The following is a 72,089-nucleotide window of genomic DNA, read 5'->3' on the forward strand; positions in this document are numbered from 1 at the left end:
AGAAATTGTGCAGAAAAGAGAGGGGAGCTACCTTCAACAGTCAGTAAGATATGGGATCCAAACTAGGAGCAAAAAGACTGGTAGGCTTTCATTAGAAGGAGCATTTTTATTTCACAGAATTTAGGATGTGAAAGTACTTGAATTTCCTTTTTCATTACTGAGTCCCCAAAACTGAGAATAATGGAGACCTTCATGCTGAAGTGAGACAGGATATCAGTGATGCAGGACCTGCAAAGCAGTGGACCAAACCCGTTTTGCTCTATTAGCTCATCAACCAACTCCAAGCAATACAGGGAGGAGCTGGTGGTAAGCAAGGAATCATGGGAACTAGTCAGCTATTCCCCTGAAACAAGAGAGCAATGGGGCACTTCCCTTCCACTATAAGCCAATAAGGGAAAGGGAAACCATTTGGGGAATTGATACGTATCTTCTGAAGGTTGAGGCACTTAGGGACCTACCTGACTACATCAAAAAAAAGTATACAGGGCCTCGCCAGTGGCGCAGCGGTTGAGCGCTGGGTTGCAAAGCTGCCCGCGGCCTCTGTGGTGCCGGTTCGATCCCCGGCTGCTCCCCGGCCACTGGAGGAGGGTCCCACATGGCGCGCAGACCTCTCCTGCCGCCCACTGCTCCCCTCAGCAGTGTACTTCGGTCCTTCTGCCTGCTCTGCTCCCCGCTCTGGCTTGGTGAATTCTCTCGCCCTCCCGCACTTCTGACTATACCCAGTGTTTGTATTAATAAATAAATAAATATTTAAAAAAAATTATACAGATGAAAGGTTGTGTGGAGTGTCTATGCAGTAGGACAAAGAAGACTTATTAGAAATGGCCTACACTTTCAAAGTCACAGTTAAGAAGTCTTGGGACCTTCTTAAAATAGAAAAAACTTTCCCAGTAGGACAGTGTGGAGAGGTGAGACAAACAAAGAAAAAAGTCTATTAAAGGGTCAGAATCCAAGGAATCTGTAAAAGTACTGGAGAGGATTATTTCCCCCATCACGGCACTACTATGGATGAAAAGGTGTGGGAACAGCCCAGGCCATACATCTGGATTTACATCTGGACCTCTGATACACAAAGGGCCCTGCTGACACAGACACTAACAAAGGAAGTTTATAATAGTCTTTTCTCTGAATGCTTGTCTCTAAGTCAAGCCCAAGAGGGTGCCAGAAACAGAATGGAATGAGAATGGAAATGAGATGGAGAAGAAAAGTAAAAGTAGAAATGTAGAGAGTGAAGACACCAGTCTCATCCTCCTCCTTCACACAGGTATCTGGACCCTAGCAGCTCTCCAGCTGATGTGTGGGGTAGGACAGTTGGGCACCTACATTGGATGAGGGAGAGAAATTTTGCTGTCAGACTAAACCCAACATTCTAAATACCATAAAAGCCAGATTTTTTTCTGTAATACGGGAGAATGATAGGGAGAATAAAGATATGTTCAAGAGCAATCCCCTGGTGAAAGAACATTTCCTCAGAGGGAATGGAAGAGGTGTGGGTAAGAAAGAACAAAGTTGTTTTCTAGCTGCCTTTTAAAATTCTGGTTTCTTCAATAAACAGATTAGAGTTTACATGTGTATCCATCTTAAAACCTGTGATGTTTACACTGTTGCAGTCCAAATAAAAGCTGTGTGTAACAATTTATACTCACTGCCGTATTTCCTGTTCTATCAGGTTTTAGACCAGCTTTGTGCTTTGGGAAGCATCCAAAAGCCTAGCAGGCAGCAAACATGAATGACACAGGTCAGGAGCCATGCCGTAGAGAAAATTGTGGACTTCATAGTGTGTGGCCCCTACATGTTTCGGAGCCCTCTGTTGACCCAACAAAAAAATATATGGGCAGATGACTAGTTTATGACATGTGTGTTAAGTGCAATTCTTCCCCTGCCCTGCACATTGCAGGGACATTAAAATAGTATGACCGTGAGGCCGACATGGAAGACGAGGCAGTGTGACATGCTCCCTACCTCACACACACACACTGCATTAATGTCATTTACTAGATACATGTAGATCTAGTTTAAGATTTTCCATATCTCTAATTTATAATTTCTTAACATTCTGGCTACAAGTGGGAAAGCATCCACCTGTCTTTTTAATATTAATAGGAGGATAGATGAGAACAGAAACAGAAAGTGTGGCTCCCAAAATTCTTTTTTCCTTCCTGTGCCAGATCCTAGTAATGAACACAAACACAAATCATTTGCTTTCACAAAGAAACCAAGTTTTAAAAGACTCGTATTCTATTTGTTAAATACTCAGTGTCTACTATGTTCAAGAAAATTTTAAGAGGTAACCTTTGACTAGATTTTTCTGAACACTCTGGGATATAATCCTGTCATTTGGAATTATGCCTGAGTAGCAATATGCTAACCTCAAGCAAAATATCCTGCCAGCAAAGTAAGCACTTCCTCAACCTAAAACAAAACATTTGAGAGAAATATAGAAACAGAATTTCAGGATGAGAATAGTCATAGGCCAGTGAAAAAGAAATGTAATTATATTTCATTAAACAATTCCCTAAAAAGAAGCTAGGATTCATTTCTTTACTTTGTATCTGAAAATACTGCAAAATCTTGGGTTTTGGAAGCATCTTCAAAAGCCATCCATACCATACCTCTAGCTGGGCAGGTATCTTCTTAGAGTAGGACCCTTTCCAGATGGTTTTTCCCACTTGTGATTATCATAGCAACCTTTTGGTGCTGTGAATTGTATCAGGCCCATTGCTAATAAGTAGTAGCATCTAGAAAGTTCTGCTGTGCTAGGCAAAAGTTACAGCTCTGGCTATCTAAGACATGTGTATGTGAGTCTGGGAGTTGGTGTATAATCACTTATGATGTAAAAGGACTAGAGAGTGGAAACTATCAGTATAGACCAAGGTGGTGCTGATTGTGAAATCTAACAGTAGAATCAGAATCAAACTAGAGGACAGGATCTTGCCTGAAGCAAGAAAAACATTCCTGAAGACCATAGAACAAGGCAGGGACCCAGCATTTGGGAAAGGAATCTACAAGAATACAGAAATATCTTTAAGAAGAATGCCCAGAACCAAGGTGTGAACAACTAATGGGTTTCTCTGTCCTTTCTTTAGTGTCTCTTGACTTGGTGATTTTTTCCTGTCGGTGGAGTAAGCTGTTCTTAACCCACAGGAGATGAAAGATGTGGAATGTAAACGCTTCACCAGAGATAGTAAAGCTTACTTCCATAGTGGAAAAAAATTCTAATTATTACATAATTTTCCATAAATAGGGTAACTTCCTCCTAAATTCCTTCTTTTGAATTTTCATTAGTCTGCCTTCTGTTTTTCACCCTATCTCATTAGCCATCCCTTTAAGTTAATCTGCCTCTTTTTGCTAATCTCTAGTAATTGAAAGCTTTGAGGTTTCTTTTTTTTCCCATGTCCCATCTGTGTGTTAATGATTCCCCATCTTTGATTCTCCAGCCATGACCTCTTCCCTGGACTCCAGAGTTATGTATCTAACTCCCTACATGTTCTGTCCTCTTGTGAGTTCAACGCAATATATTCCATGCATAACTTTTTGAAAAAATTTTATTGAAGTAACATTGATTAATAAAATCTAAGTTTCAGATATACATCATTACACTTGAACGTCTGTATATACCACATTATGATCTCCACCAAAAATGCAGTGTCCATCTACAACCATATAATTGAAATGGGTAAAGGTAAAAAAAAACAAAAACAAAAACAAAAACAAAACTATTTTTAAGTTGAAGTAATGGATGTATACCATTGGCTTATTTCCTTTTTAGTATTTTGGAACTATATAACTTCCCCCTCAGGTGTAGTCCCCAAGACACACCCACCACAAAGCACCCATGATCATTATCCTAAGCAAAACAAACAAGAAGGAGAACGATAAATACAAGATGGTTACACTTATTTTGTGGACTAGCGAGAAACCAAATAAAGGATCAAACAAAGCAAGCTTTAACTAAACCCTTGAAAGCTGACCATAGAACTGGAAGCATCCAGGAGAGGAAAGGAAAGCAAAGAGGAGGGAAGGGGGAGAGGAAGGGGAGAAAGGGAGTGGTGAGCACAACAGAATATGGTGGAGGATTAGGGTGATTTGGTAATAGGAGAACTATAGGGACCACATGTGAGGGGGAAAATTATTTGTGAAAAAAAATGAACAAGGATGTAAAATAATGGTAGTTAAATAACAACAACAACAAAAAAATCAGTGATATTTCAGATAAAAAAATAGTTCCCATATCTTCCACCATGGTCCATTGTTCTCTCCTACCACCTGTTCTCACCCCCTGGAAGCTTCAGTTTCAAGTGTTGGTTGTAAGGTTTGTCTTTGACCCTTTCTGTTGTTTCTCTATATTCCACATGTAAACATAACCATTAACCCCCTCTACTGTCTACAACCTGTTCCTCCCAATCTTTCTCCAACATAATAAATGGCATCTAAATAAACAGTAAAGCCAAAAACCTAAGAAACAGCCTCAATTCTCCCTTTTCCTCCCTGCCTTCACCCTCTCCTGCCACTTCAACAGCCAACTCATCAGCAACTCCTGCATTTCTATTTATAAAATGTTTCTGGAATCCATCCATTTCTCTCTCTCTATAGCATTACCATCTTGCTTCAAGCTAGTGTCCTTTGTCTCTATGTGTTGCGATAGTATTAATTCCCCTACACTCCATTCTGTACCTGATGGCCAAAGTGATCTTTTAAAGTATAATTTAGATAATTTTACTGCCTAGGAAAATCCTGTTGAAAACTTACATAGTAGTCTTATATCACACTTGGAATAAATCCCAAAAAAGGCCTTGTATGAGCTTCTGTGCATAGATTTGACTTCAGCTGACAGGCTTTTCCCCATTTGCCTCCTTTCAGCCGCACTTGTCTGCCCTCTTGTCCTCAATAGCCTGACTCAATTTTTAGCTATGATCTTTGCACTTGAATTTTACTATGCTCTGAAGGCTCTTCATAAGACTGACAACTTCTTGTCATTCTGATTGCAAAATGGCACCTCCTTGGAAGGTCTTTACCAGAAATCCTGTGCTCTCCCCTAGGTCATACTCTCTCTTTTTGTATTGCATTCCTTCCCTACATTGCTTCAAATCCATAGTCACTTGTCTTGTTAAACATCTGGCCCTCCCCTCCCCTGCCCCCCTGCACCCCATTACTATACCATGAACTTCAGGAAAGCAGGGACTTGATCTATCTGGCTCTTTAGTTTCCCATACCTAGAACAGAGCTGACCTAATGTGGGTGCTTGATCATTATTTATTAAGCCAATGCAAACTCTTATCAGCTTCTGGCATTCACTTATTGATCTTCTGGAGATACGTTCAATAAGCCTACCATTTCTTCTCTTTGATGGCCTTTTAAATATTTGAAGGCAGTTTTTATTATGCATGCAAATATCTGTTGTGTGTGTGTGTTGTGTGTGTATACGTTGTATATGTGTTTCTCCTGGGTAAATATCTGAAAGTATTTTAAGTCAATTCCTTGTATGAAAGATTTTCCAGATACTACACTATCCAGGTCATCTCCTTTGGATAAACTCCAAGAGAAGATTCCCTAAAGTTAATTCCAATAGTGTCTAAAAATAATCTGAATGACACCAAAAATAGATAGTGGGAAAAATGCTTTCAGGCTAGGATTAACAGCCAACCCCTGTCTTGGTATGAAGTATTTTTCTGTAATACAGAATTTAAGGCATAGAAAATCTTAAAAGATTTTCCTTACTCTTCTTTCTTGGCAAATAACTCACCCCCATGGCCCTCAAGCAATCAACCTTAAAAATGTATTATTTACTGTCTTGCTTACCACTTCCTGAGCTCTGAAATAAGAGCAGAGAACTAGAAGTCAGGGTCTCTGCTTGCATTTTCAGCCCTAGCCTCTCCTCTGAACTTCAGACTTGTACATCCAATGTCCCATTTGGCATCTCCCTCAGTGTCAACACTTATCCAAATGGACTTTCCCTCCCCATCCCTGACCTGTTTTTCTCTTTGATTTCCACTGCTAGCAGAGAAAGCCACCATCTAGCCAGTTATCTTAAGCCCCAAACTTCAGAGTCATTTTATGTCGATTCTTCATCTTTAATATTCAGTCAATTTCCAGCTCTGAAATTTTACCCTTCTCTTTATCTTCCTTTTCACAGCTTAACTCAGAACTTTCCAGACTGTCAGTTGTGGCTTCCTGAACTGGCTTCCCACTCTCCCACCCCTGCCTTACTCCTTATGGGGCACCAGAGGCAGCTCCATTGTAATGGGGCCAACCCTCCTAACATGCCCCTCCTTTGGCTATCCTACCTCCCTCTCCAGCAGCAGCCACTGTATCCTGACTTGCACTTAATTCTACAAAACTCCACTAATAATTCTTCCAAGTACCATACATTTCTACCTTCTGTGCTTTTTTGCCTGTCCCTGTTTGCCCCCCACACCTTCATTTGAATAACAGTAACCTTCAAGGCTAGAGGAATAGCTGCTTCTTCAGGGAGCTTTACTGAACCCTCTGCCTGGGGAATTCACCCTCCCTATTCTGTGAGGTTAGGGTGCTATATCATTCTTTGCCTAAGCACCCACATTAGGTGGATGGGAGTATACATTTTTGTGCTCCTCATAAGGCTGTAAGCTCCTTTAAGGTGGGGAATATCATATTTATATATATTTTTTACATCATTGTTCATTTTTAAACAATATTTGCTTCCCCCACTCCCTCAGGTGTAGTCCCCATGGAATTTCCTTCACCAATGCACCCGTGCACCATCACCTCAGTCCCCTGTGCTCCTCCCTCCCTCCCTCTGATCCCTCTCCCTCCTCCTCCCCTGCAGGATGTCTCTGGTTTATAATTGTCCGTTTTTGCTTTGTTGTGTTTTGTACTTTTTTTGTGCTTTTTGTATTATTTTTTTATACTGATGTCTTATTTGGTTCCCCTATATTCCTGCTATAAGTGAAGTCATCCATTTTTTTCTTTTTCCTTCTGGCTTATTTCACTGAGCATAATTCCTTCTAGTTCCATTCATGTTGCTGCGAATGGCACGAGTTTATCTTTTCTGATTGCTGAATAATATTCCATTGTGTATATATGCCACATCTTCTTGATTCAGTCATCTATGTTTGGGCTTTTGGGTGGTTTCCAGGTTTACCTATTGTAAACAGTGCTGCAGTAAACATAGGTGTACAGGTGTTCTTTTGAATCAATGTTTTTGTGTCCTTTGTGTAGATCCCTAGTAGTGGAATTGCTGGGTCATATAGTAGCTCCATTTTTAGTAGACTGAGGAACCTCCAGATAGCTTTCCATAGTGGATGGACCAGTTTGCACTCCCACCACCAGTGTAGGAGCATTCCTTTTTACCACATCCAAGGTGGGGAATATCTTATTTGTCTTTGTACCTACCCTCTAGGGCCCAGCTAAGTGGGCAGCCTATATCATGGATATTACTCAAATGTTTGGTGATCTGAAAGACCCTTTAAGACACAGGTTTTCAGAGTTTTAGAGATGGCAAACTTCTACATAAAAATCATATCAAAATACCCCTCCATTGCAAAATGAAAGTGTTTGTAGTTCTCCATTCTTAATCCTGTTTTTTCAAACCTTGCTTTCAAAAATACTTCTAATATGATTTCTCATGTCACAGCAGCAGGATTTAAGGGACTCAGGGTGATTACTGCTGCAAAGATTTGCTATTTGTTCACCTTTTTGTATGTGACTGGCCCCATATAAAATGATACAGGGTCAAGGCCAAGGCCATGAAGCCTCACATGTAACAGTGGATAGTTATTAAACAATACTCTGGTGCCTGGCATTATTTATGTACATGTCTTTGTCCCTACTACGGTGATTCCACTTGGAAGACAAAGCTTAGGACTTATTTATTCCTGAAACTCTTTGAGACTTTATTACAGTGTCCCACATCGACTATGACCTCCATAAATGAGTATTGAATTGAGTGGAGGCTGTAAGTACAATGAAGCTGCATTGAGGCACCACTTTTGTTTGCCATAGTCATGGGAAAACATGTGGTGATCATTTCTATTTACAATAAATTTCCTTGTCAGATGCCCCTTTAACAGTCAGGTGAAGATAATAGAAGTGCTACCAACATGTGACCTCCAGGAGGGCCTGGAACAAGTGCTGCAGGACCATGCTACTAACATGTGGTGCCTACTCCATCGAAGGTAAGAATTGATTTGAAAATTAAGATGAATAATAGCATCAAGCACTTACAGTCAGAGTGAAGGACTTTGTCACCAGGCCCTGGGAGAGATGAGGACCCCTCTCTTTCCTTCCCATCTCCCCTTGCCCTGTCAGACTCCAGCTGTTTGGACCCTCAAATCTTCAGCCCTTAAAGGCTGTCATCCTCCTTTGGTGTTCCCTAAGTAAAGCTTAGCCACTCTGCTACCCTTTGAATTCAACAATAGCAATCTTCCCCAACATTCATTCATTTGATCAAAAGTCATGCATCAAATGCAAGCCCCAAGTGCAAATTGAAGAAATTTATGGCCAATATTCTTTAAGGTAGCCACAGGGACACTGTAGACACATAAAACGTAGAGTGACCTGCAGTTAAATAGGGGCAAAAGTGATTTGTAAAGTTCTCATTTTTCTACAATCTATGGTTTTCCTGCAGAACCCTTGGAAAAAAATTCACATAGGGTGTGAATATTAAATTGTTTTCAACTTTGACTAAGAAATTTTCCAGATTTATAGAAGACAGTGACCATTCTGGATAATAGAGTGTAGGACGAATTGTCAAACCTGTAAACTTAAGTACCCCCACAAAGGCAACTGGTAAACAGTGCTTCTGGAGAACTTAGAAATTGTGTTTCTTTTTCTCCTTGTCTCTGAAGGCAAAAAGCAGCATCACTTTGTTCTATAATCAACCAGATATTGAATGATAGTCCTTTCCATCCTTCCTTTATTCCTAAAAAAGATGATATCAGAGATTTTCTTTAATACCTAGCCTCAGTTTCTCATCTGTGAAATGGGGTTATAAAATGGATCTCAGAGGGTAGATACAAGGATTATACAAAATGAAAAAGATACTTGTTTTGTACTGAATCCTGCTTTGAGATATCAGTAAAAGTTATTTAACTTCCCACTTTGGAAAGGGTGAATCAAACCTCAGAAAATAAGCCAAGGAAGAACCTTTGCTACTCCAGCTGTTGTGACTTCTCAAAACAAACAGCAGCCAGTAAGGGTGTGCTCTGTGCTGGACACTAGGCTATGCCCTTGGAATACATCCTCTCTCCTAATCCTTGGTGCAACCCCAAGAAACATGAGCTCCTCAGCACACCCCTAGCCCCAGAGGAGGCTGCGCATATGGCTAAAACAGCCCACAGTCTGCTCTAAGAAGGAAGGCTTGTTAGCTCAAGTCTGAACCCTGAAGGATGCTAATTAATGAGCAATCTGTATCCCTAGCTACCTCCCTTCTTTTTATTTTATTCTCTCTCTTGAACTATTGTAACTTCATGCAATGACCTCTCAGTCACCTGCCTCTCTCTTACTGGCTTTTTCACAGCTATTAGGGTGATCTTCTGAACTCAGTTCACACAGGGTCCTGGAAAGACCTCTAGAACCCTGGCTTTTGGCCTTTCCAGCCTCTGAGTGCCCATGGCAAAGAGCACTCGGATGTTCTCCCAGTTTCTCTCTCAGGAAAAATAAGACATTGAAGTAGATCAGGACTGTCCCTCATTTATCATTGTTTCTGCCAGGCTTTCTGAGATGGGGGCCTCCTTCCACCTCTCTTCCTGTTGAGCTAGGTATTTACCCTACCTTGATGGCACATATAGTATTACCTGGGAGGTTTTAAAAATGTCCTTACCCACATCCAGTCCCAGCCCAAAGGAATCATAAATCTATGTGTGGTGCCTGAGTCTGGGTTCTGCTAAAGGACTCAGGTAGGTGACCCTATGTGTAGGCAGGGCAGAGAGTCACAATTTTTGTGTATACAGCAGGTCCTCAAATAACATCATTTTCATTGAGTTATAACATTAATGAGAGGGCCTCCCTGGTGGTGCAGGTGGTTGAGCACAGCGCTGAGAAGCTGTATGCAGCCTCTGCAGTGCTGGTTCGATCCCCGCCGGCCTCGGAGCAACCCACATGGTGAGCAGACCTCTCCTATCTCACCCGCTGCTCCCCTCAGCAGTGTATTTTGTCAGTTTGCCTGTTCTGCTCCCCACTCTGTCTCTGGTGAATCCCCTTACCCTCCCACGCATCTGGCCTGTACCCCAGTTCTTGTATAAATAAAATAAATCTTTAAAAACACACACACAAAAAAAAAAAAACCCAAAACAAAAAACATTAATGAGGAAAAAAGCAACCTTCTCAACCAGGGTGACTGCCTAGGTAGAGTTTGCACGTTCTCCCCATGTCCATGTGGGCTTTCTTCAGGTTCTCAGGTTTCCCCCCACAGTCCAAAAATGCACACATAGGGTTCATTGGTGTGTCTCACTTGTCCCAGACAGAATCAGGTGAATATGTGTGTGAATATGTCCTGGAAGGGCAGAAGCCCAGGATGTGGTCCTGCCTTTCACCCTGAGCTGCCAGGGTAGGCTCCAGCCACCTGGGATTCTTTACTGGAATAAAGCAAATGAATGGAGGTTGAAAAGCAAATGAATGGAGACAAATGATTGTTTAATGTTAGAAGTGTTTGGGTGTTTATTTAGAAGTTTTGTGATTTTTTTTTTTTTTTTTTTTTGTGACTAGAAATAGGCCATGAGAACGTAACTCTTGTTTGTATCAGATAGCTGCTGGGAAAGTTGGTTTTGCTGTCCTTGTAGTTTCCAAGAAGCTGCCAATCACTTTAAGTGAGGATTTATTGCCTATCCTGGCTCTGGTGCTCAAACCTTCACTCTGCTTACTAAATTTAAGGGACGCACTGTCCTGCAGTTAGCACTTCCCTCTCTTCTTCCCTGGGCCCTGCTGAACTGCAGAGTCACCTACTTAGTTCCTGCGCAGGCCTTGAGATCAATAGTTGGTGCCCTGAGTTCTGTTCAAGGCCTTTGTTTTTCTAGAGCTCCTGTATCCAGACAGGTTGGTCTGTTCAGTTGTGGAGATTGCTATTAAGAAAGCCATTCTTACCTCCACCTAAGCCTCATTCTCCAGTATTTGTCTTCAGTAACAAATTTGACAAACCTCCATTTGCCTGGCCTCCAGTATATCAAATTGATTCAAAATTTGGGAAGGGGAGATAATTATCTTCCTCAAATCAGTAGCATCCTTTTTTTTTTTTTTTGGGTCTGGAACCTAAGCCATAATAGATGCTCAATAAATATTTGTTGAATGAGTGAATTCCCTGTACACTCCTAGTAAGAGCCATTCTCTAAATTTCAGTCTCACTTTCTTGCTATCTCTTCCTCCACCAGCTACAGATGGTATAAATGCGGCAGTCCTTGTGAAGACTGAAAAAACAGTCAGACAGATGTGTTGTTCATAGCTCCCCAGTCAGGCATAACTAAACATTTACATTTATTACCAATTAGAGGGGAAACAGACTGTAGTTTTATGCACTGTATGTGACTGGATATATTTCTTTTTGGGATCTCAGTAAAAACTTCAAAATGTATCATTGGATCTCGCTTTCTTAGCAGCTCCAACCTCATTGAAAATGCTACTTAAATAGAGGTCTACCAATGACTGTGTAAATGTACATTTTGTTCTCCTACCCAGCCCCAGGATGTCGTAGAGGGGGGAAAGCAAAGTCACAGAAGGGGATTCCAGCCACTGCAATGGAACAGAAGCCACCCCCCCCCCGCCCAGTGTTGCACCACACGTGCAAATAGAGAAGACTTTGTTGAAGGCAGTGCATGTAAAATTGTTGACATTACATGCTGTACAATGTGTGTGAGCATATCAAGTTTTGCTGTGTTTGGTCCCCCTCCCATATGGCAACATATACAAAGGAAATTAGTATTAAAAGTGACTTTGGCATCATCCGTTCCATAGAGCCAATATTTCACTTTTTGGAGGTGCCTTCTTCCTAATTTGCCCAATATCTGACATAAAATACTGACTTAATCTCATCAAGAAAAAAAATAAATCAAAAGATAGCATAGGCTGAATATCAGCTAGCCAAGTTCTGGTCTCAGCTCCTTTTAACCCAGCTTCACCTGCAAAGACAACTAACTCAGGAATTTTTGCTAAGAAAATAATGAGATATAATTAAGGGTGTTTGTATTGTATAAGACTTCATCAGGTGGCTATATATACAAAAGGCTCAATTCCAAAGCAGGCTAAATGCCAACAAGGTGGGGGCTGGCTAATGTGTCGTGAAACAAACATGATATTAAAAAATGTGGTTTGACCACAGTGAAGTACCACTTCACTCTCACTGTAATGAGTGGCTATAATCATTTTTTAAAAAAGCAAAACCAAAATAGAAAATAGCAAATGCTTGTGAGAATATAGAGAAATTGGAACCCTGGTGTGTTGCTGGTGGAGATGTAAAATGACCCAATAACTGTGGGAAACAGTTTTGCAGTTCCTTAAAAAGTTAAATATAGAATTACTACAAGACTCTGTAATTCCCCTCCTAGGTATAAAGTTAAAGAATTGAAATCAGGCTCTTGAAGAGACACACATGCACAAATGTTCACAGCAGTGCCAGCTATAATAGTCAAAGGCAAAACAGTCCAAATGCCCATGAATGAACCTTGAAAAAAATGTTTCTAGGTAAAGGTAGCCAGACACAAAAAGCCACTTGTGTGATCCATGCATAGGCAATGCCCAGAACAGGTGAATTCAGAGACAGAATGCAGCTTGGTGGTTTGCAGGTGCAACAACAAGTGAGAAGCACAGGAGGAAGAAGGGGTAAAATTACTAGTGGGTAAAGGGTTTCATCTTGGAGTGATAGAAATGTTTTTGAATACCATAGAAACATTGGAAATGTACAAGATACCATTAAATTACTCATTTTTCGGTGGTTCATTTTATTCAATAAGTTATTTCTAACTATCTGGATTTTGAAGGATCTATAGTGACATAAGAAAATTTACATCATGTAATTACTAAAAACTGAGCTTATAATCTCAATTTTATGAATTTAAAAGTGTATTCTTAAGTGTGTGTACATATATGCATATATGTGTACATATATACAAATATTCATATACGCCATCCTACCCTAACAGAGCTATACAGCAATTCAGTGTTGATTATTGAATTATAGGTTTATTTCATTTTCATACTGTTTTTCATACTTCTGAAAATGAGCACATGTCAATTTCATAATTTGAGAGAAAAACAATGTTATTGAATAAGAATTGGGTTACAAGGATATTGCTAGAGCTTCCTCCAGCTGCAAATTCTGGGAGTATAAATGTGTTACATTTACTTGCATGCCCATTGGGTATTGGGCAAGAGCAGATAAGCCTTTTTGAGAGGCACCTAGGAAATGATGATTTAAGGCAAACTGGCAATGTTGGAACACAGACACATTCCATACACAAACAGTCGTAGAGGCAGTCCGCATGCAGAATTTCAGTTCCTGCCACACTGTTCGTAAGTGGCACTCCTAGCAGGACATACGTATCCATTATCCAGTCCCATAGTCCATTGTGATGGCTCTTTAAAAATGATGGTAGCATTCATAACTCTCTCGTGGACTCTCCATAAGGCATGCATCTGAAAAGAAATGTCCCCATCCTGCAGAGCTTCCCTAGCTGATTCCTACCAGTAAAAGTAAATTGAAGTTTTTCTTTAAAAAAAAATAGTGGCATAGTGGCCTCCTGAAATAACCATTCATTGTGTGGCTTGTCATTCATTCACTCACTATGGAAATCTAAACTTTTTACTAACCCCAAGTCAGTCTAGCCCTTTCTCTTCCTCTTCCTCCATACCAATGTGACTTTTTAAAAACACTGAAAGCTAATAAGGAAAGTTTGAGTTATGTCCACATAGTCTGAACATAGCACAGGTTTTTTTTTTCAATTTGTATGTTTTTTATCTTTACCATTTTATCATCTTCCCTGATTCTGCACCACCCCTCATTATGTTTGTGAATTAAGAGTCCCCGTTTTCCCTTTACTACCCTTGGTTCAGTAAATAAGAAGAAACTGTATTAGTAAAATATTTGTGCTGAAGTGACATCTTATCTACTGGTAAAAAAAATCTTTGTATTTGGAAGGAATATTTACTTGGACCTGGGAGAAGTAGACAACCTCACTCAGTGTTTCCATCAGAGAAGATTCGCAAAGAAAAGGAATTCAGGTGCTATTTCAGAAAAAAAAAAAAAAGCCATGAGTCAAAATGTGTGAAGTAATTAATAACAGAAGATGCAAAAGGCTGAGAGCATAGTCACAAAAGCCAGATAATGGGTGCTAAAGATATTCTCAGAGCCACACAAGTGGAGGTTTAGGAAAATTCTATAGATAGAATTTAGGGGTGTGGCCAAGCTGAGTCTGGAGAGGCTGGGAGGTGAGTCATTCTGAGCTCATCTAGCACTGGTTCTTTAAACCTGAGACCAAAAGAAATAAGATTCCTCATTCACTGAGAAGACTGAGACTGCTCTCTGGGTTCTGGAAGGGAAAATGGAGGTGTTGTCAAAACCTGGCATGTGTGAGTTCATGTATGCCAACCTCAGATCAGTAAGACTTATGTCTTGCTGGCACAGACTTGGATATCACTGTACCTCAAATAGGTCCACCCGGGGCAGTGGTGTGTCCATCCAAGGGTCTGAGTGAGCCTGTGCTGTCCTGGAAGAAGGGCGTGGGCCCTGCTGGGGAAATGCAGGTCTGTGGAGGTGATAAGAGATGACATCCTCACCTCACTCATTCCTCCAGAGACTGCTGTTTTGTTGAATGAATGGTAAAGCTGTGTGTGAGCCATTAATTGATAACCGAACACTCTGATTTCTGTTTCTTCAGCTCTTTCTTTGAAAGGACACTGATCCAGCCCTGGGGAAATAATAACACTGGGATGAATGAACAAAAGCTATTTCCTCCCCCTCCCCAATATCAAAATATCGATCTCCAGAGGAGGTCAGCATTTATCAAGAGGATGTGCTGATGTCCTGGCTGGCCAAGCAAACCTTGTTGGATATGCTGGCCCACTCTGGAGCCGTCTGTTCCCCCATTTCACTCATACCGTGGACTCATTCCATGGATCCCTTTGCTTCGACAACACTTCACAGTTGTCTATATTCAATTGCATTTTTCTCTTCTCCAGCCTCAGGTCACCCAGAAAAAAAATGTTTTGAATGTCCCTCTGGATCCGGCACATGGGACCTAATTAGTTGCTCTGTCTGCAAGTTTAGTTTATCAAGGAGAAGATTCCATACTTTGGGTTTGCTCTGTTCCTCCAACATCATTTCCACTCCTGGGCCTGGTGAGTTGCTGTGCCACCAGTGTGGCATTCCGTGTGTTTTAAGCAACACGAAAATCACTCTGCGTTGTCACTTGCAGCGCCACAGATGTTTGCTTCACCCCTGCATTGCTCAGGATGCCTTCACTTGATGTCTTGAAAGTCCCTAGTAAGGTTAGGGAACAGGTTAGGAAACAGCTCTGAGTGGATGTCACCTCATTTCCCAGGACTGTGTGTGTCAACACGGCCAGGATAGGCAGGGCAAGGACAGATTCCTTTGTGGTGCTGTCTTTACATTTCAAATAATTAGTTGAGGGTAAAGAACAAAAGTAAGATGAGGACTTTGCTTTCCCCCTAAGCATCTTGATTTCAGAGAGTTATTTGGGCTGCTCTGCCCCTAGGAACATGGTGCTACCCACTCATTCTCTCACACGCCTGTGTTTTGCTTTTTCTTAGCAGTCAAGGTATGTTTGTGTGAAATTGTGGGACACAAAGGAGAACATCCCCGACCCCTGTGGGTCTTCTACACTGGCAAAGTATCAAACAAGCATCAGACAGATTGAAAAGAGAAAAAAGTCAAAAAAGATGTTTAATAATGTACACCTCTTGGATACTTGGGAGAAACCCAGCGTGACTCATCCATGTGGCTTTAGATGTCATTTTAAATAGCTAAGACAAGGGAGATTAGGGAAGAAAGGGCAAATTCAGTTAGAGGGTTACTGGGGAAGGTGCAGTAAACAATAGGCATGCAGATTTAGCTCTACCTTCTCCTTGGAAAAGAGATAAAAAGATTATCTCTTTCTCACAGAGGCCCTTATGGACAAGTTTATACATAAATATAAAAAACAACTTCCATCCAGCCTTAGAGTCCCTGCCTTGCCAATTATTTATTTTGGGGTGGCAGAGTTTTATTCCCCTACAGAATCACATACACACTGTCTCCTGCTCTCTCTTGTGACCAAGGCCCAGAGACAGCTGGTTAGAATTATAATCAGAGGATATTATCATCAGAACAAATAGAAGCTACCTGCCCAGTTTACAGAGAACTAAGATCTATGCCCTGGGGACATCCAGGTTGACCCTAGAAAAACAAAAAGGTGCTGAGTTTAGTTAATGATCACAAAGGAGGCAGGGTCAAGTGTAACCTGGGAGATGACACAAGTAAATCAGCTTCCAAAGGCAATCAGAACAAGAACTGGGGAGAAATAGAATATAACCAGGACTCTGGGAATTCTTGTTCCCAAGTAAAGGGTCTGCACAACTATCACTAGTTCAGAAGCTTTCTCACGAGTTCTGGGCCATCCATACCCACAGATGCAAACAAAAGGGTCTTTAGTACAGCAAAAAGAGAGGGAAAAAAATGTTATTCTAGACAACAGGGTAGAGAGAGATGGAGAAGGTAAAGTTACCAGTCAGTGGTTTGAGAAGGTGAAATAGCCACTGTAGGAACTGACTGGGGATGGCAGACGTCAGCTGCTGCTAAGGTCAGGGGTGGGGTAGGAGCTAAGGCCCACTGCCCAGCCAGCCAGTGGGTGTCTGCTTTCAGCAGTAGCTATGATGATAAAGAGGGGAAGTGGGCCTCCCTGATGGTACAAGGGGATAAGACAGCACTATGAAGCTATCTGCAGCCACTGCAGCACAAGTTTGATCCCCAGCCAGGGAGCTACCCACAGCGCACAGCAGACCTCTCCTGATGTGCCCGCTGCTCCACTCAGCACTGTATTTCGGTCAATCCACCTGTTCTATTCCCCACTCTGTCTCTAGTAAATACTCTCACCACCCCCTCACACCTCTGGTCTGTACCCCGGTTCTTGTATGCATAAATACATAAATATTTAAAAAGAGAGAGAGATAGTAAGCTCTTGTGTGTGGCTCCCCCTAAAAGGCTCATAAAATGGCCTCTCAGGTATGTTCTCTTCCCACTTTTCACACAGGATGTCGGGGAAGAGTTCAGACCAAGGCACTGCCCAAATATCTTCCCTGCCTGCCTGGGTGGTGTCTGGACATGAGGAGGTAGAGCTTGGCCCCTCCCTGTATAGGGCAGCTCTGAATAACAGGACCTAGGAAGATCCCAGTGTTCCTACCCAATGGCATTTCCTTGGCTCAGCTCAGTTGTTGACAGAGCAGGTGTAATTTAGCCACTAATAATTTTCTTCCTTCAGACATGATGGCAAAAGTGAAAGTGGTTAAGGGATTGGTAGCAACTGTCATCTCCACTGACTTGCGGGCTCATAGAAAGCAGGTTCCATTTAGGCCAGGACTAATGGCAAATGCAGAGCAGGTCTTTCATCTGGGGAAAGCTAGGCCTTTCATCAAGGTTCCTAGGATCTGTAGGATGAGGGAGTTAGTTAGCTATTGCCCTGCTCTGGAGGGAGCTATGCCTCTTTCCACTTCCCCATTAGCAGTGTAGAAATGAAGCATGGTATTGGGGCCGAAATCTCCAGAAGCATTCTGGAGGGCCGAGATAAAATGGCTGCCTATGACTCTGGATTTTGTCTTCATTATGCAGCAGGGATGCCTGTAACCTCAGAAGCCACTCTGTTCAGAAGTCATGTTATCAGGTAGGGTGAGGAGCATCCCAGGACTCCCAAACCTGCCCACTCTAAATGGGTTCAGCCATCTGCCATATCAAGTCAAAACATAGTCTAGTGCATAAGACCTTCAATGGAAAGGAACTTTAATACAACCAGTCAGTGTGCAATAGAGATAAAAGAAAGAGAAAGAATATAGTTTCTAAATCAAGGACCCAAATTTATTCATCCCTTGTGGGCAAATGCCAGCTAAATAGGTTTGGCCCAAAGCAGGGCATCTGGGCCCAAATGTTTGCCACAAGCCTAGGGTACCTTCTGGTTGGGCACCCATAGGAAAGGAGCAGAAGGGACTCGGCATGTCTGGAAGGAAAAGAGCAAAATCAAAATCAAGATAAAGGATGTCATTGTCTCCCCACTGGTTTCTCACCCATATTTCTGTCTCAGGTGTCTCCGTGTCTCCCAAGTCCCTGGCGCAAGGCCAAGAAGCAGCTTCTTTACATGTCTCTTTGCTCCATAATGCCTCCTCCAGGTCTTCTTTGTCTCTTTTCTTCCTTTTCCCCATCTTCCATAACTTCCCTTCCCTCATCAGCTCTACCCTTCCTCAGGGTTGGGGCAGGGAACCTGGAACCTCCCCTTTCCCTGGGGATTTCCCTATTAGCAATCAGAGGGCACAAGACCTGCCCACAAATGCTCCTCTATCTTCCTTCTACCAGTGCTTTTCCTCTTTTCTCTCCTCTTCCCTTCCCCAACTCTTCCACATACACCCTTGTTCTATTGATTCTTAGCCTCATTTCCTCAAAACTCTAAAATCTTTGCATTTTAGCTCTATCATAAACTTATGTCTTTTAACTTCCATGCTTTCATCTCTTACCTTGATAGTGCTCGGTTTCTCTGCCTTTTCTACTCTTAACCATTTGAAATGTTAGCCTAAACTCTAACTCTTCCCTTCTGGTTGCTGCTTTTAATTGTCTATGTTTTAAAATTTCTGGTATTTAATTACTTGGTATAGATTTTATTTATTTTTTAAACCTCCTTTGTTTTCTGTTTTCCTTTTTTTGTTTTGTTTTAATTTTTATCTGACTGTTTTCCTGTTTTGTAATGACTCATAAAAATACCAGCCTGGAGGTAGGTAGGGTATAGAGAGCCCACATTAATTCCATTTACTCCCTTTACTCCTGGCTATCCCTGTGTATCTTTTCCATTTTCCTCAATAAATTCCCTAGATTAGTTGAAGATGGCTTTGCAAAGACTCTAGCCTTAGGAGACTGGAGAGACCTATGGGTAGAATCTCTGAAGAGCTAAGCTTCCCGTTAGCATGTTTTACTTGCAGAGTATTAGTTATTTATACTATCTAGACATTTTCAGATAAGTCATGAGTTTTAAATCTGTGTTTTCCAAAGTTTACATCATTGGCTCTTAAGCAAATACTTGGGCAGGTGGGCCTAGCTAAGTTGGATAGAAAATAGAGCAAAGTGCGACTTCCATGAGGGAGCCTGGCTTGACTTGGAAAGGGTAGGCTTGTGTCAAGAAAATGATCTGGATCCTGATGCTCTGGATCCCTTTGCTCCTCACTGAGCTGTTTCTCAGGCCTGCCAAGAGGGATGGTGGTTCAGATGTTGGGGTTGGGTGAACAGGGTTCTTGGGTCCCTCTGAGAAAGATTTCAGCAGTTTCTCCAGCAGCACACAGTGAGTTTAAGAGGAAAAAAAAAAAAAAAAGATGTTTGCTTGGACACAACAGGCAAAGCCTAAATTTTAAAGATTTATTAGGGAAAATAAAATTTTAAAAACGTGCCTGCGTAGACACAGACAGGCAAAGAGTGAGCAGATTTATTAAGAGGTACCTGCATAGACACAGGCAGGCAGTCTTAAAGGACAAGAGCTGTGTTTTGTCAGAGCAAGGGGCATCCTTATATTTCTTGATGAACTTACTGTGGAAATTATCACCTTGGGATCTGGTTGGATTTGTCCTACATAGCTGATAATCCTCTCTGCCCTCACTTTAGATTCCTGGAAATTTCTAAGACACCCCATCTCTGGTTTTTGACCTTTTTTCTACTCTAAGCTTCTATCAGTAGGAGAACCCTATCTAAATGTGACCAAAATCGTCTCTAGTTTTTTTTTACCTGCATCATAGAATAAGCAGTAGCTGTCTGTAGCAGATCTTATGAACAAAATCTCCATAATGGGGGCCGATGTATCTCACTAGGTGCTTCTTTGAACCTAATTGGCCCTATACCAAATGACAGAGCCCTGTCAGAGGGTGTCACTTATATCTCTACACACTTTTTGCTGTGCATAGGTTTCCTAACCCTCCCTGCTCCCAAACTCAGGAAATCCACAGTGTGCAGGAGAATAGAGCAAAGATGACAAATTCTTTACTAGATTATCCAAGGAAGAAAGGACAGTGCATTTCCCCATCATGTGCACATCATGATCATCTTGCCAACAAAGTCAAGTGGACTAGAGAGATAACCCCCTGGAAGGTTAGTACTTTTCCTCAGACTTCAACAACCTCAGCACAATGAAATGGGATTTTCTTTAGCAGTAGCTTTGTAGGTATTGGGTGCCTATTATAGACAGATTTTAATTTAGGCACTAAGGAAGTGACATGGTATGCAGGCCCCTATCTCCTCATGCTTTGGGATGTAGTTGATAAACGATATAAGCATAGGGGCCTCCCTGGTGGTGCAGGGGTTAAAGCCTCAGTGCTAAAGTCTCAGCCTCTGTGGCCTGAGTTTGATCCCCACCAGGGAGCTAACCCACATGACGCAGCAGACCTAGAATAAAATACTTTCATGGCTTATAAATCCTTACATCTGGTGGCATTGTCTCCTGCCCTCTTCCTGCATCTCACTCAATATCTACTCACTGTTGGGTCAGATTTCAAGGTTATTTTCTCAAGGATATCTGTCCTTCCAGAGTTAGGTGAACTCATTGGCCTTCACCTAACCCCTTTCTGACCTTGACTTTTGTATTTTATGATTTTCTGTGTTCCTGCCTGATTTTCCTCTTTAGACAGTCAGCTCTTGGAGAGCAGAGATTGTCACTAGCACACTATTTTTATACCAGCACACAGTATAGAGAGATATTCAGCAAACACTTCTTAACAAATGAATGGATGATTTAACAATAAGAGGTAGTGTCTGTCACATGAAAAAAGGAGAGAAGAGAGCAAATTCGGAAGGAATTTAGAAGGGATGGAGGAAGTGTTCAATGTCATTTTGTGGTGTAACTGTGGAGCTGCTGCAGTGTGTGTGGGCCACCCAGACACCTGGTTCTCTCCCTGTCCCTTCTCATTCCTTGGTTACAAGACACTGATTAACAGTCTTCTGGAAGAGGTGGCATTGTGATTCTAACTGAGCTTAATATTTCTGAATTTCTCTTTGCTGGGGGGGAGAAAAGAGGGGGAACTGTACAAAATGGCCTTTCTCAGCCAGTGTCTGTCACTAGCAGTTTCAAAAAACGCTGCATGTAGCAGTCTGTGGAGCAATAGAAAGGGCCTAATTACCACAACCCTCCAGCTTACATTCTGTTAGGAGAGTTGGGGATACATAAAAAAATATGTACAGAAATACCTCTGAGCATAAGTGACACATTCAGAGAGACTGTCACAAACAAACAGTGCAAAGGGACACAGACAAAAACAACCAGTGGGCAGCCAGCTCACGCTGTATACAGAGATCACATGGATGGGAGGAGAGAAATGCCTGCAGATATAAGGCCCTTGTCAGCCACTTAATTATTTTATTCTTCTGTGTCACCTACAATGTCAGGAGGTTCCTTAAAGGCATGGGCTGGAGCTCACACACCATGTCACTTTCTTGAACCTAAACTAAGACCTGTCTGTAGGCACCTGGTGCCTATTGAATCCCACCGAAGAGAATCCCCTTTCAAAATACACCACATGGAAGAAATAGGGTGTGGATTTATGGGAAGGGGGTTCTTCTAAAGCAGCTTCTGAGCACAGTTGTAAATGGAAGGGGTGTCTGGTTTGCTGAGAAAGACTGGGGAGAGTGGTTCTGTGGGCCTGATGGCAAGTGTGTTGTGCAAAGTGTGAAGGCCCAGGGAAATGTGGGGGGGGTTGTAGGGAAGGGGGTTCCTGCTACCAAACTGGGTAAGGCAGGGGATGTGGTGAATGAGAGGACAGCTGCCAGTGGGCAAGAAGTGGGAAGAAGGATAAATATCACGCATGAGCAGCCCAGCTGGAAGTGTTGTCTCTATCGTCCAAGTACTTGGTGTAAGGCTTGGCTGGGAATTTGTGAGCTTGTGTGGGAAAGCTGGTACTTTGTGGGGTTCAATATGATTTCTCTAATCCAATCCAGTCAATTTTGAGTATCTAGAGGAGGCTTGGAGCATTACAAAGAACTGATATGGATACAAAGAACTGATATGGTCCCACTCACCTAGTTGCTTGCAAGAATTGAGGGATGTCTCAGGAGGTTCAGATTCCACAAAGGGGGCTTTAAGAAAAAGAAGCAATCAAAAGTTCTCATGGTGTCTGAGGACAGTCTCCTGCTCAGATGATGCTTGGGGAAGATGATGATTTAACATCCGAGTCCAGATTGCATTGGTGGGGGAAGGACTTGAGCTGGGAGGTCATCCAAATGCTGCCATGTCTTCAGGAAAGAGAGGTACCATCTGGCCTTGAGTGAGGAGAGAGAGAGACAAGAAATGACTACAGAAATGTTTCCAGTTCTGCTTGGATGTGGCGACACTGAATGATGAGAGCAGAGAAGAGGGAAAGGCAGCTTCACGGTTCCCAACCCCACAAGACTGAGCTGCCCAGGGGCCTTAGAGGAGCTGCTTCGTGCAAACAGCACAGGTCACAGGTCTGGCACACGGCTCCACGCCTGCCCTCGGACCTCTGGAGAAGCTCTTATCTTAAGACGAGGCGATTCAGCCTCCAGTGGCCTGTGATTTACAATAGTATTTCAGTGGGAAAAGTACATAATGAGTGACATAAATTAACGAGATGCTAAATGACACGATTGATGGCAATAACGACTGAGATTTGTACACTGCATTACACTTTACAAAGTGCTTTTGCATGCATGATTTAATTTCATCCTTACCAGAACTACTGAGGTAAGTATAATTATTTCATTCATATTTTATAAATGAAGAAACAGACACCTAGCCTTGTCTCAGGCCATCAGGGTAGTAAGTGGAAAAGCTAGGACTCAAGCTGCCAACACGGTGACCTTCTGTGTTATGCAGGAACTTAGATGTCTCATTGATTCACTAAAACCTTAGCTATGAATTCTTCCTGCATGGAATAGAGCATTAGATGTTGTTATCTTCTGAGGGCACTTGTTCATTCCTGATTCATCCATCATCCAGCCATTCATTCACCATGTGCTTATGGGCCACCTACTATGTGCCACTCAGAGCTAGGCATTGGGAATGCAGTGATGAATAGATCGTTGTACACCTACTCAAAGTGAAGGACCAGGCTGTGAATATAAGAAGCAGATGTCTGCACTTACAGCATGCAGGGTCCTAGCACTGAAGGGCATGTAAGGGTACTGGGCACCTTGTGGGCACAGGTCCATTTCATCTGGGGCTGTCACTCTCCTTCCATTCAGAGAACAGACTCAGAACCCTGTGTCCCCGCTCTGTTACCACCATTTGGTGTTTGGTCTCTTAACTTTCACTTTCTGTTCATTTATTTCTTGTAGTCTATGTGTTCTCAGGACTTCTGTAGAAGGCAGCGTGGTGGATGTACAGGAGTTTTGGTAGAGGAGGGCCATATGTAACATTTGTTATTCAGTCAGAGTGTTGGTCTGAACATAGTGGGCTATCAATAAACATTTGTTTGATTGATTAAGATTCCCTGGTTGAGAATCCTCATGGTTGGGCGGGGCCCAGATGAATGCCCTAAAAGTACTCCCATGAAACCAGGAGAGTGACATTCAGAGCAGCTGCAGTATTTTAATGTGGGAGTGTTTTAATGTGATGAATGTAGTCCCCAAACCCACCTTGACCACCCTCAGTCCATAGTGTCAGGAGCTCAAACAACTGCTTTCAGAGTGTGCAAGCTCACTGTGTGGGGGAGAAAGACTTTGGCTTTTTGGAGTCACTTTGTGAAATAGGTCTCAGTCCAGCAGGGAAGATGTTAAGAAGCAATAACAAAAATAAATTTATTGTTATTTTCACCTGTATCCTGTTTCTGGCTGTGCCACTGCCTTGTGAAGGGGCCTTGGCACATATGCTGCTGTTGAGTGCCAGTTTTCCCATCTGTAAAATAATCCCTGTCCTTGATCATCAGCTCACAGGGGTGTGTAGAAACCTGGGGTAATGTCTGTGCTATGCTTATGGGATCCTGGATGAAAAGGCATTGTAGAAACAAAGGTAATCAACCTCTATTATAGCACACACAGAGATTCAGAAGCTTTCCCTTGCCCTAAAGTCAGAGCTTCAAAAGCTTTTCCTGTCTTCTTGCCCTAAAGACTCTCCTCTGCTTACACCCTAGAACACGTGTTCTCATCTACCTGCAGTCAGATTAGTAGCACAGGATCTTTTGAATTTCCATATAGTTTACCCAGCCTGCCTGTCTTGCAGGGTTTTCGCAAGCCTATCCCTTGGGATGGCAGCTCCTTATTTCCTTTACAGGTCAGCGTTTTCCCACAGGTGTCCACTGCCCCTCATTCCCTCTCATTTGAAACTCCTTTCACCCTGTGATGACTAGAGACAGGACTCACTAGTCCTGTTGCCTTGGCAACACCTTCTGCTTGTTGTGAGTTTGGATTAGTGTTGGGATGCTATTGTTTTCCCCTCTGTCTCCAGATTTTAGGAGGGGCAAAGAAACTCTGGATTAGGTGAAGCAAAGGAAGGAAAGGGGGAAGAGCAGGTACAGAAAACGTCAGAAAGGCCATTGTGGAGCTTTTGGGACCTATTAGGTAGTTACACATTTAACAGAAACTATTCAAACCAGGCAGCACTATATCTCAAAGAATTTCAAGGCAGATACGTAGAGAGTTTGACATGTGGGATCAATTACTGTAAGAATCACAAGAATAGGGGATGACACAGGCAGGGCTGAGTGCCTCCTCAGGGTAGACTATAGAACCACACTTGATACTGCCTCATCCTCAGTGAACTTACTTTGGAAATCCAGTGACACTTATTGAAGGCCTGCCCTGAGCTCGGCCCTGTGATTAGCAATACAAATCAGCAAAAACCTTCCTTAGGATCAACACAGAACATGCATTTTAAAATTCAAGCACACTATTCAAATGACTTAACTTTGTATTCCTGTTTTTATTTTTAATTATCACTTGGAAGACTTGGCATAATTATATGAAAAAAGACAACATCAAGACTTGTGGGTTTGACAGAGAGGAGTTTTCTGACCCATTTTAATTGCTAAGCTTTGATACCTGCATGTGTGAGTCACCCTTTAATCTTTGTCATCAAGTAAAGCTCTTACATTCTTACATTCCAAGAGCAAGGTGGGTTTAGTGGGGGTGAATTGATTTAAATGTCAACTATAGGTTTACAAAAATGTACACGTACAGATTTTCCATTCTTTTCTTCATCTCTTTATTAACTAAATATTATTGGATTCTGATGATTTGCAAGATACTGGACAGGCACTAGAGAGGCAGTAGTGAAGAGAACAATAAACCATTGTGTCTCCATAGATGTGTTCTCTTTCAGTCTCATAATCACTGGTGGTGCTCATACAAGGGCTTCTGGGTTAGTGGAAACATTGGATGGAGGATGTGGAATTGCCTATCCAAAGTATACCATAAATTACACAACTTTAGGGTTGAAAGACCTTCAGCAACTATTATCTCCAACCTCCCATTTAAAGAAAAATTCCTGTTTAAAGCATCCTTTGGAGACGGGCCCCACTTTCTACCCATTCCCTCATCCATCACTTCTTATCTGGCAGGAACTCCATCTCCAGAACTTTCCCCAGCTCTGTTGACCACATTTCTCGCCTATGTCACTCAAGCGGTCTCTCAGTGTGTCTTCCTGCCTCCATCCTTTTCCTCCTCCATAATCCATTCTCCACACATCTGACAGGGTGATCTTTCAAAAATGCAAATCAGATGATGTCTTCCCTGCTTAAAACCCTCCAAAGGCTCTCTCTGCGCTTAGATTAAAATCTTAACTCTCCACCCTGCCCCATAAATCCCTGACATGCTTGGGCCCACACCACCTCTCTGACTTCAACCCCGTCTCAGCTGAGCACATTCACCACCACCTGCCACACAGTGGTTTGACTGCTGATTTTCTATTGCTGTCCCGAAACACACACACACACACACACACACAAACACACACAATCTAAGTTGCTAGGTAGCCCTACTTTGATTTGCTCAGTTCTACATATGTGCTTCACTTAGTAGACAGTCACAATTATTTGTTGGATTTAAAAAATTCAATCTTTTTAACACATCTTTGAGTTGACAAATTATCTGTATAGGGATCCCCAAAGTCAATATTATTTGAACTTTCATTTAGGATTCTCTCATTGTGCAAAATTTTCTTTCCCTGTAACGTCCACCCATTAGACATTATTCTGTTACATCGAATGAACTCATTTCTTATCTTTAAGTGTTACATGTAGCTTTTGTCTTACCACATCTCCTCTTTTTCCAGGCTCAACACTCACAGTTCCTTTAACATTTGACCTGTGTTCCTTCCAAGACATTCTCTCTCCTGCTTCCTTTCCTATTGAAAACTGTAAGTTAGTCTAGTTTCCTCTGAAGTATAATGATTGGTGTAGTTATATATCATAGCTACCTAAAAAGACAGAATGAATCAATTCACAGATAGTATTTGGCTGGTGAAAAAGAGCTGAAGAAGGGGTGTTATGTTTATCGATCACTTACATCAAGCTAGTTTAATGTCTGACCAATTAAACCTAATTGAAGACTCTCCTCTGCCAAGCCAAATACCCCTTCCACGGAATTTTGAGCAATGGCCCTATATGTGTATTAGCGAGAAGAGTTGAAACTAATTCTGTTTTTATCACTCCTAATACATACTGGTCTTCAATAAATATGATTTCAAAATAATTATAGTAAGATTATGCAGAATGTAAGACATGGTAATTAATGAAGAAGTATTTGAACTGTCAGTGGTGTCTTGAGCCCTAAAGGGAAAAATAATAACCTGACAATATAAGTGAAATATGAGATCAACCAATTAATTAGCAGAATAATTTAATCTGATGCTCTGAAAGTAGGCCAATTAAAATGCACTGTTACTATTTAACATTGATTAAGCAAGGTGCTAGATCCTGAACACAGTTTGAAAATAGATCTGATTCCTACCCTCAGGGATCTTAAAGATAATTTAAGAAGTTGTATATAAAAAGACAAAGGAACGGGAGTAGTGGTATTGCTTTGATTTACTTACTGGAGCTCCTTCCTCTGTTAGGTAGGAACAGGGAAAGACAATTACCACTACCACACTTTCCACACTCTCCTCAGGACCTTCTTCAGCCCTGTTTTTCTTTCATTGGAGGATACGAGGGACCAATCTGAGGTCAACTGAATGAAGAAGAAAATGGGTTAAAAAAGTTTTCTAGAAAACATGAAGTATTTTACACTTGAGCTAGTTAGTGGAAAAGATGAACCCAGATGTCACTAGTGCCTTTGATAATTCATTGGGAATAATTCATTGGCTACTAATGAAACAACAATAACAACAAATGCCAACAAAACTGAAACCATCTTGCCTTCCAGCATACTTAAGGGAATGCATGTACCCACACTCAAATTTAATGATCATACAAAGATAAACCACAAAGTAGCCCATTAACTGCTCATTTAACTTTAACGAATTCTGGTCTCTGAAATAATAATCTATCTGTATTTATGATTTTCAAAAAGTTATTTAACCACTTGTAAGCCTTCCCTTTGCGAAATGCTAAGGAATTTATGGTCTCCCTACAGCACTTTGCTCAAAGCATCAGGTGATCAGTATTTTGGTGTCATAACATTATCCCTGAAAAGAAAATCCTCTACCTCTCTAGAATGAAACACAGAAGACCCTGCCTCCCTATTTCCTGAGTTACATGTATCCCCTTGGGATGCCATTTTTTTTTTAATTATTTTTTAAATTTTTTACATCATTGTTCATTTTTAAACAATATTTGCTTCCCCCATCTCCTGGGATGCCCTTTGAATTACTTTTGTGTTGTTCAAGTAGACGATGTTGAAGAATCAAGTAGACTCTTCTTTGAGAAGCATTGGCATCCACGCAGAAGATTGGGAGAACTGTTTCTGATGGGACACCAACCATGGCTCTTTGTCTCAAATACAACTCATCCTAAGGCTTAGTACTGACAACCATCATGCTTTCGTTAGGATGTTTAGTAGTTTAATAGGCCAAAATGAATGATAACTTGCCACAAAAGTGTTGTATGTTGTTCAACACACTCAATTATTGTGCTTACACACAAAAGAGCGCTACTCATCTTTTAAAACTATGTAGTACAAAGCAACATTCATCTGTCTCTATCTGTGTTCCAGCTAGGTGTCCTTGACCCAAGGTTGTGAATCACAAGTAACTACATAAGCCCACAGCTTTCTGTGCAGCTTGACTTGATTTCCTGGTACGAAGTAACATGAACATAGAATGGTAACACCATGAAAATCTCTAGGTAATTGAGTTCCTATGAAAGCTAAGTGCTTCCCATGTGTGATTTTATTAAATACTTATACCCTATGTGGTAGACATGATCATTAATTCCCATTTTATAGAGATGAAGAACTTGAAGCTTAAAAAAGTAAGCAATATGGTAATTGGAAGAAAAAAAATTCCTTTAATCCAAGGATGTTTGGTATGAATTTCCCCTCTCAGATTCTCTGACATACCCTTAGGGCTAATTGCCAGGGTATGAAGGCTGCTTCATGCTTGCACATATGTGATTTTGATAGCTTTTACATCATTGCTTGAACTAACATGCAGATAGCTCTGTGTCCAGTGATTTATCTTTCTTTATAGTCTTGATGTGTGCTTGATTATTGTAACAAGTTTACAACAAACTGCTGAGACCTACAGGTGTTAGGTATCTCCATGGCGACCACTCTTTCTCCATGACACATAGTCACATTTGTACCATGTCCCAATCATCTCATTAATTGAGTTTACTTATTTAAAATTTGACATTATTTTACTCTCCATTTCAGTCTGAAATTAGCAATTTGTATTTCTACCTCTGCTCAGAAGGAAGAAATAGAAAATGAAGTAGAGTTTTTTTGTTGTTTGTTTTTTTTTAGTTTTTGACAGTTGCAATGTATTACTTTCTTTGTCCTGAGGGCTAAAATAATGTTTGAATTTGCAGCAAATTGGGATCTCAGGACCTGATCTATCTTCCTCTATAGAGTTTTCTTCTCTTCCTTGAAATTCCTTAGGATTCACCATTTATTTAGTGTTGCAATTTATCTGGCTCCCCCAAGTAAGCTGTACAAAAACCCTTCTGTACCTCAGTTTCCCAAACCAGCAACCACAAACCAAACAGTCCCAGAGAAGCTTTTATTTGCTTATTTTTTTCACCTAACACTCTTGAATTTAATAATTCTTACCACTCAAAAGGGATTGTCTAGGGCACAAATGACATGAAATATGGGGAAATGATCTGAGCTAGTGATCTTGGGCTAATGAGATCATAGTAAGTTTAGGGAATGTGGGTACATTATCCAGTTAATATATAACTGAGATGAAAATACATACATTGTGCAAATGAAAAATGATGTAAAAATATATAAAATAAAATAAAATTTTAAAAAATTATCCAGTTACTACTTCCATTCTCTGACACCATTGGTGGAGAAAAATTATGAAGGAATAATCAAAAATACCTTGATGACTGATGAACTATGGAAGACAATGGTGAAAGAGGAGTCCAAGATGATGGAATCTTATTGAATCTAAATTACTGGGAGAATGATGATGCAATTAGTTAATGTAGAAAAGTCAGAAGGAGGAGCCACTAGGGATAAAGGGAGAAGGGAATATAAATGATGACTTTGGCTATAAAATTGTTGCATTTGAGGTGATTCTGGAAAATTAAGTACCAAGTGTCTGGTGGGCAGTTTAAGTAGCACAAGTGGAGATTAGGAAAAAGGTCCATGTAGGAGATAAAAATAAGAAGGTTGTGAATTAAAAATTTGATGATATCTCTGTGATAGAGAAGAGGAATGAGGCTTGAACCTTGAGAAATGCTTGTCCTTCAACAAGCAGTGGACACAAAAAGCCTCTTAGGAAATGAATGGAACAAGCATGGGGGAATAAATAGAATGGCCCCAAGGAGAGATACTGGGCTGTTTTCATAGGACTGTGAGGATTCAGTCAGATTAACTGTGTCAAAGGAGTCCATAAACTACCAAATACTAAACCAGTTTTCACTTGTGAAGTTTTTATTCGAAATTAGTGTTTGATGAGGAAATAGAACGCATTGACCGGGCTCAGTATCAGGATCTCTAACATCTGTCCACTCACCCACCCAACCCCGACCCCATTATGTAGGAAGGGACCCAGTTGCGACACTCCAGCAAAACACACTTGTTACCTACATTGAACCCTATGAAATGACCATTAATTTTATCATAGTAAAATGGTCACATAAGTGGGATTCATCTGAACAACTTGAGCATGGCTCTCCAAACCTACTCTGATGAGCTTGACCAATTGGGAGCCTTATGAAGTGGTTTTACCTAATCAGATCCAGACCTCTTTCCTAGACCTTCACCCTGGTTCCTCAACCATTCTACCTGGCATCTTCTGGAGGCTGGAGAAGGGACATGACAGATTAGCATTATACAACTAGGTAGGCCAAAAGTTAGTTAAAAAAAAAAACAAAAGCACTGTTCTAACTCATATCTCCTCTGCTTTTTGGCTTCCCCACTTTACTCTTTTTCTGAGCTAACTGAGCATAATCACAAAATCAAGACTGAAAGGGAATGAGTTAGAATCTATCTTTACCTGAATGGAACACAAGAGAAAAATTCTCAATGATCTAGTGTACCAGACCCACGCTTCCCACCACAGAGTGGATAGCCAGATAATCCGGAAAAGTTCTTGGGGCAGAGGACAAGAGAAGGTGTTTCCTCTTTGGGATGGACACACAGACCCTCCTGTATGCTCTAGTGAGTTTTATAGTCAGAGTAAAGCAGAGCACCAAGGGAATCACTTCAATTATGTAAATCAGTGATTCAATTAAGAACTTCTTTTCGTACATGAAGTCCCAGCATTCCTATGCCTAGTCAGTTGTTGAAATAACCAAATTTTACTTGTTCTCATTAACATGTAATCCTTAAAATGCATATGCACCCAACTAATGTTATGGCTTGGTCTCTGCAACTGAAATTCTTCCCAAATGTGTAAGTGACTGTAAGTCATTAAAAAAGTTTTTAAGGGGGCGGAGCAACATGGCGGCGAGGAGACGCTGCAAGTAAGATCTCCCATTAAAAAAAGTTAATAGGGAGGAAAAGCGGCAGGTTCCAGTGAGAACCGGGACACGGAAGATAAACGGGTGAAGCCAGCGAACTGCCCGAAGAAGAAGAAAGTGGCCATAAAAGAGGACTAGAAGGGAGGGAAGCGCAGAACCCTGCTCCCCTCCCCCGCCCACAGAGGCGGCACTCTCCGACCGGCAGAGAGGAGGAAAACAACACACTAAAACGACCCACAAGAACAAACGACACAGCAAGCGGGACTGTGAGTGGAAAGGAACTATTGCAGCCACCACACCCCGTGAACGGGAGCTGTGGAGAACCCCGCAGGATCCGCCAGGGAGGTGAGCGAACGGCTCCGGCGCCATTGAAGAGAGACCCCGCCCCCGGGGAGGAGACCAGCACCAGCACACAGCCCCCGGCTGCCCGGTAAGCCTGCGCGGAAAGGCGGCGCGCTGGAAAAACAGGCGCGGATCGCGGTCAGGATTGCGCGGAACAGCGGCGCGCTGGAAAACCAAGGGCGGATCGGAATCGGGATCGCGCGCGGAAAAGCAGTGCAGTTGAAAAGCAAACGCGGATCCAGACCACAACTGCCCAGGTCCCTGCGCCTGCGACCTAGGCTCGAGGGGAGACGCGCGGAGGCCCTCACTGAGTGAGCAGGCCCAGGCGCCCAGGCACGGGAGCGGGATTCAAAAGGCGCCATTCCCGCGCCACTGAACTGGGCTACAGCCTGAGTCCTGGAACGGAGGGCTTTGGAACTGACACCCGGGGCACGAAACTAGGGGCGTGGGTTCCCCACGACGGTGGGGCACAAGGCAGACACAGCACCCCAAAGCCGTTGAGGTTTACCCTACCATTCCCGCTCTATTCCCTGTCCCACGGGGTGGAAAATCAGCTCCCCAAGGGCTCCAGGAGAGATCTCTGGCGCCACCTAGCGACTTGAAGCCAGCAGAGGCGCCTAGAGGAGCCAGTGGCCAGCTGGGGAGTTAGCCCACGCCGGGCCCTTCCGACCAGTAGTCTGAGACCACAGGGGGAGCGAGCACCCACAGCCGGGGCAGACCAGGCGCGCAGAAGAGTGTGCCTGAGACCGGACGCACAGGGAGTGTGTCCCACATCACCATCTTAGAACAGGGACATTTCTTCAGTAAAGACTACCTGCAGAAGGCTTCCTCAGGAGCCAGAGGTGAGCGGGGGAAGTTCGCCCACGCCAGACCCCCTCTGGCCTGCAGTCCAAGCCCAGAGGGGGAACAGGAACCCACCGCCGGGGCAGACCAGGTGCACAGGGGAGTGTGTCCCCACATCGGCATTTTAGAACAGGGACCTTTCTCCAGTAAAGACTGCTTGAAACTGAAAGATGACTCCTGGAGGAACCAGAGGAGAGCAGAGGAGCTCACCCAAGATGCCGGCCAGTCCCAACTACACAGTGTCCCAACGCATACGGCAAATTAGAAAACAGACAGTAGGGAGGAGAAGAACCACACGCAACCTAGCAACTCCCCAGGGAAAAAGCACACCACAAAAAGAAAAGCAGCCCCCAGATTGCAACGACAGTAACTTGGAAGAACTTCTGAGCCTTCCAGAAAGAGAATTTAAAATTGCCGTGATTAAAAAACTGACAGAGAGGATATTTAGAGGTGGGCGGAGCAACATGGCGGCGAGGAGACGCTGCGAGTAAGATCTCCCATTAAAAAAAGTTAATAGGGAGGAAAAGCGGCAGGTCCCAGTGAGAACTGGGACACGGAAGATAAACGGACGACTCCAGCAAACTGCCCGAAGAAGAAAGTGGCCATAAAAGAGGACCAGAAGGGAGGGAAGCGCAGAACCCTGCTCCCCTCCCCCGCCCACAGAGGCGGCACTCTCCGACCGGCAGAGGGGAGGAAACAACAAACCAAAACGGCCAACAAGAAAAACGGACGCAGCAAGCGGGACTGTGAGTGGAAAGGAACTATTGCAGCCACCACACCCCGTGAACGGGAGCTGAGGCGAACCCTGCAGGATCCACCGCGGAGGTGAGCTCCAGGCGCCATTGAAGAGAGCCCCGCCCAGGAGGAGACCAGCCCAGCACACAGCCCCGGCCGCCCGATGACTCCTGGAAGAACCAGAGGGGAACAGAGAAGCCCACCCAAGATGCCGGCCAGTCCCAACAACACAGTGTCCCAACGCATACGGCAAATTAGAAAACAGACAGTAGGGAGGAGAAGAACCACACGCAACCTAGCAACTCTCCAGAGAAAAGCACACCACAAAAAGAAAGCCAGCCCCCAGATTGCAAAGACAATAACTTGGAAGAATTTCTGAGCCTTCCAGAAAGAGAATTTAAAATTGCCGTGATTAAAAAACTGACAGAAGTCATAAAGGAAAACAATGATAAGGGAAAAATAATCAACGATCAGAAGAATGCAATTGAGTCCCTAGAGAGGGAAAACAATGGTCAGAAGAAAGAAATTGAGTCCCTAAAGAGGGAAGTAAAAGAATGCAGGAGATCAAAGAATTAATGGAAGAACTAAAGAATTCTGGGAAAAGCAATGAAAGCAGAATAGATGAAATGGAAGAACGAATAAGTAATCTTGAAGACACAGAAATAAAAAGAACCAAAACAGAAAAGGAAAGAGAAGTACGAAGGAAAAAGAACGAAGAAAGACTTCGGGAACTATCTGACTCCATGAGGAAAGGAAATATAAGAGTTATAGGAATACCAGAAGGAGAGGAGAGAGATGTAGGAACAGACAAAATATTCAAAGAGAATTGAAGAGAACTTCCAAATGTGAAGAAGGAGCTGAAAATTGATATACAAGAAGCAAGAAGAACACCAAACTTCCACGACGAAAGGAAAAACAGCAAGACACATAATAGTAAAGCTCCCAAGAATCCAGGACAAGGAAAAATAATGAAGCTGGCAAGAGGGAAGAAAGATAACATTCAAAGGAAAACCAATCAGGCTGACATCAGACTTCTCCGAAGAAAACTACGGGCAAGGAGAGAGTGGAGGGACATAGTCAACAGACTCCAAGAAAACAAATGCCAACCAAGAATACTCTATCCCGCAAAGCTCTCCTTCCTCTTTGAAGAAAGAATATGGACCTTCCCAGACAAACAGAACTCCGGAATTTCATTGCAACTAACCCCCACTCCAAAATATACTACAAGGAGTCCTAAAGCCAGAACCTCAGAGGGACGAATAACAATGAAAAAGGCAAAAAAAAAAAGTTATAAAAGAATAAATAAATAAAATCAAAGGAAAGACAAACACAATGGCAAATACAGATGTTAACATATCAATATTAACTCTAAATGTAAATGGACTAAACTCTTCAATAAAAAGACACAGAGTGGCAGCCTGGATTAAGAAACAAAACCCAACCTTTTGCTGTCTCCAGGAAACAATTTAGCTACAAAAGATAAAAATAGGCTCAAAGTTAAGGATGGAAAACAATCCTACAAGCAAATGGACCAAAAAAGAAAGCAGGAACAGCTATACTTATATCAGATAAAACAGATTTCAAACTCAAAAAGATAAAAAGAGACCCCAATGGTCACTACATTATGATCAAGGGGACAATACTTCAAGAAGAAATAACACTCATTAACATATATCACCAAACGAAGGGGCACCAAAATATATCAGACAACTGTTGTCCTCTCTGAAAACAGACATCAGAGAAAACACATATGTAGTGGAGACTTCAATACACCATCAACAATGGATAGATCAACAAGACAAAAATAAGTAAAGAAACCAAGCTCTAAAATAAGGACCTAGAGCAATTAGGCTTAACAGACATCTATAGAACACTAAACCCAAAAAAACGGAGTACACATTTTTCTCAAGCGCACACGGATCATTCTCCAGGATCGATCACATACTGGGGCACAAGACAAACATCAACAGATACACAAGATTGAAATCATATCAACCATCTTTTCTGACATGAAGGCATCAAACTAGAAATAAACCATAAAAAGAAGCAGGAATTTCCTACATCATGGAGATTAAAAACCACACTACTGGAAGACCATTGGACTAATGAGGAGATCAAAGAAGAAATTAAAAAAAATTTGAATTGAACGACAAGGAGGACACTAATATCCTAAATGTATGGGATGCAGCAAAAGCAGTAATAAGAGGAAAATATATAGCAATAGAAGCTCACATCAAGAAAGAAAGAACGCAAAGAAACAACCTCATCTCGAAGCCTAAAGATCTAGAAAAAGAACAACAAAAAACCCAAAAACCAGTAGAAGAAAATAATAAAAACCAAAGCAGAAATAAATGAAATTGAAACTAAAAAAACAATCCAAAAGATCAATGAAACCAAGAGCTGGTTTTTTGAAAAAATCAATAAAATAGACAAACCCCTAGCAGGCTCACAAAGGAAAAAAGGGAGAAAGCACAAATAAACAGGATCATCAATGAAAGAGGAGAAATCACAACGGACACAGCAGAATCAAAAGAATAATCAGTAACTACTATGAAAGTTATATGGAAACAAGTTTAACAATCTAGAGGAGATGGACAAATTCCTACAACTCTACAATCACCAAAGCTAGATAAAGAAGAAAAGAACACCTAAACAGACCAATTACAATTAGCGAAATTGAAATGGTAAACAAAAACCTCCCCAAAAACAAAAAGCCCAGGACCTGATGGATTTACAAATGAATTCTACCAAACATTCAGAGACGAATTAGTGCCTATCCTTCACAAACTCTTCCAAAAAATTGAGAAGGAAGGGACAATACCAAACACGTTTATGAAGCCAACATTACACTAATACCAAAACCGAACAAGGACAACACAAAGGAAAACTACAGGCCTCTCCCTAATGAACACTGATGCAAAAATCCTCAATAAAATTTTAGCTATCAGAATCCAACAATGTATCCATAAGATAATTCACCACGACCAAGTTGGATTCATTCCAGGGGCACAAGGATGGTTTAACATCCGAAAATCAATCAACGTTATCCAACACATCAACAAAAAGAAATATAAAAACCATATGATAATATCAATAGATGCTGAGAAAGCTTTCGACAAAGTGCAACACCCATCATGATAAAGCCCTTGAAATTCTGGGGATACAAGGAACATACCTCAACATCATAAAGGCCATCTTGACAAGCCAACAGCCGGTATCATTCTCAATGGTGAAAAGCTGAAAAGCAATTCCATTAAGATCTGGAACAAGACAAGGATGTCCACTCTCACCATTGCTTTTCAATATAATACTGGAAGTCCTAGCCAGGGCAATAAGACAAGAGAAAGACATCCAAGAATCCAAATAGGAAAAGAAGAAGTCAAACTATCACTATTGCGACGAATATGATATTACATAGAGAACCCCAAAAACTCCACAGAAAAGCTAATTCAACTCATCAATCAGTTCAGTAAAGTGGCAGGATACAAAATCAACACGCAAAAGTCAGTAGCCTTCCTATACAGCAAACAATAAATCTGAAGAAGAAGAAATCAAAAGACCATCCTTTTGTTATTGAAACAAAAAAAATCAAATATTTGGGAATAAATCTAACAAAAAAGGTAAAGGACCTATACAAAGAAAACTATAAAACACTGTTAAAAGAAATAGAAGAAGACACAAGAAATGGAGAGACATCCCCTGCTCATGGATTGGAGAGAATAAACATTATTAAATGGCCATCCTACCAAGGCAATATACAGATTCAATGCTATTCCAATCAAAATTTCAATGTCATTCTTCAAAGAAATAGAACAATTTATTGATGAAATTCATATGGAATCACCAAAAACCCCGAATAAGCCAAAGCTCTCCTGAAAAAAAGAAGGGAATGGAGGCATCAGACTCCAGACTTCAACTATACTACAAAGCCATAATCATCAAAACTGCATGGTATTGGAACAAGAACAGACATACAGACCAATGGAATCGAATAGAAAATCCAGAAATAAACCCACAGATTTATGGTCAACTAATCTTTGACAAAGGAGCAAAGAATATGCATTGGAGCAAAGAAAGTTTGTTCAATAAATGGTGGCTGGGAAAACTGGGTCGTACATGCAAAAGAATGAAGCTTGACCACCACCTCACACCATACACAAAAATCAACTCAAAATGGATTAAAGAACTGACATAAGACCTGAAACCATAAAAATATAGAAGGAAATATAGGCGAAACACTACGTGATTTGCACACCAAAGACATCTTTACAGACACATCACCCAAAGCAGTGATAGTGAAGGCAAAGATAAACAGCTGGGACTACATCAAATTAAAGAGCTTTTGCACAGCAAAAGACAATAACAAAAACAAAGAGACCCCACCAACTGGGAGAAATTTTTGCACCCAACACTAATGATAAAGGACTGATCACAAAAATCTGCAAAGAGCTGATGAGACTCAACAACAACAAAGAAAATAATCCAGTCAAAAAATGGGCAGAAGAGCTTAAAAGAAACTTCTCTGAAGAGGAAATGCAAATGGCCAACAGGCATATGAAAAAATGTTCAACATCACTTGTCATCAGGGAAATGCAAATCAAAACTACCATGAGATTTCATCTCACACCAGTGAGAATGGCACATATTAAAAAAAACTAGCAACAACAAATGTTGGCGAGGGTGTGGAGAAAAAGGAACTCTTCTGCACTGTTGGTGGGAGTGCAAACTGGTCCAACCACTGTGGAAAGCTGTATGGAGATTTCTGGACTACTAAACATAGAGCTTCCATATGATCCAGCAATTCCACTCCTAGGTATTTTACCCAAAGGACACAGAAACTCAATTCCAAAGAACCCTGCACCCCTATGTTTTAGCAGCACTGTTTACAATAGCTAAGCTTTGGAAACAACCCAAATGCCAAAAATAGATGACTGGATCAAGAAGATGTGGTACATATATCCATGGAATATTACTCAGCATTCAAAAAGATAAACACATGCAATTTGCAGCAACATGGATGGCGCTGGAAGGGATCATGCTCAGCGAATAAGCCAAAAGAAAAAGAAAAATACCGGATGGTCTCACTCATAGCAGGAATCTAGAAAACTTAAATAGGGACCAGGAAAATGAATAATATTAAGAAAGTGAAAATCAAAATCAACAAAAAACTATGAACCAGAGACACTTTTAGGGGGGCGGGGTGGGAGGGAGGGATTGGGGTCAGATGGGGGGGCTGCAATTGTATGGGGAATATAACAATAAAATTTATTAAAAAAAAAAAAAAAAAACTACAGAAGTCATAAAGGAAAACAATGATAAGGGAAAATAATCAACGATCAGAAGAATGCAATTGAGTCCCTAGAGAGGGAAAACAATGGTCAGAGAATGAAATTGAGTCCCTAAAGAGGGAGTAAAAGAAATGCAGGAGATAAAGAATTAATGGAAGAACTAAAGAATTCTGGGAAAAGCAATGAAAGCAAAGATGAAATGGAAGAACGAATAAGTAATCTTGAAGACACAGAAATAAAAAGAACCAAAACAGAAAAGGAAAGAGAAGTACGAAGGAAAAAGAACGAAGAAAGACTTCGGGAACTATCTGACTCCATGAGGAAAGGAAATATAAGAGTTATAGGAATACCAGAAGGAGAGGAGAGAGCTGTAGGAACAGAGAAAATATTCAAAGAGATAATTGAAGAGAACTTCCAAATGTGAAGAAGGAGCTGAAAATTGATATACAAGAAGCAAGAAGAACACCAAACTTCCACGACGAAAGGAAAATACAGCAAGACACATAATAGTAAAGCTCCCAAGAATCCAGGACAAGGAAAAAATAATGAAGCTGGCAAGAGGGAAGAAACAGATAACATTCAAAGGAAAACCAATCAGGCTGACATCAGACTTCTCCGAAGAAACACTACGGGCAAGGAGAGAATGGAGGGACATAGTCAACAGACTCCAAGAAAACAGATGCCAACAAGAATTCTCTATCCCGCAAAGCTCTCTTTCTCTCTTTGAAGAAAGAATATGGACCTTCCCAGACAACAGAAACTCCGGAATTTCATTGCAACTAAACCCCACTCCAAAAAATACTACAAGGAGTCCTAAAGCCAGACCTCAGAGGGACGAATAACAATGAAAGAAGGCCAAAAAAAAAAAAAGTTATTAAAAGAATAAATAAATAAATCAAAGGAAAGACAAACACAATGGCAATAACAGATGCTAACATATCAATATTAACTCTAAATGTAAAATGGACTAAACTCTCAATAAAAAAGACACAGAGTTGCAGCCTGGATTAAGAAACAAAACCCAACCTTTTGCTGTCTCCAGGAAACACATTTAGCTACAAAAGATAAAAATAGGCTCAAAGTTAAAGGATGGAAACAATCCTACAAGCAAATGGACCAAAAAAGAAAGCAGGAAACTATACTTATATCAGATAAAACAGATTTCAAACTCAAAAAGATAAAAAGAGACCCCAATGGTCACTACATTATGATCAAGGGGACAATACTTCAAGAAGAAATAACACTCATTAACATATACTCACCAAACGAAGGAGCACCAAAATATATCAGACAACTGTTATCCTCTCTGAAAACAGACATCAGAGAAAACACATACGTAGTGGGAGACTTCAACACACCACTATCAACAATGGATAGATCAACAAGACAAAAAATAAATAAAGAAACCAAAGCTCTAAATAAGGACCTAGAGCAATTGGGCTTAACAGACATCTATAGAACACTAAACCCCAAAAAAACGGAGTACACATTTTTCTCAAGTCACACGGATCATTCTCCAGGATCGATCACATACTGGGGACAAGACAAACATCAAGATACACCAAGATTGAAATCATATCAACCATCTTTTCTGACATGAAGGCATCAACTAGAAATAAACCATAAAAAGAAGGCAAGGAACTTTCCTACCTCATGGAGATTAAAAACCACACTACTGGAAGACCATTGGACTAATGAGGAGATCAAAGAAGAAATTAAAAAATTCTTTGAATTGAACGACAAGGCGGACACAAATATCCTAAATGTATGGGATGCAGCAAAAGCAGTAATAAGAGGAAAATATATAGCAATAGAGAGCTCACATCAAGAACAAGAAAGAACTCAAAGAAACAACCTAATCTCGAAGCTCAAGATCTAGAAAAAGAACAACAAAAAAACCCAAAACCAGTAGAAGAAAAGAAATAAAAAAACAAAGCAGAAATAAATGAATTGAAACTAAAAAACAATCCAAAAGATCAATGAAACCAAGAGCTGGTTCTTTGAAAAATCAATAAAATAGACAAACCCCTAGCCAGGCTCACAAAGGAAAAAAGGAAGAAAGCACAAACTAACAGGATCATCAATGAAAGAGGAGAAATCACAACAGACACAGCAGAAATCAAAAGAATAATCAGTAACTACTATGAAAGTTTTAGGAAACAAGTTTAACAATCTAGAGGAGATGGACAAATTCCTACAACTCTACAATCACCCAAAGCTAGATAAAGAAGATAGAACACCTTAACAGACCAATTACAAGCACGAAATTGAAATGGTAATCAAAAAACCTCCCAAAAAACAAAAGCCCGGGACCTGATGGATTTACAAATGAATTCTACCAAACATTCAGAGACGAATTAGTGCCTATCCTTCACAAACCTTCCAAAAATTTGAGAAGGAAGGGACAATACCAAACACGTTCTCTATGAAGCCAACATTACACTAATACCAAACCAAACAGGACAACACAAAAAAGAAAACTACAGGCCAATCTCCCTAATGAACACTGATGCAAAATCCTCAATAATTTTAGCTATCAGAATCCAACAATGTATCCATAAGATAATTCACCACGACCAAGTAGGATTCATTCCAGGGACACAAGGATGGTTTAACATCCGAAAATCAATCAAACGTTATCCAACACATCAACAAAAAGAATATAAAAACCATATGATAATATCAATAGATGCTGAGAAAGCTTTCGACAAAGTGCAACACCCATTCATGATAAAAGCCCTTGAAATTCTTGGGATGCAAGGAACATACCTCAACATCATAAAGGCCATCTATGACAAGCCAACAGCCAGTATCATTCTCAATGGTGAAAAGCTGAAAGCAATTCCATTAAGATCTGGAACAAGACAAGGATGTCCACTCTCACCATTGCTTTTCAATATAATACTGGAAGTCCTAGCCAGAGCAATAAGACAAGAGAAAGACATCCAAGGAATCCAAATAGGAAAGAAGAAGTCAAACTATCACTATTTGCAGATGATATGATATATACATAGAGAACCCAAAAAAGTCACAGAAAAACTAATTCAACTCATCAATCAGTTCAGTAAAGTGGCAGGATACAAAATCAACACGCAAAAGTCAGTAGCCTTCCTATACACAAACAATAAATCTGAAGAAGAAGAAATTAAAAAAACCACCCTTTTTTTATTGAAACAAAAAAATCAAATATTTGGGAATAAATCTACAAAAGAGGTAAAGGACCTATACAAAGAAAACAAAAAACACTGTTAAAAGAAATAGAAGAAGACACAAAGAAATGGAAAGACATCCCCTGCTCATGGATTGGAAGAATAAACATTATTAAAATGGCCATCCTTCCAAAAGCATATACAGATTCAATGCTATTCCAATCAAAATTTCAATGTCATTCTTCAAAGAAATAGAACAATTATTGATGAAATTCATATGGAATCACAAAAAACCCCGAATAGCCAAAGCTCCTAAAAAAAAAGAAGGGAATGGAGGCATCACACTCCCAGACTTCAAAACTCTACTACAAAGCCATTAATCATCAAAACTGCATGGTATTGGAACAAGAACACATATACAGACCAATGGAATCGAATAGAAAATCCAGAAATAAACCCACAGATTTATGGTCAACTAATCTTTGACAAAGGAGCAAAGACTATGCATTGGAGCAAAGAAAGTTTGTTCAATAAATGGTGCTGGGAAAACTGGGTCGCTAATGTGCAAAAGAATGAAGCTTGACCACTACCTCACACCATACACAAAAATCAACTCAAAATGGATTAAAGAACTAGACATAAGACCTGAAACCATAAAATATATAGAAGGAAATATAGGCGAAACACTACGTGATTTACACATCAAAGACATCTTTACAGACACATCACCCAAAGCAATGATAGTGAAGGCGAAGATAAACAGCTGGGACTACACCAAATTAAAGAGTTTCTGCACAGCAAAAGAGACAATAACAAAAACAAAGAGAAACCCCACCAACTGGGAGAACATTTTGCACCCAACACTAATGATAAAGGACTGATCACAAAAATCTGCAAAGAGCTGATGAGACTTAACAACAACAAAGAAAAGAATCCAGTCAAAAAATGGGCAGAAGAACTAAAAAGAAACTTCTCTGAAGAGGAAATGCAAATGGCCAACAGGCATATGAAAAATGTTCAACATCACTTGTCATCAGGGAAATGCAATCAAAACTACCATGAGATACCATCTTACACCAGTGAGAATGACATATTAAAAAAAACTAGCAACAACAAATGTTGGCGAGGGTGTGGAGAAAAAGGAACTCTTCTGCACTGTTGGTGGAGTGCAAACTGGTCCAACCACTGTGGAGAGCTGTGTGGAGATTTCTGGACCTACTAAACATCTAGCTTCCATATGATCCAGCAATTCCACTCAGGTATTTACCCAAAGGACACAGAAAACATCAATTCAAAGAACACCTACCCCTATGTTTATAGCAGCACTGTTTACAATAGCTAAGCTTTGGAAACAACCCAAATGCCCAAAAATAGATGACTGGATCAAGAAGATGTGGTACATATATACCATGGAATATTACTCAGCATTCAAAAAAGATAAACACATGCAATTTGCAGCAACATGGATGGCGCTGGAAGGGATCATGCTCAGCGAAATAAGCCAAAAAGAAAAAGAAAAATACCGGATGGTCTCACTCATAGCAGGAATCTAGAAAACTTAAATAAGGGAACAGGAAAACGAATAATTATAAGAAAGTGAAAATCAAAATCAACAAAAAACTACGAACCAGAGACACTTTTGGGGGGCGGGGGTGGGGAGGGGAGGGATTGGGTCAGAATGGGGGGGCTGCAATTGTATGGGGATTATAAAAATAAAATTTATTATAAAAAAAAAAAAAAACACCAATCCTGAAGAAAAATTGACAGAGATGTGAATGCATAACAGAAGGGGAAAAGTAAATATCTGGAAAAAATCTTAACTTTATAAATAAATGCAAAATAAAACAATATAAATAAAAAAAAAAAAAAGTTTTTAAAGCATGGGCCTCCCCGGTGGCACAGCGGTTGAGCGCTGGGCTACGAAGCTGCCTGCAGCCTCTGCAGTGCTGGTTTGATCCCCGGCCATTGGTGAGGGTCCCACATGGCACGCAGACCTCTCCTGCCTCTCCCGCTGCTCCCCTCAGCAGTGTATTTCGTCGGTCTGCCTGTTCCGTTCCCCACTTTGGCTCTGGTGAATTCTCTCATTCTCCCATGCTTCTGACTGTACCCAGTGCTTGTATAAATAAATAAATATATCTTAAAAAAAAGTTTTTAAAGCATACTAAGTACCTTATACATAGCCTGTTGATCATTAATAGAAGTTCCTCAACATAGACGCCAACAGAGAGAACCATGAAATTGCAAATGGGGCAAATACAAATGCCAGATGGACACTCCTTGTCACTCTGCTTGATGGCTGCCCCTTTGCCAATCCGAGGGCAGTTAGATGAAGCTGACATATATTCCTGAATCTTTGGTTGGTTTCCAGGAAAGGAGGTCTTCCAAGGCACATTTTTACTATAGAACAACACACAAAAGGTTGAGAAGAATGTTTGATTATTCAAAAACAAACTTAACCTTACATTTGCCCCTAGAAATGATCACTGGATTCTGACTTTATCTTTGCCTCTTCATTTTGGTTTCTCATAATATCCACCTCTCCTTGGTTGGTTCATTTCATAAATGCAATTTCATGATGAAAATTGTTGAAAATAATGGGTAGCAGTTGATTGCGAGGGAAGGCAGTTGCCTCTGCCTTTTTCTTCTTAGAGAAACATTAATAAAACACCGTGAGACTTTTCATTTTAAATAGCCAGAGAGAAAGATGCATATGTGGAGAAATGGATATAAGGTCAGGTATAAAATTATCATACCATATTATATTAAAAACTATATACAGTTTAAATCTATATATGTTTAATACAGTGATGCATGCTTTATTTAAATACACAGTATTAGCAAAACCCAGGAATATATTTTAGAAAATTGAATGTTCATTTTTAAAAAGTCTATAATTTTTACACCTATGGGGTACTTCAGAAAGTTAATTTTCTCCACAGACTGTGGTAATTTTAACAAGAATATCCTAGTGTGACTCAGGTGCTCATGAACAACTTCCATGTATTGAAAATTGGGTTTGAAATAGGATTTGGAGCTGTCATTTTCATAAATGAGATTATATTTTGTGCATGTAGTCCCATTTTTAATAATTTTAAATCTGAAATTAATAAAAAATCTTCATTGGATTTTTTTTTTTTAAGGAAAAGGCTCTGCTTACTTTTATCTGATTGTTTCACTTCATAAAATTCCCTTAGGGCTTCATCTAAGCATTGCATCTTTTCAGCAGCCATATTGCTATTACCTTGTTAATGTATTTTGTAAAGATAATAAAACTAAGTATATAGATTTGCTATAGGATGGAAGCTGCCTACCAACTTGTCTGGCAAGCCAGTGCTTGTTTCCAGAAACATAGTAATTATTCTTTGTGGGATGTTGAGAGCTTGTTCTGTCTACAGCTGTTTATTAAAAATTTAAACTTTTTATAATAATTAATTGCTTATTTGTGAGGTTTGGGCTGATAGGATAGAATGGCTATTCTCTACTTCTCAAGGTCAAGGACATGATTGGTAGACTTGCCTTCATATCAGCCTTGACTGCAAGTGAAACAAGGATGAATCATAGGTAATGACCAGACTCAGGGAAGAAAATAGTGTTATGGGATTAGTTTCTCACAGTTTTTACTATAACCTCAAGCCTTTATTTCAATGATGTATGTGAATAAAGTGGTCAGTATAGAGTGCCTGTGAGGTATGCATAGTTACTTCCCTCCTCTGTTGCTCCATATTTCTCCTGCGGTCTTCTCTCGGGATGGCTGAGGGTCCCCCAGGTTCTCTGCATGCATACTGTTGGATGCATCCCCTGAAACCATGTAACAAATGTGTTTTATATTATGTATACAGTTAAAGCATTCATATCCCACTTTAAATCACACTTATATGTGATTATAGAAAACTTGACTTGAATTACAGTTGACTATTTGATATACCTTTTGTAGCTATTTAAACTTTTTTTTTTTTACTTTTAAGTTTTCTTCTCATATTTTGGAGATTAAAAAATAATTGTTTATCCTCAAATATTTGTGAGGCCCTTGAAAAGCCTAGATACCTAGAAACCAAAGCTAAAGTTTTTCTTGTCTATCTTAGAAGAAAAGTATCATTCCTGCTGATCAAGACCAGATCCATCTGTTAGCAATGCCAGTGCTAACCCTGGCACCTATCAGCAAACATTGGAGAATGCCTACCATAGGACCACATAGCTGGGAGAAATGATAATGCACACTGTGAATTCCTACAAAAGAGAATAGAACTAACTTTTCTTAGGACACAACATTGGATGTCTTCACAAATGTTTATAGTAAGCCTCGTGGATGCACTGGAATTGGCTAGCTGAAGGGACAAGGGTGGGGTAGGCATTCCTCACTGGGAAACAGATCACCAAAAGCATAGCTTTCTCTAAAGTCTTAATTTATACATTATCTTTTTCATTTTTTAAGACTTTAGCTATAGAGATTGACCTTTCTTTGCATGTTATTTTCTCTTCCAACACCATGAAATTAGATGTTGCCCTCAAGTGCCAGCTTGCATGTCTTTCTTTTCTTTCTTTTGTAATCTGAAGCTTCCTCAAGGCTATTGGTCATAACTTGATGTAGAAATCTCCTTCTCAATCTCCAGATGCCCGCTTTCTTCTAAACTAATAGTGTTTTGCTTTTTCTCTATTTCAATTGCATGAGGGACTCCCTAGGCATCTCATATAAACATCCATTCTTGCAGATACCCTGCCCTTTGTTGTGTCCCTTCATCAGGTTTTTAGATATTTTCATTTTAAACATCAGAGTCACTTTGATTCTCTTTGGCCCGCCACAACCAGCCAGTTAATTGTCCTTTCATCTCCCTCCTCCTTTCACTCCCTAGTTGATCATCATTTTTCTCTCTCCTAGATGTTTACCTAATCTCCTAACTGGTCATTCTGCTGCCATCTTCAATACTACATAGTGACTAACAGAATGGTCGTCTCTCTCCTTTACTAAGTATGTTGACGACATCTGCTATCTAACAAATAAGCTTGAAGTGCTCAGGTCATATTGAGGGTCTCTTCTTACCTATCTTTCCAATATTAAACCAAATATTCATTTTTATATGCCCATTGCATCATCAAAACAGACTTATTTGCTGCATTCCACAGGCACTTAGTGTTTTCCAGTGTTCTTTGGAAGATTCTTGCTGTTTGTGTCAAAATTTGGCTTTGCTAAGATTCAACTAGATGGCTGCCTCCTTCACCAGGCTGCTCCTTGTGCCAGGCTTTCTTCCTTTTCATTCGTTTCTCCTGTCTCCAACCCCACATTATACTGGAAGGGGATTTTCCCTTTCAAATTTGCACTTAATTTTTTAATTTGCAAACTTCACTGTATTTTTCTGTTCAAAATCCCACAGCATATTAACATAACTCCTAGAGCAATTGTTATAGTTTGTATTATTCTTGGGATGTTCCTCATAAATATCTGGTGGGTGAGTGAGTGCAACCTTTATAGATGTCTTCTCCTCTAACAAGTCTGTTTCACATCTTCAAGTCAATCGAAAGACTATTATATGTGGAATTAATTTATGTATATTCGCAACAGGTTATTTTAAAAGATCATTTGAAAGGGTGCTTATTTCTGATGTGGAAATGCAATTCTTCATACAACTATAAAAAGAGAAATTAAACTGGTGATTGGATGATTTTTGTAATCTCCTTCTATAAATTTGAGTCCAAATTTTGTATAATAAAGCAGAGGATGAGTCAAGGACAGTTAGCAATAATAACAATTTAATAACCTTTGTTTAATAAGAACCAAATATGTGCCACATACTGTTCCAAATAATATGTACACATTATTTCCATACTGACATTTTTCAGATTTGCAAATTGAGACTCAGCAAGATAAACTTCAATTGTCTAAGTATTCAAGATTGCTATTTAAAATCTACCGTTGAGTCTTATTTCCCTAAGATCTACTACTCAAAGGATTCTCGCTACTCAGATATCATACAATTCCGAGTACCTCCCCTTTCTCTAATAAAACGGAGCCCACTTTTGCTCAACCTATGGTTACCCTTTGCTCTGTTAGTGTGAAGTCATTTTTTCCTGACTTCATGTGTTCATGTGGTAGCTGTTCCCAGAGGTCTGACAAAATGAAATTGTCAATGCATGAGCAGCCAGGGGTTTTCCTCTTGGTGATTCATCTTAGGCTGCAGTTCAGCAATGCTGTATCTGAAAATGGTGCACACTTGCCCACAGATCTGTGTGCCAGGCACAACCCTCTTTTTGATATTGGCACAATTTATCCTAAAATATTAAACCTAAGAAACTTGGCCATCATCCACAATAAAATGTCTGCACGGATCTGTTCCAACAATGGAGACACCCACCACCAGCACCGCTCCCTGGAGCTAAGGAAGTGTCCTGTCAGGTGGCAGTGCTTGCTGGAGGGAGTTCCATACATGAAGTGTGGTGCTCTCCTACCTAGGCATGGCTTCTCAGGGTCTGTTTCCTGGTTTGTCTGTTGTATGGGGGAGGGGCAGGAGAAGAGAAAAGCCCAATTTTAAAGAGTGGTATGAGGATTGATTGAAAAAAACATGAACCTGGTTTGCTTGAAGTACCCACAAATGCAGTCATTGTTATGGGTCTCACAGGAAAATTCTGTCCCCTAGTAGAAGGCAGGCCTGCTCAAGCAAATTACCAAATACTAGAAGGCTAAGACAAAGAGATGTATTTTCTCAAAGTTTTGGAAGCCACAACTCTGAAAGTATTGGTGGGGTCACATTTCTTCTGGGACCTTAAGGGGGAAATCCATTCTTTGCCTCTTCCAGCTTCTGGTGGCTTCCAGAACTTCCTGACCTATGGCCATATCAATCCCTTCTCTGCCTCTGTGATCACACTTACCTTCCCTCTTCTGTCTGTGTGATCATCCTCTGGCTCTCTCTCATATGGACACTTATCATTCTGTTGTCCCCTGGGGCCCCAGAATGATCTCCTTTCAACATACTTAAGTACATCTGCAGAGAGCCTTTATCCAAATTAGATAGCATTCATAGCATCACAAGTTCTGCTGGTTGGACATGAACATATTTGGGGAGCCTCCATTCAACCACTACAGGCCCTTGGGAATAGGTAAGGTATTTTGTTGTTTTTGTTGTTTTGGGCAGGTAATGCATGTGGTGCACAGAATGCTTTCCCACTCGGGTAATGCAGTGGTGCTCTTGATAATAGGTCTGGTGTAAGAGGCTCAGGCAGATTCTGAGAGTGGAGGATAAAGCACACAGAGAAATAGTCTAGCCCCACTGGAGATGGCAAGAGACCTGGACTTGGGCAAAGCTGAAATCTAGGTGTTCTCTTGCCCCCAGTTCGCAATGCAACAGAGTAAGAGGGGAAGACCCTTCCCCTTGGGCCTGTTCCTTATCTATAAAATAAGAGAATATTGGACCACATCAGAGATTTTTAAATTGATGATTTATGAGCTTAAATTAATGATTTATAAATTGATGGTTTATAACCAGGTGTTTTGTTTGCTTATTTAAAAAATCTAAATATTTAAAAATTTATAGAACAGGCATCATATAAAAATTAGTGTATCTTCTTCAGAAAATCAGATGTGGCTGCCACCAAGGTATTCAGTCTCCTTTGCGAACAATAACTTAGGGAGTGTGACCCCACCATTAACACAAACCATGTAGCTTGCCTTTCCCACCATACCCAAGTGGCCTCCAACACTGAGGCTGAGAGCCAGGAGCCCTTTATCATCCTCTCATCCTCTTACACTGCAGATTTCCTGAGGGCAGAGAAATATTTGTCTGTATCCAGGTTTCCATCAATTGTGAGCTCCAGATGAATGGCTCTGGCTGGTTCATTCACTCACTTGGCCTTCTGGGTCCTGCAGTTTTGCTTTTGTGATGTCTAAAGCTGAAGACTGACATCACTGTCCACCTCTATGATGCGATGGTCTAGGTGCCAGAAGGTAAAAGGCTGGCTGTATCTGCCTGCGAGCTTTCCATGTGCCCACTAAGGCAAGAAACCCACCCTATTCCAGGACCTGGTATAGGGGATACTTCACAGTGTTCGGGATGCAGTGCTTGTGCCCCCCCTCCCACCACCATTGCTCCTATACCCCCCCCCTCACAGTTTTCTGAGTCCTTGGATTTCTGTTCCTCATCTCTCTGCACACTCTCGTGACTGTAGGACTGCAAACCCTTCAGCACTTGCAATGAGTGCCTTTCCTGGACTTCTTTTTGGAAGCATCCTCTTGTAAGCTTATTACCAGCAGCCTCTCCTTCATCTGGACTTTACTGCTCCCTCCTGTATGATTCACGATTTCATTCTGCAAAACATTTTTAGAGGCTTGTTTGCAGTGGAAGAGAACCAGGAAAACAAAGCAACATATTGTCTTCAATCTGGTCCCTCTCATAAGGGGTCTAGTTAATTTTTAAGATTGTAATCCTCCAGTAATGGACTATCTGAAAAGACAGTCTCTAGGAGCCTCCTGTGACTTAGGAAGGAGTCGTGTGAATGGGCTGAGGCTGCCTAGCCATCTTCTGGGGAATTGTTCTCCTTCATGCCCCTGGGGTCCAAGTCCCATTGTCACTTTGTCCTTTCAAAAGTCCCTGACTGAAGCTGGTGAGTGCTTTCTCTCATTTCTCCCAACCCCCAACTCCAAAATATTTTCAAACCACCAGGGCTACCAGCTATCCTGGAAGGCTGGGGTCTAATGATGGTATGCAGCTGAACCAGCCAAGCTCAGAGATGACAAGTTCCCCCACAAGCAGAAGCAATTGTAGTTTTTATTTTAATTTCTATTTTTTTCATGTGTTCCTGAATTTCCTTAGTGCAGGTATCAAGCTAAGAAAGTTTTGTAAACAATGTAACAACTACAGAAAAGTTTTCTTCTTTTGAACCTTTCATGTATGTGGTTCAACTTAGCAAAACAGCTGGCAGATCTCCTTGGTGCCTGGCTGTGCATGTGTTCAGTTTGGAGGCAACAAAAATGTGGATGTGATGCTGACTTTATAGAATGAGTCCACAAGATCAGCAGGGACAAAGAAGCAGAGCTTGAAAAGCAGGACGGAAGGAGAGTTCTGCATACACAGTGGAAGGCAGACTGAGAGGCAGGAGAGATGGTTGAAGCAAGAAATGGTATTCTTGGTAGTTGGGTTTTGGATGATGGCAGACCTGAGAGAGCCTTTTGCAGACGCTGAAGACAGGAAGCACTGCTTGATGACCCACTTGGGCCCTCACCCATGCGCACTCGCGTCTAATGTCCCAACAACCTCACTCCCATTTTTGTCTTCTTCCTGTGAATAGTTTCATAGTGCCATGGTTCACCCAGCTTCTTGAGCCAGAAGCCCAGATTTCTCCTGACCTTCACTCTCTGCGCACACCCTCATCCCCAGCAGTCATGATTCCTTTGTTTTTAAGTTGAATTCTTCCTCCTTCCTCTCCCCCTACTGCTCTGCTGGGTCTACTGCCAGAACCTTCCTAACTCACCCCTGCCAGGGCTTTCCTAACTCACCCCGGCCCCCATCTCTTCCCTTCTCCTCTCTCCTTTATTCTGCCACAATTGCCAATTGAATCATGTTGCTAAAGTGCCTGAAATCTTTTTAAAAAATCCTTCCAGCCTCCGACAGACCAAAGTCACAATCCTTAGCTGGCACACAGTTCTAATATTCTAGCCTTGCCTCTTCTACCCTTTGTTCTCTACGCACATGTAGACTTTGCATCTTCTCACCGAGGCATGCTGGTTCCTGGAGCGTCCCTTCCTTGCTTGCACCTGCCAGATCTGTTTGTGATGAGAAACTCCCTTTGTTCTTAAAGACCCACGCAAGCCTGCCTTTTCTGTGAAGCCCCCCTCAGTTGCTTGCTACTTGGCTCAATACAAGGCTCACCTCCCCAGCTTCCTTCCCACATCTCTCTGCAGGAAGGGCGCCTGCTCCTCTTCCCTGGCTTTTGGCTCTTAATGACCTGAGCTCGAATCTCTTGCAGGCAGTTCTACCATCATGTTGGGAATTGAAGAAAGGGTGGAGATCTCATTATTTCCCTCTCTCTAGTCTTTAGCAGAGGGTTTAGGGTGCATTAAAGTTACTCCTGAACTGAACAGATAGTTCCTCATCACCCACTATGTGTCAGGCATAAGTAAGGACACTAGAAATGAAAGTAGCCATGGAAAACCCAGCCCTCCTGGGGCTAACATTGTGGCTGAGGAGTCAGAGAATGAATAAAATAACAATGGAAGGCTAGTATGTTACCTAGTAATAAGGAAGGATGTGCAGGAAATGTTTGTAGAATGACTGAGCTATCCCTTCCCTTTTGGGAGTTTATAAACTTCAGGATAAGGGGAAGGAGGGATACATTTGAAATGAGAAAACATTAGAGAAACTAGAAAACTAGCTCTCATGCATTAACATTTTTGAAATTAGGTTTTGACCCTCCAGTGACAGGGATTAAGACAAACCTAAGATCTGTGAGTATTGTCTGAGTAGTTTCTTTTCTGTACAAAGATATGATTTTGCAAACAGACTTCAGTGTCAAATTCTTGCAGCTTCTATTTGAATATTAACATCGAGATCTGTGCATTTCTTTCCATCTCTGAGTTTGTGCCGCTGTTCTTCACACACAAACCCCTGGAATCTCCTCATTATAGGCTGCCTTCCCTATCTCCTCCCCTGCCCCCCAATTCTCTGTAGTAGCGGTGTAAAAGCCACTCAAGTAGCCTGGCCTGGCATGATTCCACCAGCACCATGCGCACATGTGACACACCCTTACACACACACCCTTAACTTCACACACACATATTCACATCACACTCACAGATTTTCTCTCACACATACATATTGACATACTTTCACACACAGGTACTTTTACACACCCTCACATTTCACTCATGCACACTCATGCACAGTCATACACAGCTCACCCCCTCACACCTTACACTCACCTTACATACACATTTCCTCACACACATACACACACTCATACATAGGTACTCTAACATACACTCACACAGTCACATACATACACACATTTACATCCACTCTTAGACAGACAGATTCACACACCTTCATGCACTCACATTTACATACACATTCACACACTCCTACAGATTCTCTGACACACCCTCACACACACACCCTCACACATGCTCACAGAGTGAGATCCCTGCCATGGAGCCTCCTTGATGCTTTGCAGCTTATAATTAGCCCTTGGGTGTTGGGGGCGGGGGGAGGGGCACTTCTAAAGTAGTTACACCACAGAAGCAGCCATTTGTCAGTTTCCCTTTCTCTTGATCACTGGAATGTAGTAATGTAAGGATGATCTAGGGCCACAGGTGTTCTTCATGATGACACCTTCAGGTTCTTTCTGCTTACCACATAAGAACTCTAGCCTTCCTAAATCAGATGTCTGTAGGTGACATTACCCCTCCATCTCCGGGGCTACCTGCCTCGTCCATGACCTCCCCTCTCATGGCGTTTTCCCTCCTTCCTGGGAGAAAGGATCTAGTATTGTTTGGAACTCCCCAGCCTGTGTGTAGGGCAGCTCTCCCCTAGGGCACCATGAGGACTTCCAAGCTTTTTTCCATATCTGACAGCTCTATTCTCCTTGAAGGGAACACTCATTTCCCTCATTTTTTTAAAAAAGATTTGTTTATGCATACAAGAGCTCGGGTATAGGCCAGAGGTGCAGGAGGTGAGAGGATGCACCAGAGACAGAGTGGGGAGCAGAACAGGCAGACAGACTTAAATACACTGCTGAGGGGAGCAGCGCGCAAGTCAGGAGAGGTCTGCTGCACCATGGGGGTAGCTCCCTGGCCAGCTGGAGCTCAAACTCATGCTGGAGAGGCTGCGGATAGCTTCATAGTGCTGTTCTTAACCCCTTGCACCACCAGGGAGGCCCTCATTTCCCTCTTTATGCCCCCTTCCTGCCCATCAGAGAGTAAACAGCTTCCTAAGTGGACAAGAACTTTGATCTGACCAAGCAGCCCTGTTCAGTATTACTTAGTGAAGCTTCACTTCACTAGAGACATGATTGTCCAGTCAAGGAAGAAATGAAATAACTCTAAAGACAAAAATTGAATAAATTAAATCAATCATTAATGCCTTTGTGAATGAGATGGGGTTGTTAGGTAAGATTGTGTTTTTTCCTCTATAGATGAAAGAAGAAACTTCTTTTTTTCTTTCCATTTTTTGAGCCTTTGTAAGTAGAAAAAGAACAGCACATTTATGAAGAGGGCTGGAAATGAAAAGGGAATGATAATTCATTATTCAGGAATCAACTCCTCCTGCAAAAGCAGCAGATTCTGCAGAAAACACAAGACTAGGGGGAAAGGCAAATCCAGTCCCTGCCCAGCTCACACCTTCTGGTGCAGATGCTGTCCACAGAGACCTTATTAAGAGGAGAAAGATGGGGAACCAGCATGGGATACCCTATCCCATTCTCTGTGCTTTGTAGAGCACATTACCAATGCAGTCATTGTTCTATGGAGTCGCACTCCCTGCTCTCCAAACCCCACTCTTAAATTCTTAACCACCATGTTATCATTGGCCTTCAAGTACCAGGATGGATACCTTTCTGTAGGGCCTCTGAGCACAGAGAAAGATAAAGTCTGGGCAAGATGACACACCTGCATCAGTGGGCTCCTGCCTACCTGTGTTCTGTGCTCCTCAGATGGGGCCCAGTAGCCTACTCTTGAGTGTACATACTGTGTCCTGCCTGTTCAGGTAAACACTAAATTGAGTGCTGCTATGAAGGATTCCTATAGATGTAATTAATGTTCCAAGTCAGCTGATTTTAAGAAAAGGCAAGTATCTGGTATAACCCTTAAGATGGACCGCGATTTTCCTAAAGAGTTTGGATTGTGAGAGAGATTCAGCACATGGAAGATCTGCATCAATGACTTCCAAGATGGCAGGACAAGGAGCCTGGGTGGCCTCTAGGGGCTGACAGTCACCCCTGGCTGATAGACAGCAGGAAACAGGAACCTGAAACTACAAGGAAGGAATGCTGCCACAACCACATGAACTTCAAAGAGGACCCTGAGATTCAGATGACAAAGCAGCCCCGCTGTCACCTTGAGTTTAACTGTGGATGACTCTGAGCAGAGAACCCAGCCATGTTGTGCTAGATTTTTGGCCTGCAGAGCTGTGAGTTTTTTAAAAACCTGCCTTATAGCCTAAGCAGAGTTAGGTGGCACTGTTTTACTGGACTGTTAAATGGCCAAGACCTTCAATATGGACATTTTCTGGGTGTTCTAAAATAGAGGTCAGGGTCCAACCACTATGGAAAGCTGTGTGGAGATTCCTCAATCTGCTAAAGATAGAGCTTCCATATGATTCAGCAATTCCACTCCTAGGTATTTATCCGAAGGACACAGAAACAATTCCAAAGGGCACCTGCACCCCTATATTTATAGCAGCACTATTTACAATAGCTAAGCTTTGGAAACAACCCAAATGCCCAAAAATAGATGACTAGATCAAGAAGATGTGGTACACATACACAGTGGAATATTACTCAGCAATCAAAAAGATGAACTCATGCAATTTGCAGCAACATGGATGGAGCTGGAAGGGATCATGCTCAATGAAATAGGCTGGAAAGAAAAAGAAAAATACTGGATGGTCTCACTCATAGCAGGAATCTAGAAAACTTAAATAAGGGACCAGGAAAAAGAATAACTATAAGAAAGAAAAAATCAAAATCAACAAACAACTATGAACCAGAGAAACACTATGGGGGGGGGCAGGGAAAGGAGGGACTGGGGTCAAAATAAGGGGGTTGCAATTGTATGGGGAATATAACTAACTAAATAAATAAATAAATACAAAATAAAATAGAGGTCAGCATTTTTTTTCTGTAAAGGACCAGAAAGTAAATATATTTGTCTCTGTTATATACTTTATTTTACTTATAATTCTTTAAAAATAAAAATCATACTTAGCTTGTTGGCTGTACAGAAACAGGCTATGGCCCATGAACTGTGAACTGCTAACCCCTATTCTAGAGTAATCTTCAGTGATGGAGTCTGGATGAACTGTGAGTATGGTGGTGGCTTCTACCCACTGTGTCCTAAGTAGTAATGACTTTGAGAGTCTGAAAAGACCTTGGTAATTCATCCATTGTAAAGACGTGGGAACTGAGGTCTCGAGAGACTAAGACAGATGGAAGAACCACTATCGCTAATTTATAGACCCATCTGAGATCCCCAGACCTCCTCTCTTCTATCCCAGTGTCTCTCTTCCACTGCATCAGACTGTGTCTCAAAATGCTGTTTTTGTAGTCAGAAGAAATAACAGACCTAGGAAGGAGGCTTAGGTATAGCAGGAGTTAAATATATTTGGACCCTAGGACCTCAGAGCGTGCTTAGCCCTGGCTGTGATTCAGGTTGTAAGTGGAGGCCAGTCTGACAGCTGTGCTGCTTGGCCTCTCTTTGGCTACTGAAAATCCAGAGTGCCATCTGTCAGTCTTATCAGGTGATCATCAGTGTGGTAAGGATGTTTGGAACATGTAAGGAGATAGGGTGTACAGAGGTTAGGAGATCTACAAGAGGCAGACTGGGGTATCAATGCCTCCCACTGGAGAAAAGTAATTGAGGCTGTAAAAATCATTTCTCATCACCATAGTGGGAGGTGCTGATGCTGTTTAGGGGATAGTCTCACTTTTCCAAATACCTGGAGAAGCCTCCAATTTACTAGTAGCTGCTTGCATGCACCATGCTTCCTCATGTCTCCATGCCTTTGTGTAGGCTGTTTTTTTCTGTCTAAAAGACTAACAACCCTGCATGCCTTTTTTTTTTTTAATTTATATTTTATCTCCTCTGAGGATGTGGAGAAAAAGGAACTCTCCTGCTCTGCTGGTGAGAGTGCAAACTGGTCTAACCATTAGGGAAAGCTGTGTGGAGATTCCTCAACCTGCTAAAGATGGAGCTTCCATATGATCCAGCAATTCCATTCCTAGGTATTTACCCAGAGGACACAGAATCATTAATTCCAAAGGGCACCTGCACCCCTATGTTTGTAGCAGCACTATTTACAATAGCTAAGCTATGGAAACAACCTAAATGCCCCAAAATAGATGATTGGCTCAAGAAGATGTGGTACATATACACAATGGAATATTACTCAGCAATCAAAAAAGGTAAACTCATGCCATTTGCAGCAACATGGATGTAACTGGAAGGGATCATGCTCAGCGAAATAAGTCAGAAAGAAAAAGAAAAATACCAGATGGTCTCACTCAGAGCAGGAATTTAGAAAACCTAAATAAGGGACCAGGAAAAAGACTAATTATAATAAAGTAAAATTCAAAATCAACAAGCAACTATAAACCAGAGCACACTATGGGGTGGGGGGAAAGGAACGAGGGATTAGGGTCAAAACAAGGGGGGCGAAATTGTGTGGGGAATATAACCAAGATGAAAATGCATATATTGTGCAAACATGAAAAATGATGTAAAAATATATATAAAATAAAAATAATAAGGAAAAAAAAATATCTCCTCTGAGAAGCCTCCTCTGACATTCCTAGGAAGACTAAGGTACATCCTTGGCTCACACTCCTTTTTTTATTGTATATTAATAATATAGATAAATCTGATCTTTATTCACTGACTAAATTTGATACAAGTGGCAACTATTTCTGTTTTACATCTTTTTTGATAGACATTATCTAATTGTGTTGTAATTGTTAATTTTCATGCCTTTCCCCTTATTCGATTGTAAATTAATGAATGGAAAGGACTGTTTTGGTTTTGGTCTCTCCAGTCCCTACTGTAGAGTCTGGCACAAAATAGGTGTTTATATAAATGTTTGCTGAATGAAGGAATAAATGGATTTATGTTAGTGCTCGTGTGGGTATGTCTAAAATAAGCAGTGGCATACTCTTCCTCAGAGCACCGGATCACCGGCTTCCTGGAAGTTCAGCATTTTCTCCTTTACAGCCGTGAATCGTTGGAATCAGCATGAAGTATTTTTCTTTGGATCTTTAATTTTTGAATCATTTCTTTAAAGAAATACAGGTGGCTCCAGAAGGCTTCTCTTTTAAGTTATCATTTGGGTTAATTCCCTTCCCCTCCCCAGTGCCCCAGACACTGGATCTCAAATCCAGTCACATCTTCTGGCTCTTCAAGGTCAAGGCTTTTGATGTATTGGAGAACCTTTATTTAACATATAACTCACACATTAGAGGAACAAGCAAGTAACCCATGAATGATGTGGGTTTGAACTGAGTGGCTCCATTTACACATGGAATTTTTCTCTCTGAGGGTCTCACAATCACAGATTCAGCCAACCTCATATCTCATTGGCTGGTTGAAACTTTGGATGAGAACCCATAGATACAGAGGTCCAACTGCAAGTTATATGCCAATGTTTCAGTGTGCTGGGGTTAGTAACCCCTAACCTTTGTGTTGTTCATGGGTCAACTGCAATCATAACCTCCTACTGGGCTCCTCACTTGGTAATCCCAAATGCTCTTTGTATATGGTTTTTGACACAAAACCATATATGGTCCCTGGCTGGTCATTATCCCTTTCCCAAATGTCAGTCTTCTTTTTCTTTTTTTTCAAGATTTATTTATTTATTTATACAAGCACTGGGTACAGTCAGAAGCGTGGGAGGGTGAGAGAATTCACCAGAGCCAGAGCAGGGAACAGAAAAGGCAGACTGATGAAGTACACTGCTGAGGGGAGCAGCGGGCGGCGGGAGAGGTCTGCTGCGCACCATGTGGGACCCTCACCCAGCAGCTGGGGATCGAACTGGCGCTGCAGAAGCTGTGGGCAGCTTCGCAGCCCGGTACTCAACCGCTGCGCCACCAGGGGAGGCCCAGTCTTCTTTTTCATATTGATTCCTACCTTTTGCCCACATAATATGAAATATTAAATCCATCCTGGCCTCTCTGAAACTACAACACAGAGTAGTAAGGCATTATTTCCCCCACAGCAGTTCTAATAGACTTGACCAATTGTTTAATACTGGCATGGACTTAGGTCCCTGCAAGGATGAATTCTCTGTGCAAAGGAAGGATGATTTACTTGTCTGCTTGTAGGGAAAAGGAATGTTTGGTGATTGGTATAACCTTTCATGACTGCCCGTCGCTACAGCTATGCAGCTGTTGTCTTGCTGTGGTTAAAAATAACTAATTGGAGACTGAATATGGGCTTGCAGTGACTTCAGACTACATAGAGGGACGTAAAATGCTATGGACATGTTTAAACTTTCACCAGCCTCCCCTTGTTGATTAGCTTCTTTGCAGGCATACCTTATTCAGCTGGGACCTACACACATACTTGTCAGAAGTTCTGTTGTTTTGCTTGCTTTAGATTCAGTCTAATTCCTCCCACCCTCAGAATCTGATAGTGGCACTGGGGATGTTTAGATTGCATTAGTTTAGTTGGTACAGTTGCATTTTAGCAAATGCTATGGCTATAGAAAGCAAAGAATGCCCACGGAGGACAAATAAAGTAAGATATATTCACACAGGACTCCTGTAATAGAGACAAAAGCCTGGTAATAGAGAGAAGCCATTCTGATTTTTTGCTGCAGCTAGATCTCATGTTCTGATTGTGGGCATATTACTTTCTGATTTTGAACCTCAGTGTCCCTCTCTATAAAATGGGGTAATATAGCATTGTGTGTGGCTCCTTGCATACCTACCTCTGATAAATGCTCATAGCCTGTGCAAGTCAACACTGGCGTGGGACAAAATTGTACCTAGTGCAATGTTCCTATGCTGCACCTTTAGAGAGTTACTTCCAATTCCAACTCTGTGCTCCTGGGTGAGAGACCGCAAACGAAAATGCAATCAGCCTCACACTTGCTACCTTTTACCTTCAGCCCACAAGTGCAGAGTCAGTGTGAAAGTGGAATCTGGAAACCCCTGAGCAGAGAAGAGGTATACTTGGTGAGACTGTTCAGGAGCTCAAATGACTACCCAGGTCCTCTTTGCCCCTCACAGTTCTCCAAAGACTGGTTCTGATTATCCTATAGGAAACTAAAGAAACGACACAATATGAAGGTATCAATTGCATGAAGTCTTTTGTTCCTTCCTTTATCCCATGGTTGGGGTTGTTGTTCTGAAAAAAAGCTCCTGTCCTCTGGAGGCAAGAGGAGGCAGTTTCTTGGGTGAGGATATCCTGAAAGGCATATTATAGCAGGAATTTTGTAAAAGAAAGAATGAAAATCCCCACTGTGAGCACCAGCACTGCCACCTACAACACAAGGACTCTAGACAGAGCGAGTGTATCCATGTATCAGTAATCCCTTCCTGACTACTGGTGGTGAGACTAGCAGGAGCTGGAGGTAGGGGAGGGAGAGAGAGGGGTAGGGAGGAACTTGCAGAGTCAGTGCATGTCTGCAGTACAACACTCTAAATCACCGTCAGCAAATATAGCCCATGAGCCAAGTCCAGCCTGCCACCTGTTTTTGTGCAGCCCATGAGCTATGAATGGTTTCTGCAAGTTTAACTGGCTGAAAAAAATCAAAAGAAGAATAATATTTTGTGCCATATAAAATTCAAATATCAGCATCCGTAAATAAAGTTTTATTGGACTGCAATTATTCTATTGGATATTGCCTAAGGCTGCTTTCCTGCTTCGATGGCAGCATCGAGTAGGTGAAACAGAGACCATATGCTTGGCCCCCAAAGCCAGAAGTACTCTTTGTCCCTTTACTGGCAGGTTTACGGTGTGCTGACCCCTGCTCTTAAAGCCTGGTCTGTCCATCAGATTTAGTGGTCTAAGCTTCCCAGCAGGAAGTGCTTGGAAATTATTTATTGCCTGTCTTTTCTGTTAAATCAAGGGCTACAGATTCCAAGACAGGTAGAGAAAGCCCACCTCTCCATCTCTGTTCTGCTGCTCTGACGCCCCTCCTTACACTTCTCATGCTGCTCTTTTTGGAATGCAGCCTGCCAGTGGAGCTCAATGTACATGAGATTTTCATTTGAGTAGTCACATGGGAACTCAATCCAACTTTCTGAAATATCACAGGGAAAAAGTTATATATGGAAATATGTGTGAGATGTGTTACAATGATTTCCATTTTCTTATAAGGCGCTATAAGCACCACAGAGACATACTTAAATGATCCTAGTCTGATAGTGATGTTATTTAGCTTCATTCTAATAGTGAATGTTCATATCCTGTGGTATCATCTTTGGTTAATTAATCACACTCATGGCTGAAATCTTGGAGTACTGGAGTGAATGCTGTTATATTTGATCTGGTCGCTGTATCTCATGAAGTACATATTAGATATTCACCTACACATGGTTGCTTACATATTAGATATTCACAGAAACATGTTTTCCCCAATGGGAATTTTTATCCTGTTAGCATTTGCAAAATGGCTGTTGGCAAGAAACTAATATTACCCAGAAGTACCTAAAGAAAGATCTGGCTGGTGGAAAGTATTGGAAGTAAACATTATCCCCAATACCTTCTACTAATAAGATCTTTCCTTAATTGGGTTCTTGGTAAATTAGCCATTTTTAAATAGTTGGGTTTGATTGTTTGTTTGTTGACAGTTCTCTTCACCTGTAAGTAACTGGCTGAGTCCTCACATAGTCCCCAAGGAACTTGTTACATAATCCAAAATTGAGATTTTTTAACTCAGGGGAATCTAGTTCAGTTGGATGGACAGGAATATATTGCAAGACAGAGCAATAAAACAGTTATAAGACTGCTCTGGAAGAAGCTTCCTGTGAGCTCCAGCAAGAGGGGCTGATTTGGCTGCTAAGATATGGAGAGAACAATGGGGGAGGGCTGCTGGGGCCAGGAGGAAAGGCAGAATTGTTTTTCTGAAAGATTCCGAGAAAAAGGGAGGGTGGGAGCAGGTTCAAGGTCAGAGAGATGAGAAAGCAAATGAATGTATTTGGAAGGAAAGAAGAGGCTGTGGGTGTAGCTGTGATCTGAGAGTTTGAGTGCGTGAGTGCGTGGTACACGTGTGAATACGGTTTCTCCCGCCAGTTGTACACTGAGATCCATTGCACAAGGGGGTGTGTGTGCATGAAGTGGGTGGGTGTCAGAGAAAGAGCTTGAGAAGGAGTGTGTAGTGAAAGATTGGATTTGTGTGCAGGTGTCCTGTGGGCACACAGAAAAAAATAGGATAGGGCCATGGGAAGGTATTAACTGCTCCCCGCCTGTTGCTGTCGTCAGACCATACACCCAGTTTCTCCATCGGCCTTTTTAATGGACTGCTGAGGCAAATGTGTGGCTCTGTACCCATCAGAACTGACGGTATTGAGGTGGACAGCCCTGGGGCTCTGCTTCCCCCCTGCAGTTCATCATGTCTGAATTAAAAAGGGAATTGTTTGGACAAGCCTGTTAAGTGAATGTTTTTCCAGCATTGGTGGGAGAGCTTAAGGAGCTCCTGTTGGACAGAAACAGCATCTGACCACCTTGGGCTATGCTGGGAGAGAAAATTTATATAACAGCATCCACATAGCTTCTCTCCTTTGCTTCCTTGGCTTCATGCATTCAGATTGGTTTAAGGCATCTGTCCAACCCTCTGCCTGGGTTGATCTCACCCTGCATCTGTTTCCTAAATTGTCCCCAGTCCTTACGACTTGTTAGGACATGAATTTGAGTCTGTTTCAGCAAGATTCCGAATGAGCATGTCTTCACCTGTGTGTGTGTGCATGCGTGTGTGTGTGCATGCATGCATGTGTGCATACATGAGTATGTGTGTGTGCAGACAGCATTAAGGAAAAAGGACTCCTAACTGTGGAAACTCTCCCGGCAGCCATGATTATGGGAAATAGTTGAATTAAAATTGTCTGCACGAGTTTGATGCACCTCTCTGTCGAAGCTACCCTGAGCCACAGGAATCCCAGCTCCTGGAATATTCCCAGTTATCTCATTCCCAGTGTATTTCGAGCAGAATGCACCAGGGGTTACCCCACAAAGATGTAAGAATTGTCCTGAGTTTTTGTTATATAGGAAAAGAAAAAGTCATGTTGTAGATAGCTTGGGGTTTGTATATTGAGAAGGGGCAGAGGCAGCTCAGGGGGTGCGGGTGAGATCCAGCTGCTCAAACAAGGGGGGAAAGTGCTGGAATCCATGGTGCCTTGGAGCAAGTCTCCCTGCAGCTGACTGACAGGGGGCATCTGGACACCTCAGCTGCAGAGTGGTGTGGGAAAAGCTGGTACAGGACTGAAGGGAACCTTCTCTGCCAGGAGAGAAGGTCGGGCCAAGAAGGAGCGGTATCATGTGGCCAAAAGTATTCCTGGGTTCTGCTTGCTCCATTAACTCTGCAGAGGAAGGGCGTCGGGCCCAGCCAGTGCAGGTGTGAACACTCAAGTCATCACTCGGAAAATTGGGTCCTGAAGGCAGGAGCTGCCAGCTGCTCCATGATGTGCTTTGCCGCCTTCCAAGTTCAGGCTGTGCCCGGCAGCCTGACCCGCTCCCCTTTCCAGGCTGCCCTCAACCCCTGCTGCTGTCCCCTTCCCACCAGTCCTTTGCAGCTTCCCATGTAATTTGCTGGGAGCAAGCCTCATAAAGTTTGATCCTACTTGCTAGGACTGCGTGGACGAGTGCAACGAGCTCATGTTTCTGGCAGTGGAGTATGAGGGTTAATGTGCGACCCAGAGGGAGCTGACTGCCTGGGCGTTTTTCAGGAATGGGAGGCAATTTAACAGCCTTCAGGCTTTCAAAGTGTCAGGAAAATAAAACCTGCCTCCTCTGGGTGGGCTAGATGTGCCTGCTCTCTAAATTCTTATGGTGTGTCAGGTCCCTTTTCCATGAGCAACCCCTCTCTTTTCTGCCCCTTGTCCTGGGACCTTCAAACCTTTATAAAACAAAACCTAGTTGTCATATCATCCCCTTGAACCACTGGGCCCACCTAGGGGTTCACTGTCTCTTTGGTCACAATCCATGCTGCCAACTTTCCTACTTCCCTTCCCATCATGTTAGTCACACCCTGCCTCTTCCTTCTCTACCTGATCTCCTTACCGCCCCTCCTTCCTCCTCTTCATTTCCCCTGCCTCTTCTCTCTCCTTCCTTGCCTTTCTCCCCTCCCTATTATCCTTTATACTTCCCTAAACCTCTGCCATGTGGCTTATTGGCTTGGCATCTCTGTGTTGCGTGGACAGATGGACAGAGACCAGAGCAGTGAAGTGGGCAATTTCCCAAGGTGAACTAAAAAGCTTTGCTCTTGATCCTTCCAATCCAACCCAAAGCACTTATCAATTTAACCAACATGTGGGGAGCCCTGTGATTTGCAATCTCCGTGTTGAACATGGGACTCTTTCTACTCCACACTTGGATCCCCCTGGAGTACTACAACCGGTACTACTGATGTTTTTACCCAACCATCTTTTGCAAATACTATTGCTAATGACTACATTTGCAAGCTCATTAAATAATCCCCCATTTATTATTCATTCAGATATACAGCTTTATTGGGCATCTTCTATGTGCTGATCATCATGTTAATCGTTGGAGATACGAAGTTCCCTTCATGGGACTCATAAAAATCCCTGGAAGAGCTGGGTCACAAGATGTTTGGTGACTAGGCTCAAGTTACAGAGCTAATGAGTGGGCAGCTCGGATTATTTCAGTTAGATATAAATGCTCATTCATCAGCATGGTTTCTCAAACTCGGCTCTACATTGGAATCAGCTGGAAAATTAAACTATATATATTGACATCTGGGTTCCACTCCCAGAGATTCTGATTTCATTTACATGGGATACAGGCTCAAGATTTCACAAAGTGCCCCAAGTGATTATTTTTAAAAAAGACTTATTTATTTATGCATACATGAACTGGGGTACAGGCCAGAGTTGTGGGGGATGGTGAGAGGATTCACCAGAGACAGAGTGGGAACAGAACAGGCAGACTGACTGAAATGCTAATGGGCCACAAAGAGCCACAGTCAAGGGCACTTTGTAACCAGACCAGCTGGTATTGTGTTTAGTGGTTCACATGTTCATTTGCACACAAATGAAGCTTGTTTCTTCTGTCAGGCTAAAGACAAGTTTTGGGGCACAGCTGTGTCTCCTGCATTTTCTATATGACCCATAAGCTTATCACAATATTGAATGCAGCATCAAGAGACACTAAATACTTGTTGGATTATTCCAAATAGTATAGCAAATTGGAGGGTGGGGGTTGGTGGCCCAGGAGCTCCCAGGCCCTCCCTCAGTGCTGTGGGTCTAAGCCTTTTCTCTGATCCCTCTGAAAAACACCTCACAACAAAATACTTCTCCTTTAAACTTCAAAGAAGCTTCTTTACCCTCTCTCAATTTCCTCACTTTTATAATTTACAGAATTCTTTGCTCTAGGAAATCTCTCCCTAAGTGTACTACCTTCCAAATTGCCTACAGGTGCCAGGTTGACTTTTCTCCCTTTCAAAGCTGCCACTAGCTCAAGGAGGATCCACCCAGGCTTTCTTCTCCTCTCCCCACCTCTGCCCACGCTATGGACCAAGGAGAAGCCTTCAAAGGAAGATGGCCATGCAAGTTGCTCCTACATTGTGAGAGTCCTCCCCAGAATCACCATTCACAGCAATTTCATGGCAACATCAGTCCCTTCTGGCAGGCACCTCAAAACTCTCCGACCTCTTCCCAATACCCCAGCCCAAAGCTGTGTCTAAGTTTTCAGTATTCTAACACAGGACCATGATTGGTGCCAATTTCTGTCTTAATCTGCCCAGGTTACTGTAACAGATACTGTAGACTGTGTGACCTAAACAACAGAAATGTATTTCTCACAGTTCTGGAGGTTGGGGAGTCTGAGATAAAGGTGCCTGCAGATACTGTTCAGTGAGGGCTCTCTTGGAGGCATCAGTTTTCTTGTTGTGACCTCATAAGGGAGAAAGATCTCATGGCTCTTCCTCTTTCTCTAAGGGCATTCATCCCATCCCATCCTTTATTTTTTTTTTTTTTAAGATTTATTTATTTATTTATACAAGCACTGGGTATAGTCAGAAGCATGGGAGGGTGAGAGAATTCACCAGAGCCAGAGCGGGGAGCAAAACAGGCAGACTGACGAAGTACACTGCTGAGGGGAGCAGCAGGCGCAGCAGAAGAGATCTGCGCGCCATGTGGGAACCGCACCAGGGGCCTGGGATCGAACCAGCACTGCAGAGGCTTGGGCAGCTTCACAGCCCAGCACTCAACCACTGCGCCACCAGGGGAGGCCCACCATCCCATCCTTTTCCATAACCTAAATGAACCCCAATGAATTGCCTGAAGAGAATTACAGCTTCAACGTATAAATTTTGGGGTACATAAACATTTGGTCTATAGTACTCTGCATCTCTATTTGGAGGGGGGGGATTCCACTACTTCAGACTCAAAGGATGATCTGTGAGCAACGCAATTCACCCCAAACAGCTCTTGGTTCTAGGAAAATGCAGTGTTTTAGTTACAACTCCTGAAATGTAAAGATGTGAAAAATGGGGTTAGGTAAGGTAGGACCTTAGAGAAGGTAGGATTAGGGAAGGTGGAATATTTTAAGAAGCTTCTGGAAAGGACTCATTCATTCATTCAATTAGTCAGTGGATTAACATTTATTGAGTCCTTTAAAGCAAATGCTGTTTCTAGGCAGAGATGAACTAGGCATAAACTGCCTCCAGGAGCCCCCGGTTTAAAGGGGGAGAAAGACATGAGTGAAGTGTCACCATCCCCATAGAGCACAGAGTAGAATTTCTGTTCCAGTACAATGGGTCAGAAGTGGCGTTGCTAGGGAGGATTTCCAGGAGAAAGTGAGCTGAGAGGTTAGATTTGAAGAGATGCAAATGTTGGCTGAGTGAGTGGGCTTAGGATACAGTCACCCCTCCTGTGAGCAAGCAGAGCTGTATCTGGTGAGCATAGGGTGCAGAGAGCTGTGGAGGAGGGACAGCAAGAAGAGGAAGAGGAAGCAGGCAAATCAGGAAAGGAAAGGCCTCATGTGATGTCTGGGGGTCCGAGCTTCAGTCTGATCACCTGTCACATCCCTAGACCTAGGGCAGTAACTGGCCAGTCTCTGCTACCAGCTCCCTCCCGCCACTAAAAGTTCAGACAAATCAATAAAATTTGAGGACAAAAAAGGTGATTGGATATGCAAATTGTGGTAAAGCTCTCCAGTGCAGTACTACTCAGTAATAATTTTAAAAATACATGTTGATATAAATAAAGTCTATTAAAAATTGTTGAGGTACAACAGTGTATTTCGGTCGTCTGCCTGTTCTGCTCCCCGCTTTGCCTTTGGTGAATCCTCTCACCCTCCCATGCCTTCACCTGTACTCCAGCTCTTATATAAAAATAAATAAATCTTTAAAAAATTATTGGGGTAATGATGGCTTACAACACTGTATGTTTTAGGGATATAGGTTCACATCTCTACAAATGTATGTTATCCAACCATCCACCCCTCCCAAAGCACCAGTAGTCTGAGAGTTAGCATCTTTGCAGCTTATGTTCATGAGAAAGCTGACCTCCTGATTTTTTATAGTACTTACCAAGTACCATTTTTTTTTTCATTTAAAGCTTCCTTTCGTTTCATCTTTTTTTTTACCTCAAATATAAATTAAATAGAATTTTAGACCTCAAGAAATATAATTTTATCAATAAATAAAATAATCATGTTCCATAAAAAAAAAAAAATTTGAAGGTTATGAAGGTAGTAGCTTCACATGGAACTGCTCAGTTGGTTGGCAGACCTTCTGCAAAGAAGCTCTCAGGTTCCAGCTTCAAGAACATTCCTCCATTGTGTTTAGCTAGTGTGCCATAAAATTCATAGGCAATTTCTAGTTGGGAGTTATATTTTCTTTGAGAACTGCAGTTATGCCAGCAGTAGAGCCACATTTTAAACAATACAGATTCCCCCTCGCCTGAAAAATAAAGAAAATCTATATTCCCAAAGGCATCTGCCATATCTACTTTCTATTGATGTCAGAGATTTTTATGGATGAACTGATCCATGGCTTTTTTCCTTAATACCCACCCAAAACGTGGGTGAGTTATTTTTCCATCTGCTGCTGCGACTTCAACAAGTCATTTACTCCCAAGTCCCTTCTTAGATGAATGAGTGCCAAAAACCTTCAAAGCTGGGGCCAGAAAAGACCCCATTGAAAATACCTTTGTTTGCTTTTAAAACCATAGCAGGAGTCTCTGGAAAACCCATGTTCTGTTTGCTGAAGGGCCCTGAGTTGCCAATAAGCTGAGTTTGCAGAAGCCCTGAGGGAATCCTGTTGTGTCCTCATCATACACTCTGGACAGCACCGCTCTCTCATTTCTGGATATATCTCTATATGTTTATATATTTATGAGAACGCTGATGAGCTTTTGGAAAAAATGCAACAATTTTATTTCTGTTTATTCTGGATAACCTTTTATTAACCTGATTTTTCCAAGTACAATGGAGACTTCAATCTCTGTCACAAGACAGTCATTTTCAAGTATAACACAAGGAAATGGTAAAAGAGTAAAGAAAGGATTTGTGGGAAGGAAAAACCAAGCTCATGTGAAGCTGCAGACATTTCAAGATTGTGTCCTCATGACAACTAGGGAGGCAGGCAAAATCATCCCCATTTCATAAGGAGGATATAGAAATTTAGATAATTTGAGTATTTTGCCCAAGATCACAAAGTAGGAAGAAGCAGGTCTGGGTTCTACAGGTCTACACACAGGGCAGGCTTCTAATTATTATCTGTGGATTTGAAATTCCACATGCAAAATTAGCTGGGGGAAGAGAAGGTTTCTCTGATTAATTTGTGGAGTGATTAATGAGGGATGTAAAATTTGATAAAAAAGAAGATACCATCAGATTTGTTAAGTGCTTCTCTACCTTACAAACCCTTCTTCAGCTCTTATAAAAGGACCAGGCAAAGTGTGGATTTTACAAGCTCTTGGCCACCAGTGCATACAACCTATGAAAAAAAAAAAAAACAATAAACAGCAGCTTGACAGAATTATTTAATGTATTAGCCACAGACTAGGAGAGGAACCCAGTCTCCCAAATCTACATCAGAGTCATCAACATACTTCAAAATCCATACGGATTTCCTAAGTCTACTGTATCATCATTTCTGGAAATGGGCCATGGGACCTGTATTTTAAACAAATTCCCCAGATAACTTTTCCTGACTCCCAAGTTTATAAGCCCTTGTAATTTTCCTTCCTTCTTCCCTCCCTCCCTCTTTACCTCCCTCTCTCTTTCTTTCCCCTCTCTCCTCTTTATACATGGACTTTGTGAATTGGAAGACCTAGTTCCTCCTGTTCACCAAGGTGATACTGTCCTAAGAACTTGCTAATCTATCAGTGTTTTCTCATCTAAAAAAATGTGCTAGAAGGGAGACTAGAAAATGTTCTTCATTCTCATTTTAAACAAACTTTACCATTAGCTGTTCCTGTTCTCTAACCGTGACTTCTCTTTATTCCATGTTTTTCATTTTCTTATCATTGTGATAGAGAATATATGATCATCTTCCCTCGTGTAATAACAGTCCCTATAATAAAAGCAACTCTTAAATCTTCAGAATCCTTTACCTCAGACTGAAACTCTGTCCTTTTAGCTTCAGAATTATGAAATATTTTTAGACTGAGGCACTTCTTAGTTGTGGACCCTGAGGACAACATCACAGAAGCTCCAAAGATATATTTTTCCAATGTGACATATTTTGAATAAATATTATTAAAGATTTGAACTGATTTCACTTCAAAATGGAAATATACATTTTCAGTTTTTCTTGTTGCCTTACATTTTATTTTAAAATTTTCACCTAAAATTAGAAGGTATATAAAAGCTGACACAATCATTTTTGAAATCACTGATCACAATGATACTTACACAAATCAATGAAAATGATCAGCCTTCTTTCACCCTTGCTCAGTCAAGTTTCATAGCAACTTATGATCATGGGGAAAAGGTTGTTCAACAGCTTTCTAGTAGTTTTCTTTTTTCCTTCTATAAAAGACAGTATCAGTAAAATGTAGAAAACCATCCTCTCTTCTTCCTATTCTTGCATCTCACCTCCCACCCCCCACAAAAGAAAAACTATTTTTTTTCCAAATACCTTGGAGGAAATTCCAGTTTGGGCTTAAAAAGATGATTCATGTTGTATTTTTTTCATGACATGAAAGATCATAGAAATGCCCTAGGGAAAAAAAAAAAGAAACAACAGTTTGGGAGATATGACAAGGTTAACAGAAGGGCACAGGGGTCCCCATACAGAGTCAAGTCACTGCCACTCCTCTCCCAGCACTTGGCTAATATTTGTACTCACTTATTCTGTGACACTTCTGGTACCTTTGGGAGCTTGAAGCTTTCTTGGCTCTATAGAAGAATAATTGTAAGCTTTAGAGTTTGTTAGACATATGCAGTAGGGCTAGATTCAGTCAATACCCAGGCAGATTCTAACTTTTGAATCTAGCCAAAAAGGGAATGACTAGCTGTTCTTTATTTCCTTTTGTTCTACCTTCTTGTCTTGACTTGTAGAAAAAAAATAAAACATTTAGAAATAGTCGATGAAAGATAAAATTACTTGAGAAGGTGTTGGGGGCATACACTCTTCCTTTCTGGCTCTGTCAGAGGACTTGGTAGGCAGAATTATTGAGCAAAGAAACCCTGGGCTCCCCGAGGAAAAGGAAGGGTTGACATTAACACTAACACGTGGGACTGGCACAGAGTCGGTGCCTGTTGGCAGGATCTATGTGCAGCACGGTGCTTTATGACCTGTAGATGCCACTCTTCCCATTGCCAGCCCACTCTGTCTGGGAAAGACCATTCTGCCTGATGTCCTAAATGTCACTTACAAAAGAGCCCTTTTGTTTCTAAAGGATCTTTTCCTTACTCAAGGCGTTTGGCTGCCAATGCATAAAATCTACAAAGAAAAACAAGCCATTCCTGGGCAAGACATCAATGGCAGCACCTTCCTCTGGCTCAGGGGATCAGGGTAGGAAAGGAAGACAAGAGAGAGATGGCCAACTCCTGTCCATCACAGCCAAAAAACAAATGTGGTTTGCAGATGCCTTGGACAGCAGTGGACATTTGGCTCTGAAGAGCCCCCATTTGTTTCACAGTCAACCTCACATATAGTCTGAGGGAAGCAAGCAAATGCTCTCTCTTCTGCCCAGCCCTAACTGGAGCACAGACACACTGTCAGCTGAACAGATAGGATGTCCCACTTTCCACCACAGAAAACTTCAGGATGCAGAAATGATCAAACATCCCTTCGAACAGGAATTCTTCTTTGAGAACCACCATTATAAAATCTTTGCAGAAAGAGATGGATAATTCAAAAACAGTTTCTTCAAAGTAAGACATCAATCAAAATCATCACTATTCCATTGGGACCTAGAGTGTCAATCAGATCACGACAGCACAAGATGTGTCCTCGGCTTCTTGAGAGTGGAAACTGGTGGGGTGCTGTCTGTGGCATATCCTGCATGACGAGACGCACTGTCCTGAATCTACAGAGGTGCAGGTCCTCAGAAATATACTCATGAGGTGCCCCCAGAGTGGGGTCTAATAACACAAAGTTTTCCCTTATCTCCTTCACATTTTGTTTGTTTGGCATCCCTGATTCCTCATCTTGCCTTCTTCACCTTCTGCATCGCTGTTGTTTATGAGCTGACTCTCCCTCCTTCAACCTGACCTTGTTGGGTCCTGAGGAGATTCCCAGGGGTCCTAACTTTCCCATTGGTTTTCTACCAGCCTAAATGGAGCTGAGTTAGTAATGGCTGGCAGCAACAGTATGTAGTGTCCTTCCCAGGTGGCACTTTTTCTTTAAAAGCTTCTGTTATTTGCCATCTGAAGAAATGTCCGTGTTGACTATGCCAACTATGGGATAGGCCCATGGGGCCCCTGTACTGGTCGTGATCAGGCGTTCAGTTTTCAACAAAGACTCCTAGATTCTGAAAATTTTTGTTCAGAAGAGGATCCCCGTCTGCAATTCCTTCTTTCGGTCCAACTCAGCGAATGTTTTGCTATTGGTAACAGAACCACATGCTCCATAAATCACTGACCTCGGTACTAAAGCATTTTCTCTAAGGTACTTTTTGGTGAAAATGAGACTCAACTATACATGAAACAGTCACAAAGCAGTAGGACAAAGCTCATAAGCAGGCACTAAACTCTGAAGCAGAGCTGACAACACATAGCAGTTCCAACAAGGAAAAACCAATATAGATGATGGTTTTAGAGGCTTTGGCATTTTCGGTTAGCGGGGCGAAGGAAAAGCTGTTCAGTGTATGGGAAAGGTGCTCAGCTATAGTAAAAGTCAGAGCTAACCTAAAAATGATGCCCTGAGCCACTGAGTGAAAGGCTGCCTCTTTTAAATGTTGCTTTTCCTCATCAGAAGACTACCGAAGTGTAGGTGTGGCAAGATGCCCCTTGGCCATGCAGAAGCAGTCAACACAGGCAGTGCTGAGGATGTTACACTGGTTCTCCAGGCACAGCATGTGACCATAGCTGTCAAACACTTGGGAAGGGAGACATTTCTAAATGATCAAGTGCCCAAGGGCCAGGGTTCAATCCTGAGTAGTCAGTTAACTTTGCCTGTTTCACTCTGTGGGCATGTGGTGTTAATGCTGGACCAGCTGTTTCATGTTAGCCTTAAGAGGCCTGGATAAG

General features: G+C 41.6%; 2 long non-coding RNA genes across 14 annotated transcripts in view; both read right to left on the reverse strand.

Annotated features, from left to right (window-relative positions):
• Window positions 1-13,133: 13,133 nt before the first annotated feature.
• On the reverse strand, window positions 13,134-49,437 carry LOC119241253 (uncharacterized). Of its 11 annotated transcripts, none has more exons than XR_008551152.1 (10): window positions 49,247-49,437; window positions 43,745-45,373; window positions 27,180-27,313; window positions 26,398-26,489; window positions 23,964-24,129; window positions 22,211-22,450; window positions 15,061-15,442; window positions 14,606-14,870; window positions 14,112-14,187; window positions 13,134-13,644 (listed from the first exon to the last, which is right to left on the reverse strand). It is a non-coding gene; the product is annotated as an uncharacterized LOC119241253 (long non-coding RNA). The 11 variants fall into 11 exon arrangements; XR_008551151.1 differs by lacking the exon at window positions 23,964-24,129 and adding an exon at window positions 29,630-29,706; XR_008551147.1 differs by lacking the exon at window positions 23,964-24,129 and having other exon boundaries at window positions 49,311-49,437.
• Window positions 49,438-67,835: 18,398 nt separating this feature from the next.
• LOC119240066 (uncharacterized) overlaps window positions 67,836-72,089 on the reverse strand; it is an 18,546-nt gene continuing 14,292 nt past the window's right edge. For all 3 annotated transcript variants that reach the window (XR_005124067.2, XR_005124066.2, XR_008551161.1), the window contains 4 exons: window positions 69,742-69,791; window positions 69,532-69,612; window positions 69,306-69,422; window positions 67,836-68,385 (listed from right to left, as the gene is read on the reverse strand). This is a non-coding gene — a long non-coding RNA (uncharacterized LOC119240066). The remainder of the gene's footprint in view (window positions 68,386-69,305; window positions 69,423-69,531; window positions 69,613-69,741; window positions 69,792-72,089) is intronic.

Source organism: Talpa occidentalis, unplaced genomic scaffold (assembly GCF_014898055.3).
Source record: "Talpa occidentalis isolate TD23 unplaced genomic scaffold, MPIMG_talOcc4v2.1 talOcc4.12, whole genome shotgun sequence".
NCBI lineage: Eukaryota > Metazoa > Chordata > Mammalia > Eulipotyphla > Talpidae > Talpa > Talpa occidentalis.